This window comes from Callospermophilus lateralis, chromosome 16 (assembly GCF_048772815.1).
Source record: "Callospermophilus lateralis isolate mCalLat2 chromosome 16, mCalLat2.hap1, whole genome shotgun sequence".
Lineage (NCBI taxonomy): Eukaryota > Metazoa > Chordata > Mammalia > Rodentia > Sciuridae > Callospermophilus > Callospermophilus lateralis.
This window is the reverse complement of record NC_135320.1, coordinates 21,844,735-21,916,823: the sequence shown is the minus strand read 5'-3', so window position 1 is coordinate 21,916,823 and position 72,089 is coordinate 21,844,735. Positions and strand designations below refer to the sequence as shown.

General features: G+C 35.9%; 1 non-coding gene and 1 pseudogene across 1 annotated transcript; one reads left to right on the top strand and one right to left on the bottom strand.

Moving 5' to 3' along the window:
- Positions 1 to 22,440: 22,440 nt before the first annotated feature.
- On the bottom strand, positions 22,441 to 66,530 carry LOC143382372 (tRNA pseudouridine synthase Pus10 pseudogene; annotated as a pseudogene).
- Positions 66,531 to 69,350: 2,820 nt separating this feature from the next.
- Positions 69,351 to 69,454, top strand: LOC143382453 (U6 spliceosomal RNA). The gene has a single exon (XR_013088999.1). It is a non-coding gene; the product is annotated as a U6 spliceosomal RNA (small nuclear RNA).
- Positions 69,455 to 72,089: the final 2,635 nt, after the last annotated feature.

Here is a 72,089-nt window from a genome sequence, read left to right as displayed (position 1 = left end):
TTTCTTCCTCGCCAATGGCTCATAATAACAGCTTTGTCTGGCCTCTGAATTCTTCCTTGTCATTTAATGCCAGATGGAGTCTTGAGGAGTCCTGGCTTCACTTCTAGCTTTGAACTTCTCCAGACTGCAGGTCGTTAATTGTTCGGTAAAATAACTGAAGATCAGATAAAGTTGCTTAACTCCTCCTGGTCAGCCAATGGCCACGCAGCCTTCCCTCTCTTCTTTATGAGTTATTCTGCTCCCTCCCAGCCCTGACAGGGTCAGCTCTGGAGGGTTTCAAACAATATCCTTTTGTTGAACCCACCAGGGCACTAAAAGAGTTAAGGAACAGTAAATTTAGAATTTATTTGCACTTTACCCTTTTCTTCATTTGTGCTCTGGTTGGGATGTATAGACCACTTCTTCTTCCCTCCTTCCCTCCTACTATTTCATATGAATGGTTAATGGATCTGTTAAAGAGGAGAGCTGTTGAAGAGGAGGGTGTTACATACTATAGCTGTAATATAATATATCTCTGTCTGTCATTTACTCAATCAATTAACTCATTAACTGCCTCTTTCCTCAAAATTGTTTATGGTGGCTTATAAGAATACAAACTACATAAAATAGGATGTGTGTATTCTCTGTACTCTCTGTGTGTGTGTGTGTGTGTGTGTGTGTGTGTATATATATATATATATATATATATATATATATATATATATAAGAAATTCTGAATATCTTTGCACTCTTGCATCAAAGACTCCTTTAAAAAGCAGTCTACATATCATATATAGTTTACTGACAATCGCAATTAGGAATTAAATAAGTGAATTATGGTAACAGATGAACACAGAGGCCCCAAAATATCTAGTTATATATAACCCATATCCATATATACATACTACAGAAAAAATATATAAATATACAATACACACTGCAATAAGTAGCAGGCAGAGACATACATAATTACATATAATTATATGTAACAAATATATTTGAAACATTATTCTATAATGTTACATATAATGTACTCTATAGATATAGTAATGTATTAACATATTAATAAGGGCATAGTCAATAGAAAGAGAGTACAACAAAACATAATAAAAATGGAGAAAAATGTACAAACCAGTTCTCATTTAAGAAATTGGAAATTGAGGCATTTGTTCTGTCTAAAGTTGATTTTGTTCTAAAATACTTGCCTCAGAGTTAGATTTTTTTTTAGGCAGACTACTGAAAAAAACCTACCAAGGGCGACACAAAACGACAGACAGGCAAAGCTGTCAGATCCTTTGCCCCAGTCCTGCCTCCCCTATTCACGTTTAATTTCCTTAATGGTTCCACTTTTTTTAAAAAAAAAAAAAGTGAAAGGACTTTGTAAAGATAAGGGTACATTAGAGCCCATTAACACCATTAGGGCAAGTGTCTCAAAGAAAATCCATTGAACATAACAAAAATGCTGAATTTCTAGTCTCTTAAGCATCTTTTTTTTTCTTTCTTTCATTTAGCTCCTAGGACTACAGCCAGGTGGGGTACATTTCAAAGCACCTTAATGCCATTTATATTTTACTTGTGGGATATCATGACCACAGATAAACCTTGGGAAGGACAGAACCATTTAGTTAAACCTTGCAGTGAGCCACGTGACCCAAACTGCACACAGACAATTTCCAGCTGTGAAAACACTTGAGCTCCATTTACAGCACATTGGGATCCCTCTGAAGGTCTCCAGGGTCCTCACACAGGGCTTACCTGTAAGGAGACTACAGGGCTATATCTTTGCATGGCTTTCTACAGCACTGCATAGAATATCAGGAAGACCTGTTGTCGTCATAGGACTTGTGTCAAAGGGTTTTGACTTTTATCAGTTAGATAAACAAGAAACAATTACATAAAGGGAACTGCCATCATTGACATCTTAACTTTTGTTTCATGTTGATTCCCTATTTGATTAAAAAAAAAAAGAGAGAGACAAAAACATTTTATTCTGACCTCTAAGGAAAGGTCTATAAAAATGACTAGTGTATCTTTGAAACTTTGATACTCAAGAATAAGAAAATTTAAGAGAAAGGCAAATTTCAATACCTATTGTTAACAAAAAAAAAATCACTTATGTGATTTTGTTTCACCTTGAATTAGAACTTATCTAAATTTATTTTTACCCCAATGCATACAAGCACCTTTTTTTTTGGATGACTCCTATATCCTCCTCACTTTTAATCTGTTATTCTTTTAAAATATTTTTTAGTTATAGATGGACATAAAAATAACTTTATTTTGTTTATTTGTGTTTATGTGGTGCTGAGGATAGAATCCAGTGCCTCACATGTGAGGCAAGCACTCTACCACTGAGCTATGACCCCAGACTCTAATATGTTATTAAGATGTGTATGTGTGTGTGTGTACACACACACACACACACATACACACACATACACACACACTTTATCAAGGACTTATAACATAGTTCATAGTAGTTATTTACAACAATTTTCCAGAGGTAAAACAACATTTTTCCCCAATGGATGATGAGGTCTATAATCCAGGGAAATTTTTCACATAAATCTCATTGATTCCTAGATATAACATCACTCCTCATATGCCCCTTAAAATAAACTTATGAATATACATATATATTTACATGTATATATATCATAAATTGACAAAAGCAAGAGAAGGGAAATTTTAAATACAGCCTGTTTTTTTCTTTTTGGAAATCATTTGCAAGTGTCATTACTTTCACTTGTAAGATATGCCCAAGACAGTAAAACAAACCCAATATATAATTATGGTAATGTTTGAGAATATGGGTGAGTGTTGGGCAGTCTTGACCTGTGATATTTACTAACTATGGGACCTTGGGCAAATTACCTAATTTCTCCAATTTTTTTTAATCTATAATATAAATGGGAACAAGAGTATTACTCCATGATAAGATTCCTGAGAACACCAAAGGACATAACACATTTAACATGCTAAGCACTGCACCCAGCACATACTAAATAGTGCTCTGTTAAGATCTTATGACTTAGCCAGACATAGTAACACATGCCTGTAATCCCAGCAGCTTGGGAGGCTAAGGCAGAGGATCATTAAGTTCAAACCCAGACTCAGCAATTTAGTGAGGCCCTAAGCAACTTAGCAAGAACTTGTTTAAAAATAAAAAGACTGGAGATGTGGCTCAGTGTGCCTCTGGGTTCAATCCCTCGTACAAACAAACAAACAAACAAAAAACCTTCTGGTTTAGAAAAGTTCTGGCATTAACTAGAAAGAACAAATAAAAATTTTTTTTAAAAATTTTGGTTTAAAAACATTAGTTAGGTATCAAAAACTTTTTGTTCTCACCCACGAGAAAGAAACAGGGTCTAGACATACCCTTCTAGCATAACCAATTGAAAACCTTCACAAAACTTATGAAACACCTATTTTCAGACAATGGGCAACAGGCAGCACAGGACAGTGACCTCTGAAGGAGAGGAAACCAGTGAGGTGAATCTTATGGCTGCTCCAACTTTTTACCCAGAGATATTTTCCATACTTCAGCACAGGTAGGAAAGTGAAGCAGAGGATATTTGGTTGAAGAGACCGAATTGGAGTTAAGGACCAAAGTTGCTAGAACTTGTGGGGTACATTACTAGAGAGAAGGAGCAATTCAAAGAGTTCCAGAACTCTACACAGTGTTCATTTGGCTTTGGGGCTGATTGTCAATATGTGCATGCTTAGAATAAAATTCTACCATGCTGGGCAAAATAATAACAACATCTAGGGGGAAAAATATTACCAAAAAAATCTATAAGCCAAACACTTTCCAGAGCTCACACAAGCCCAGGAATCACTCAAGTTTTCAGCAGCCAAAGTGGAGGGAATATTCTGTAGAGACTACCTGAAAAATCACACCATCATAGTAAGGCAGAACTAGACCTAGAGTAGCATCAGCTTTAGACCTTACCTGTCCAACTACACTAAACAATCTTTAAAGATATTCAACTAAGTCTAGCATTCATAAATATAAAATTATAATGTAGGCATCATACAGAAGCAACTTAAATATCTGTCAATGAATGAGTGGATAAAAAAGTAGATAATATGGCCGGGTGCAGTGAGCCAGGCCTGTAATCCTAGCAGCTTAGGAGGATGAGGCAGGAGGAGCACAAGTTCAAAACCAGCCTAAGCAACTTAGCAAAGCTCTATGCAACCTAACGAGACCCTATCTCAAAATTAAAAATTAAAAAAGGGCTGGGTTTTGCAGCTCAGTGTTAAAGCAGTTCTGGGTCCAATCCTAGTAATAATAATAATAATAAATCTATGAACAATGAAATACTCTTCAATCTTGAAAAAAATAAAAAGAAAGGAAGTCCTGTCATTGCAACAACATGGATAAGCATGAAGGATATTGTGTGAAGTGAGATAAGCCAGGCATGGAGAGAAACATAATGCATCTCACTTACATTTGGTGTCCTAAAAGTCAAACTCTATGGAAGTAGAGTAAAATAATGATTTCCAGAGACTGGTGAAGATGGGGGAATGTTGGCCAAAGGGTAGAAAGTTTCAGCTACATGGGATGAATAAGCTTTAGTGATCTATTACCCAGCTTCCTGTACACCATGAGGTGAGCAGCTCCTCCCACAATGCATTGCTGTGATGAAGAACCATGTCACCACAGGCCTAAAGCAACATCGCCAGAAGACCATGGACTGAAACTCCTGAAACCATGAGCCAAAGTAAATTCTTTCTTTTTTAAAGTTGCTTATCTCTGTTACTTTGTCACAGTGATGGAAAACTGATTAACACAATATTTTGAAAAGAGAATTTCAAGATGAAGAAAGCTACCAAAGACAAAGATGAATAATTCATAAAGATAAATGCATAATTCATCAAGGAGACAAAACAATCCAGAATGAATATATGCCTAATAATGGACTTCAACATTGTTACAAAAACTGACAGAATTGACACAAACAATTATATATTTCACCATTCTTTTCTCAGTACCTGGAGAAAAAAAAAATAGAAAAACCAATATTCTTCTGGAAGACTTAACCAATATAATTGACTAACTTAATCTTAATGATATTTAATATAACACTCTACTGAAAACCTAATACAGAATATAGAACATTCACTACAATCAAACATATATGCTGGGTCATGAATATAAGATTTTGTATTAGGAAAGAAAAGTCCAGTAGCAATGATCTACATTTCAACTTTAAGAACACGGAAAATTAAGTATAATAAAGGTAATAATAGGGGGGATTTAAAACTGACAGAGTATAGAATATTAACAAAATAAAACTCATTCTTTAAAATAAGGATGATCAAAATTATCAGTATGAGGAATAAAAATTAGATTATTATAGATCCTAGAAACATTAAGGGATAATAAGAGAATATTATGAATTAGTTTATGTCAATAAATACAAGCTGTAGTTGAAATATTTTTAAAGATACAAATTATCAAAACTTATTAGTTGAAAACACAAAATCTGAATTTGTATCTATTAAAGATTAAAAAATCTTTCCAAAAACCTACAAACCAATTTACAAAATTAATTGTATTTATATATACAATGAGCAATTGAATACATAGATAAAATACCATTTAAATTACATGCTAAAACACAAAAACTTAAGAATAAATTTAACAAGAAAAATGGGTAGAACCTGTACAATGAAGTGTAAGACATAAAAGAAAAATTAAAATTTTAAAGAAAACTATATACCATGTTAATGGATTTGAACACAACTACTGCTAAGATATTGACTCTTCCAGAATGATCTGTGATTCAACTCAATTTCAATAAAAATCCAAGCCAACTTTTTAAATTAAAAAGTTAATTCTAAAATTTACTTTTAAATAAAAAGAACCTAGAATGGCCAGTCAAACCTTGAAAGAGAAAAACAAAGTCAGATGACTTAGAGTACTCACTTTGAAGATTTGCTATAGAGTTACAGTAACCAGGACAATAGTGGTTTGTCAAAAAGATCAATGGAACACAATAGAGACCCATGGGCATGGTAAATTGATTTTTGCCATGGAAACCAAAATAATTAAATGAGAAAAGAATAACCTTATTTAAAACATGTTGAAAAAAACTAGATATTGATATGGAAGAAAATTAAATCAACCCTTACTTATACTTTAGATATAAATTAACCTATAATTGATCATACACCAAACATAAAAGATAAGGCTATAAGTCCTGTAGAAGAAAACTTAAAAGAAAAATTTTTTTGGAACTTAGGGTAGACAAAGATTACTCAGATAGAATGCAAAAAGCACAGAATATAAAAGGAAAATGATAAAATAGACTTCACCAAAATTAAAACCTTCTGCTCTTGAAAGCAACAGACTGGGGAAATATTCACAGTATATGTATCTGACATATGGCTTGTATCAAGAATATGTAAAAGCAAACAACCCAATAAAAAGAATGGACCAAAAATTTGAATAAACACTCACAAAAGGAAATACACTGAATGGCCAATAAACACATGAGAAAAAAATGGTCGGCATCATTTATTATTAAAGAAATGCAAAGCAAAACCATAATAAGATACCACTACATACCCACTTGAATGGCTAACTATAAAAGAACTGATGACACCAAATGCTGGTGATAATGTGGAACAAATGGAATACCCTACATTTTGGTAGGAATTTAAAATGACACAACTGCTCTCAAAAACAGCTTGCCAGTCTATTAAAAAGTTAAATATATTTTTACCACATATACCAGCATTTCTACTCTTGGGTGTTTATGCCAGAGAAACAAAAACATATGTCCACCTAAATTCCTATACACAAGTGTTCACACAAAATTTATTTGGAATAGGCTTGTGGTGACGAGCTGTAAGGCAGCCCTGGTGGACCGAACTCCAAATATTTCTGCCCCAGTATAATTTCCTCCCTTGAGTATGAGTGAGACCAGTAACTTGTTTCTAACCTTTGGAACGTAGCAAAGTGATGCAATTTCACTCTCGTGATTACACTATGTTATATAAAATCCCATCTTGATAGAATCTCTGCAGAAAGTGTTGTTCTCCATTTCTGGCATCTAAGTAGCAAGCCACTATGCCTCCTACAGCCTCCAGGAAATGAGTTCTGCCAACAACCTGAGTGAGTTTGGAAGAGAAACGTTCCCTCAGAAGTGGGTATTGCTTTAAGCTAAGTTTGGGACAATGTGCCCCACAAAATAGAGAACTAATGTATCTAAACTCTGGAAATAATCTAAATATCCAACAAATACATGGATATGTACTGTATTCCTACTATATAAAGAAAAAAAATTAGTGATGTATATAATGACAAGGGAAAAACCTCAAATACATTAGCCTGAGCAAAAGAAAAAGGAAACACAAGAGTACATGCTACATGATTTTGTTTACGTGAAATGCTTCAAAAAAGACAAATATTTAGTTACAGAAAGCAGATCATAGCTCATCTAACTGTACCTATCAGTTATATCTCAATGTGGTTAAATGTGATTCTTTTAAATTTAAAAACTTAAGATGTGTTATACCTATTAAGTATTTGAATTAATAATTAAAAAAAAAATGAGCCAAACATGGTGGTGCCCACCTGTAATCACAGCTACCCAGGAGGCTGAGGCAGGAAGATTGATAGTTGGAGTATGAACAACTTAGCTAGATCATGTCTGAAAATAAAAAAATAAAAGGGATGAGGGATGTAGCTCAGTGGTAAAGCTCCCCTGAGTTCAATCCGTCGTAGCAGAATAATTAATTAATTAATTAATTAAAAAATAAATCATTTCTATTCCTAATATATATATATGGGCTCCAGTAAACATTTCTGAGATTGAAAATCTTATTTTTATGTAAGTGTTTAATATTCAATCACTATGAAGGAATGGCTTGCTCTGAACACATTTCTAGGGTTCAAACAAGTCTTGGGAAAGGGTCTTTGAAACTCAAGGGCCTTTTGGCTTTAGCTTTTACAGTGCCAAGAACAGCTTCCTCTAGTTCCACCTTCTTAATTGTTCTTCACATCATTCTGTTTCATTTCCTTCATTGCACTTATCATTTTTCAAAAAAGTAACTTTCCATTTATTTGTCTATTTGCTAAAGATTTGGGGCCACTCTCCAGATTTGAATATACACTCCAGAAGAACAGGGACCTTACTAAAAATTCTTAACTATAATCAGACAACCTGGAACAGGACCTGTCCCGTATTGGACTTCAATGAATATTTGTTGCCTGAGTGAATATTAAAGTTTTTGAATTTGAATGTGTAAAAAAGTATATATAAAATAAAAAAGGAAAAATTAAAAGTAACGATATCGTTAAAGGAGCTATTCTACAGTTTTAGCCTGAGAAAACAAAGGCCTCATTTTAGGTTATATAAATGGAAGCGGTAAGAAAAACAAAATGATCACACCGGATTTGGCATTCTAGATATAAGTAGAGACTAGAAGGACGATATTGTCTTAGTCCAGTCCTGCTGCTATAACAAAATGCCTTAGGCAGAGTAATTTATGATCAGCAGAAATTTGTTTATTTTTCTCACAGTTCTAGAGGCTAGAAAGTCCAAGGTCAAGTGCTAGCAGATTCAGTGTTTGGTGAGGGCTCAATCTTCTTTAAGAGAACACCTTTTGCTGCATCTTCATATGGCAGAGAGGATGAACTCTGTGTTCATACTTGGTGGAAGGGCAGAAGGGCAAAAGGGAAGAACTCACTCCTTTTAAATGTTTATATAGTGTAACTAATCCAGCCAACCAGGGCAGAGCCCTGATGACCTAATCACTTCCCAAAGCCTCCATTTCTTTGTCCCATCATGTTAGGGTGTAAATTCCAACTATGAACTGGGGAGGGACACATACATTCAAACCACAACTGGTATCAAATAGAGCTGAATCCTTTAAGCCTAGACAGTGAGATGATGAAGATATCACTAAAAGAAACAAAAAGGTGGTTTATCTAAAGAGAATCCTGGGGCTGGTGTTGTGGCTCAGAGGTAGAGCACTCGCCTAGTATACGTGAGGCACTGGGTTCGAGCCTCAGCATCGCATAAAAATAAAACAAAGATATATATATGTATATATAAAAAGAATCCTTAGGTTAATGTCTTAAATTGAACTGAAAATAAACTGAAATAGTGCTTGTAAATATGTAAGAATATTTTGATTCTATTTTTTCTGTTGATTGTGTTTTACAATATTGTTATTGTTTGTTTGAAAACTTTTGGTCTCCAATTATAATAATTTGTATTTACTATTATGTAAGCCAAAATCATCTCAATATCAGGAAAGTTTAATTTTCTGAAATTATCGCTGATATTCTAAATAAGCAACACTATAAATTATAAATAAACATGATTTTAATATTTGACTTAATTTCATTTTCCAAGAAATCTTTCGGTGGCCATGACAATAAGTGAAGCTCTAGAATGAAATCAGTCAACTTCTACTCAATTGTCCTTTAAAGTAGGATGACATACTGCTCTCCCTGACTCTCCCAAATTTCTGTTTTCCCAACACTTGCTGTGTGACCTAAGCCTTCTCTAAGTGAGCGACTGCTGGAGAAAGAGCCAAGAGTCAATACGGAGCCACAACAGGGAACATTTTTAATGAAACACTTAGCTGGGTGGATCCCAATCCTGTAAGGTAAATTTTCACATAGCATCCTTTTAACCTGTTTCCCTGTTTAGCATGTATCATTATGCAATATACTGACAACGTACGTTTCTTCTCCTTTTTTTCTGGTTGAAACCTCATCTTACTTGCAATCAGAAAGAGAAGGCATCATGTGCACAAATATGGAACACAAGATTCTGGTTCAGTAATACAAAATAATCTATTGGTAAAATATAAGAGATAAAGAACCTGAGCTGGAGTTTCCCCAGATTCTCCTATAACTAACTGTTGACCAATGAAATTTGAAGGACCCATGGTCCATCTTACTCTTCTTGGTCCATAATCTCACTTGTACAGCTGTGAGTGCACAGACTCTACAAAAGTGGAAGTAGTTGCTTTTTCCATCACATCCCAAACTGCGGGCTACAAGGCCAACTGTCTATACCTTCTTCTAGGATTTCCTTCCCTTTCCAGGCCATAATTCTTGATGCAGTTCCTACGCTAAGGAGATGCATTTCATTTGGATATAAAGAACCTATCAAACTATATTGTCCCCCTATCTTCACTGCTAATGAGCATTAAGACTTTGGCTTTCATCTTAAAATCTCTTCTAGCAAAGTCCCAGTTACACCACAAAGACCTGTGAAATCATGTGAGCGATAGTCTCAAGTCCTCAGTCACAAAATTTCTTACTTTTCTTGGAGCAATGAATTCCATCTTTAAACCGTGTTTGCAAGCTATTCCCATAGCTGAGATTTCAATCAGAAATTCAGGTTCTCTGACCATAACTTTCATCCTTTCTACCTTCTCATTGCTTAGTTCACAGCACCAGAATATTCACAAGATATATAGTAAAGGATTAATACCTCATCAATCAAGGAGAAAAGGTCAAACCACTAGAAGAAAATGGGAAACTTATTTAAACAGGCAATTTAGGGAAAGGGACCTCAAAAGACCTCCAGTTACTTTATTCTTTTTCTTCAAATCCATCATCCTCACCCCATAATTTAAATCCTTTCCATTCTCTTACTTGAATCCTCAGAACTCTGTTCTCCATGTGTACCGAGTCACCCCATCTTGTATTAATCCATCTATCATGTTTTCTCTGTTCACCACTTCCTGCCGATGACTGACAGGTACAGTTACAAAACCTTGTGATTTGGTGTCCTACAAACCTAAGGCTTTTAAGTTCTGATGGGGCCTTGGGTCCCATTGAAGACATTCTTCCCTTCTATCACTATACTAATGTTATTTATTTGCAGTCAACAGATTAGTTGTTTCACAGAAAAGAAAAACTATTAGGTATGAATGTCTCTATTTTCTTCTCATAAATCAGTATTTGAGATTCATTCAATACTGTCAACAAAGCAATTTTTTTTTTTCTGAAAGCTTCCCAAACATTCACATTCTCTGCCTCAGAGAAAAACACTTTTATTTTTTGTTTTTGTCTCGATACCTTTTTCGGTACATTTTTAAATGTGCATATTTGAACCGTATTTTGCATGGTTATGTCTATATGTAAACAGTGTTCAGTATCTACGGTTCTAAAATTTTCTTTTTATTCTCTTGTTCATCAATGTGGTACAAATACTTTGCCATTTCAGTGTTTCATAGCTTCTGAATATATTTCATGGTATAAATACATCAAAGATGATTTATCCATCCTATCTAAGGACACGTAAGTTATTCCTAATGTATTTATACTATAAACAATACTATCACAAATATCCTTTTACATACCTCTCTGTAGATGTGTGCAATTGTTTCTTCCTGATAAATATCTAGAAGTGAGAATGCAGGTATAGACCATGTGTGTTTTTGAAAATTTCTTTGGTATCATCAAGTTGCTTTCTTAAGTAGTGTACAATTTACACCCTATAATCAATGAATAATTGTTCTTCTAAGCCTCAGCAGCAGCTCAATTCTTGATACTTTTTCTTGGTACTTGTTCACCTGATAGGTGAACAATAAAATTGAATTATTCTAATTTGCATTTTCCTGATTATGGGTGTGCTGACTTAAAGTGCTAATTTAATATTTGTATCTGCTTTCCTGAGTCAGTTTTTATCCTTTGAAAATTTTTCTTTTGGAATGAATATTTTTAAGTATTCATTTGTTGTAAATATGTAATGGATACATATCCTTTGGGTATTTTCGATATAAAAACTTTCTTCCAGTTTATCAATTTTCTCCCACTCTGTCTAGTGACAGATTTTAGCTTTGTTTATGGTGTTGATAGTTATGTGGAATTTAAGATATTTATGATTTTGATATAACTGTACCAATCTTTTCCTCTCAGTTTCTGCTTTTTATTCAAAGAAAACTTTCTTGAACTCAAGGTAAGATGCATAAACCTATATATCTTCTAAGTCTCTGTGTATAAATATTGATGTGTACCTATTATGGGTAAGCCTTTGCCTCTGCTAGAATGTATTCCTCAGTTGTGTGTGGTAGAAACTGTACTATATTATCTTTTCCAAATTATCATGATACTATATAATGAGGAATCCATTCATTCCTCTGTATACTATTTTATTATATATAAAAGTATATTATATTATATAGTATATATTATAATAATATAGCATATTTATATTATATAGTATATATAATATGTAGTATATATAAGTAAATTATGTAGTATATTATATATAGTATATAAGTACACTATATTATATAGTATAATTATGATAACATATATATTATATTATATAGAGAGAAGTATATTATATTCTAATTTTCATTTATACCAGGGTTGTTTCTGAACTCTTTAGTTTCATTAATTTATTATTTTTACATGACTGCCATAATATTTCATTTACTACATCTTTATTACAAATTTTTAAACGTTAAATTTCTGAATTACTTAGTTTTTTTGTTTTCTATGAGATAAATATTAAAGCATCCTTATTATGCCCCTTTAAGAAATCATGCAGGGGAGGTTTTCAAGATGGCAAAATAGAAAAAGTTACTTTCCCTGGTCACCCCATGGTGTGAAAACAAGTAAACAGGCAGCTTCTCAGCAAGGTGGGTGAACAAAAAAATGTTGGGGAGTACTTTATTGGAATTTAAAACTGAACATTAAAAGCAGATCAGGGACTCAGAAGTCGGATATAATAAAATAAGGAAGAAATCCCCAGCAGCACAGCTGTTGCCATGGCCAGGTTGGAAGCACCAGCCAGAGTGGTTCTTCTGTCAGCAAAGTAGATGGATAAGGGAATAAAAGGAATCACATTTTTAGGAGGCCTGAGGCACATCTAGGTATGGAACATTTAGAGATCCAAGACATTGCTGGATCCACTGAAAGGCATGCTGCACAACATACTTGTTGTGCAGGTAAGAAGCCACCGTCTCTCAAGGTGGCATGCTGAAGACAAAGGAGGGAAGCATTTTGCAGCTGTAGCATAGGCACCTGCAGCTGAGAGAGCCGATTCCTGGCAAACCCAAGCTTGGCCCAAAATACAGGCCCAGTAAATACACACTGCAAGACAGAGTGTGCTTAAGTGACCAGGGGAAAATCAAACTTGGAGAAAGGTTCACACTTGGAAACCCACCTAGCTCCAGCTCTCCTCCTCCAATCCAGCTGTTTGCAGGACTGGCTGGGGGAGACACAACTGGTAAGGAATTTGGAAGGGTTGGGGTGGGACAGATTGAGTTTAGAGACTGAACCCAAGACAGGAAGTGTGATGTCTGCAGGTGATGAAGGGGACTAAGAATTGGCTTCTCCACCACTCAAGTGGAACCCAAGGGAGATCCTTGAGGTATAGACTTCCAGGCACGGGCTGACAATTACTGGCCATGGAGGTGTGCCGATTTAAAATCTCCAAACTAATTGGCATTGAGTAAAGATTCTGGAGCTCAACTAAGCCTAAATCCTGATCCCAGGAATTCTGCCTATGGGATTGCTTCCCTCACTCCATCATGGTGGAGCACCATGGATCCATGTGCTGCTAAGATGACCCCACCTAAAACTGCTAAGAGAAGCTGAGAATCTTTTGAACTCCAATGTAAGGAATTCTTGAACTTTTCATCAAGATTTTTCCCCCTCTCTTCTTTTTCTTTTCTGTTTCATTCTGACCTTAATGTTACATGGATAATTATACATATTTATATTTTTCCCCTCATTTTCAGCATTTTTGAAGCCAGTCATTTTTCATGGATCAGTTTTTTGAGGACTAGGATGTTTGATTAATATCTTTGTTTTTTATTATTTTATTTTTATTTTTTTTTTAATTTTTACTTTATATGTAGTTCTTCTGTTATCTGTTTCCCTTGATTCTCTTTTTTCACTAACAATTTCTATGGTTTTTTCACTCTTTAATTTTTCACTTCTATCTTCTCTCCTCCTCCCTCATAATCATCTGTTCTTCTATCACTTCTGTTCTCTTGCTGTCCACCATTGGAAATGGTGCAAACCTTTTGCAAATATGCTGTTTTTATTGTAGGCAATAACTAATCATATCATTTTTTATTGTGATAATTATCACTGTATACATCCCAGTAGGAACTATTTGGTTTAATGCTGTATATTGTTTGCATTAGTTGTTGTTATTATTTTTCTTCCCTTAAACAGTAAGGTACTGGAAGACTTCAGGGACACTATAATCTATAGGGTAGAAACTCTACTGCTTCAGATTCATACTCTTATCTGAGTCAACACACAAACAACAGAAAAAAAAAGTAGGGAACAAATCACCCCAAACAAACCAAGATACTCCAATAACAGTATCCATTGAAACCACAGTAGAAAGAATGTCAGAGAAGGAGTTTAGAATGTACATAGTTAAACTGATCTGCAAACTAAAGGGTGGTATAAAAAGTGAAATCAGAGAGAAAATTCAGGAAGTGAAAGACCACTTTCATAAAGAGAGGGAGATTATGGAGTGGGAAAAAAGCAGAAATCCTTGAAATGAAAGACTCAAACCAAAAAAAATCAAGTGAAAGCATCAACAACAGACTAGTTCACTTGGAAGACAGAATTTCAAGCAATGAAGACTATATATATATATATATATATATATATATATATATATATATATATATGATGTTAAGAGACCATGAAGAGAAATTCCAAGAAATATAGGATAACCTAAAAAGACCAAATTTAAGATTTAATCAGGATAAACAAAGGATAAAAGATACAAATGAAAGAAATGCACAATCCTCAATGAAATAATATCAGAAAATTTCCTGAACTAAAAGAATGAAATTGAAAATCAAATACAGGAGGCTTTGTCTGTTGTACAAAATTACAACAGACCCATGCCAAGTGACATTATTTTGAAAATACCTAACATAGTATAAGGATAAAATTTTAGAGGCTCCAGGAAAAAAAACGAAAGCTAACATTTAGAAGGAAAGCAATCCAAATCTCAGCTGATCTCTCATCCCAGACTCTCAAAGCTAGGAGGTACTGGAATAATATATACCAAGCTCTGAAAGAAAATGGATGTCAGTTAAAAATACTATACCCTCAAAATTAAACTTAACAATTGACAATGAAATAAAAACATTACATGATAAAAGTTAAAGGAATTCACAACTAGAAAGCCTGCACTACAAAATATAGTCAAGATATTTCATGAAGAGGAGATGAAAAATAAAAGTGAAAACTAACAAAGGGCGGAACTTCACTAAAGTAATAGTCAATCAAAGGAGAAACTAATTCAAATTAAAATCCAGAAATAAATCAAAATGACAGGGGATAAAAATAATTTTTCAATAACACCATTGAATGCAAATCACCTAAACTCATCAATCAAAAGACATAGAATGGCAGAATGGATTAAAAAACAAAAAAAGACACAACAATATTCTGTCTCCAAGAGACTCATCTCATAGGTAAAGAAATCCAGAGACGGAAGGTAAAAGGATAGGGAAAAATATATCATTCACAGGGATCTCATAAACAAGTAGGGGTTTCTAGCCTCATATCAGGTAAAGTGGACTTCAAGCCAAAGTTAAAAGAAACAAAGAAGGATATTTCACTCCTTAAGGGAATTACACATCAGAAGACATAACCATCATAAATATTTATGTCCCAAACAATTGAGCATCTACATATATCAAAAAAAAACCTATCTCAATTTCAAGAATCAAATAGGATACAATACAATAACACTGGGTGACTTTAACATACCTCTCTCACCACTGGATAGATCCTCCAAACAACAACTAAAAAAAAAGAGGCTATAGAACTAATAAAATACAATTAATAATTTAGACTTAACATACATATATATAATATTTCATCCATCAAGGACAGAAAATGCTTTCTTCTCAGCAGCACATGGCTCCTTCTCCAAAATAGACCAAATCTTAGGCCACAATGCAACTCTTAGCAAATACAAATAAAAACATAGATAATACCATGCACTCTATCAGATCATAATGGAATGAAATTAGAAAAAACAATAGAATAAAAAAGATGCTATTCTACCACATGGAGACTAAATAATACACTATTGAATGATGAATGGATAGCAAAAGAAATCAGGGATGAAATTTTAAAAAAATACTTAGAGGTAAATGAGAATAGTGATACAACATATCTAAATTTCTGGGGCACTATGAAGGCAGTGTAAAGAAAGTTCATTGCACTGAGTTCATTCATAAAAAGACTAGAAGGCTGGGGATATAGCTCAATTGGTAGAATGCTTGCCCCACATGCCCTGGGTTCAATCCCCAAGACCACCAAAAAGAAAAAAGAATAAAAAGTCAACAAGTAAATGACCTAACATTACATCTCAAAGCCCTAGAAAAAGAAGAACAAATTAACACCAAAAGCAGTAGAAGACTGAAAACAAGTAAAATCAGAGCTGAAATCAATAAAATTGAAACAACAACAAAAAAAACTCAAGTAATTAACAAAACAAAAAGTTGGATCTTTGAAAAATAAATAAAATTGAAAAACCCTTAGCAATGCTAACAAAGAGAAAGAGAAAATTCAAATTACTAATATTTGCAACGAAAAGGGAAATGTCACAATGGACAATACTAAAATAAAGACCCTAATCAGAGCCTATTTTGAAAATTTATACTCTAATAAAATAGAAAATCTTGAAGACAGACAAATTCCTAGAGACACATGACCTGTCCAAATTTATTCAGGAGGACAAAAAGTTAAACAGATCAAGACACCATCAAAAGCTTATCAGAAAAAAAAAAAAAGCCCAGGCCCAGATAGATTCTCATTTCAATGTCTGGTAAAACTCAACTAACACCATCCTCCTCAAATTATTTTGTGAAACAGAAAAGAAGGCTAGTATCACCCTGATACCAAACCAGAAAAAGACACATCAAGGAAAAAAAAAACTTCAGATTAATATCCCTGATGAACATAAAGGCAAAAATTCTTAATAAAATACTGGTAAATTGCAGACAAAAAATATTTTAAAAAGATAGTGCACCTGATGAGGGGTATTCATCCCAGGTATGCAAGATGGATTCAACATACGGAAATCATCAAACATAATTCATCACATCAGTAAACTTACAAGAATCACATGATTATCTCAATAGAAGCATAAAAGAACATTTGACAACATGCAGCATTCATTCATGTTCAAAATACTAGAAAAACTAGAGATAGTAGGAATATACCTCAATGTTGTGAGAGCTATATATGCTAAACCCAAGGCCAACATCATTCTAAATGGAGAAAAATTGAAATAATTCCTTCTAAAAACTGGAAGAAGACGGGGATACTCTTTCACCACTTCTATTCAACATAGTCTCTAAAACTCTATCCAGAGCAATTAGACAGAAGAAAGAAATTAAAGGGATATGAATAGAAAAATAACTCAATCTATCCCTATTTGCTGATGACATGATTAGAAGATGCAAAAAACTTCACCAAAAAACTTCTAGAATAATTGAATTCAGTGAAGTGGCAGGATATAAAATAAACATCCATAAATCAAACGCTTTCCTATATATCAGTGATGAATACATTGAAGGAGAAGTTAGGAAAACTATTCCATTCACATAGCCTCAAAAAAAAACTATTTGGGAATCAACCTAACAAAAGAGGTGAAGGACCTCCACAATGAAAATACAGAACACTAAATAAAGAAATTAAAGAAGACCTTGGAAGATGGAATGATCTCCCATGTTCTTTGAGAGGCAGAATTAACATTGTCCAAATGGCCATACTACCAAAAGCAATTCCTATTAAAATCCCAATGATGTTCTTTATAGAAATAGAAAAGGCAATCATGAAATTCATTTGGAAAAGCAAGAGGCACAGAATAGCCAAAGCAATACTTAGCAAGAAAAGTGAAGCAGGAGGCATCTTAATACCAGATCTTAAATTATACTACAGAGCCATAGTAACAAAAACGGCATGGTATTGGCACCAAAATACACATGGATATCAGTGGTACAAAATAGAAGACACAGAAACAAACCCACATAAATTCAGTTATACTAGACAAAGGCACCAAGAACATATATTGGAGAAAAGATAGCCTCTTCAACAAATGGTGTTGGGAAAACTGGAAATCCATATGTAATAAAATAAAATTAGACCTGTATCTCTCATGTTGCACAAAATTCCACTGCGGGTAGATCAAGGACCTAGGCATTAGATCAGAGACCCTGGACCTACTAGAAGAAAAAGTCGGCCCAAATCTCCATCATGTCTACTTAGGGACCAAATTCCTCAACAATACTCCTAAAGCACAAGGAGTAAAATCAAGAAACAATAATTGAGATTGTATCACACTAAAAAGCTTCTTCCTAACAAAGGAAACAAGAACATTAAGAAAGAGCCTATAGAATGGAAGATAATTTTTGCTACAGCACCTCAGATACAGCATTAATAGAGCATTAATCTCCAAGATGTATAAAGAACACAAAAAACACCAAAGAAACAAAAAACCCAATCAATAAATGGGCAAAGGAACTGAACAGATACTTCACAGATTAATCAACAAATATGTGAAAAAAATGTTCAATATCTCTACCAATTAGAGAAATGCAAGTTAAAACTACACTGATTTTTCGTCTCACTCCAGTCAGAATGGCAACTGTCACTAATACAAGTAACAATAAATGTTGGTGAGGATGTGGGGATAAAGGTACACCCAGACATTGCTAGTGGCACTGCAAATTGGTGCAACCACTCTGGAAAGCAGAATGCAGAGTCCTCAGAAAACTTGGAATAGAACAACCATTTGACCCAGTTATCCCACTCCTCAGCATATACCTAGAAGACTTAAAATCAGCATACTATAGAAACAAGCCACATCAATGTCTACAGCTGCTTAATTCACAATAGCTATGCTATGGAACCAACCTAGGTGCCCTTCAATATATGAATGAATAAAAAAATATAGTATATATACACAATAGAATATTAATCAGTCATAAAGAAGAACAAAATTATGGTATTTGCTGTTAAATGGTTAGAAAGGAGACTATCATGCTAAGCAAAATAAGCCAATCCTAAAAAAAAAAAAAAAAAAAAAAAAAAAAAAAAAAAAAAAAACAAGGAAAACAAGGGCCAAATGTTCTCTCTGATATACAATGCTGACTCACAATAGGCTAGGAGGGGAGAGAGAAGGGGAAGTTCTCTGGATTGAACAGGGCAGGAATCAGGGGGAAGAGAGAGGAGATGGGAATGGGGTAGATAATAGAATGAATCAGACAAAACTTTCCTATGTTTATACATGACCAGTGTAACTCCACATCATGTACAATCACAAGAATGGGAAGTTATACTCCATATATGCATGATGTCAATATATATTCTACTGTCTTGTATAACTGAAAAAAAAAAAGTACTAAAATAGTGTATAATAAAAGAAAGATAGAAAAAAATGTTGGAATAAAATTTCTAGATTAGGGGGGAAATTGATTAATCTTCTACATGGCAGCAAAACCATGGACTAATAGACTATCCTTTCTATAGGAAAAAAATCATTTCCTGCCGCAGTCTGGCTGGGCACAATTCACGAGCCACTTGTCAAGCAGAAACGAACTTTATTTTTAGAAAACACACACACACACACACACACACACACACACACACACACGGCACCACACGAGCTCTTCAGGAATTCCCTCAGAACCCAACTGCCACCACCGGCTTCCACCGGCTTCCGAGGAGCCTCTCAACCCCCACTCCTCCTCTCTTGAGGTCGACTGGCTGGGTCGCGTGGGTGGAGCTAAAAGAGTCCCCCAATGAACAGCTCTGTGGTCCGAAAGGGCAGGGAAACAGCCCAATGAGCATCACCGCAGAGGAGTCAATCATCTGGCAGCTGGAAGTTTGCTGGGGCCCCTTAGGCTGTGGCTCTCAACAATTTCCACTTCTACAAGATGGAAATCTCTATGTTCACATGCGACATTCAGCATCTGGGTTTCATTCTAGAGTAAAAAGTGAAGTCAATTATAGGTAAATTCTCCTAGGGAATTAAATAATTCTGGGTGAGCCTGAATTCTTTGGTATGACATTGAAAGGGCATGCAATAAACATATATCAAAACTTCACATTAAAAACCCTGTAAATGTATACGGTTATTGTGGTCAATGAAAAATAAAAATGCATGCAGTCATTTTCTTGCTTTAAAAACAAAAGAAATCATGTGGGGACTTTTAAGGGCTGCAACTGGATTTAGAGATCATTCTCAGTATTGAAATATTTATGTGTGTGTCTCTCCATCCAGGAACAAGGTATCATTCTCCATTCGTTCAGATTTTCTTTTTATTCCCCAGTTTAATGCTTTGCTTCTGCATGTTGTTTCCTTTCCAAGTGATTTTATGATCTTTCTCATTCATGCATGCATTTGCTTGTTAATGCAGATTTATAGGAATATATGGCTAGTCATCCTTGGAGGAGTGTCATGATCCCACAGTATCTGAGCTCCTCCCTGGCACATTTGTTACTCAATGGTATCTTCTCTTCCTCTGGGTGAAGGATATGCTACACTGACCTGCTGGGTGTGTTGCTGTGTGCAAGAATTCACAACGCCCCCGTGAGAAATCTCAGAAATGCAGTCTTATCATGGAACTCCCCTACTTGGAATCTTCCAGTGACATCTTATTACCTGAAAGACTATGCCAGAAGAGTTTATCGGGCATACAAGCATTCTGACTGCTGCCCTTTAATCTTTATCTTCAGTTGTGTTCCTAGGAACTAGGGACCTTGCTGAGCCCTGGACCACATCAAGCTCCTTGTTCAACCCTGATGGTGGCATTCTTCCAGCCCTCTCTACCATGACATGCATTGTTCCTTCTCTTTGGAATATTCTTCTGAGATCACCTACCTTATTCCTACTGAAAAACATCTAGAGCCTTTTTCCTTATATTCTAGAAATTTCCCTAACTTCTAGTCCACCCGTCCTACCCTGGTATACCAGTTAATCTCAATACTTGCCTACATCTGTATATACTTAGCCCATACTACAATGTGGCTAAGTGTCTAGTAGAGTGCTTAATAGAGGAGAAATTATTGATTGAGATAACATGTTTTGAGTTTACCCTTTTAATAGTACATTACAATTTTCCAAATATTCTCATATAACCAAAGTTCTTTCTATGACTTAATATGGACCCTGGGTATAATAATGCCACTAAATTTTAGCATCTCAAAACCCTTCTCTTTTCAAAGCTACATTTGTCTTTAAATAATTCTCTCTTTGATCTGTGTGAGAAACTTCAATGCTCATTGAAGACATTTTAAGATTATTAGTTTGAGGGAAGGGCCTCCTTTAGCACAGTTCCTTAGCAGAGTGGAGCAAGAAGAGACAGTTTGTGTTGTCAATAGGAGAGAATATAATTGTCAATATTTCTTACATATAATTGGAGTTTTCAGAACTTTCTGCTCCATAGACCATGTTTCTTCTGTTTAACATGTGGGTTAGCACCCATTACACTACAGGGGCTCAGACCACCAATCTCTGCTGCTTCTTACTAACCCCCAAATAATTTTCATTTTGTAAGCAAATGTTTCATAGACAGTTTGCTCAGCAGAGTTGTTTGGATCACAAGTAACATTGTCCTTTTCTTTATAGAATCGCCATTTTTCTCCAAGACCACACATGCATTCTGGGGATAGGGTTTGGTGGGGAAGAGAGGGGGCACTGGTGTCATGATTGGGCACAGACATCTTCCTATACCTCACCCCTCAGACCTGCAGTCTAGCCCACCCAAGTACATCACTCCTTCATTCATGGTGGTTTTCTCTTAGGGTTCTGTTTTTCCATCTAAGTATCTTGCAGTCTCTTGGACAACACTGCATCTACTTGAATATATTATAGTTAAAGCTCAAAGTCTTTGTTACAGAGATGCTGAGTCCATCTTTTCTAAATACCAATGGACTTTTCTGGATAGTTTACATTCTCTAAACATAATATAGAAGAATAATATGCCATTCGGCTTAAGGGACCCATACGGGAGTCCTACCTCCAGACATCCACCTGAATGATGAAGCTGAAGTATTCTATGTTTAACTTTTTAGTTCTTGTTTTGTTTTTCTAGACATAACTTTTTTTTCAGATAATTTAAAAATTTAGAACATGATTTAAAAGATGATATGTGTCTTATGGAGGGACAATTTCTTGCTGAAAGGAATTATAACTTAGATTAACAGAACATGTTTCCTATTTCTATAACCCTCTAAATGAAATAATTAAGAGGGAAGATGGTTTCATTATTCATAGTTTTTTTGTGGGAGTGGGAGAGAATGAAAATAAAAACTATATAGAGATCCTGAGATGTTATAACAAATTAAAAGAAAAATACCACAGATGAACATCATCCAAATGTTTTACAAAATACCATTTTGATGGATAAATAGTTTATAGTTTATGCTGTGTGAATGTTCATCTAATAAAATAAAATAAAAATATCCACAGAAAAACCCTATTGCCTCAAAATTTGGAGCATGTCATCAAGACCAGTTAGCCAGTCAATGTGTATAGAATTCACGTTCATCTCAAGATTGTAAGCAACCACATTTATCAGAGAGCCAATATTCAGCTTTGTTCTCCAAAATTTTTTATGTACAAGATTTTATGTACAAGTTGTATGTTCAATCTTGAATCTACATATAGGGGCAAAAACAACGCACATTGATATAGAATGTCTCCATGGAATAAACAATACAAGTTCTCACAGCCAAGGACCTTTGGTGAAGGACCACCTGCAGAGGTATTTTATGGTCAATCTTTATGTCCTTTATATCATTTAGGAATTCAATATCTTTTATCTCTATTGCTCTATATGTTCACATTAAAGCACCATAGGTCTTGGTCTTTTATTTTTTTTTATATTTCCTATTGCCTCCCTTGTGACAAGCTGCAAGTCCCATACCTGGATTTTATTATTCTGTAACTTATTAATTTCTGGATAAAGTTCCTTAATTTATTGTGAAGAGAAATGCACTGTTAGAGATGCACTGGCTCAATTGTGAAGGGCCTCCCATTCCCTAATGTTCTCTTATCTATAGCTTCTCTTCCAGAGGATGAAAAATTTACTCTCTGCTTTTAATAATGTCAACCAATTATCTGAAATTAATTTTTTCACTGATGATTCCAGCATCCTTACCCCATCAATTATATAAGAAGTTTGCAGGAGGTTCCTAGCATATTTATTATATATCCCAGCCACAAAAACAGCACTATGAGCATATTCAATTTCAGGAACAAAGCATATAACTCTTGATGAGTTTGGAGGACAAGGAAACTGCTCACAGAAATCCTCTTCTTTTCTCTTATTCAGAGTTTTCATAACTGCATTCCAATGAGTACTGATTGCTGAGTTTGGACGGGTTTGAAACAACCTGAGGAATTACACTGAGGAAGAAGAAGCAATCCTCAACTGTTCTTGATGAGCAAAGACCATACTCATATAAAATGAGCTTTTTACATCAATGGGAACATTCCGATCCTCTGAAAACAGAAGGCTAGTTGTCAATTTGTAGGCTATGTTATGTTCAATTCTGTCATTTCTTCCACCAGCAGCCTCTACATTTCATTTCCTGTTTTACCAGCAACCATACAACATTCTGTCTTAGAGACAGAAAACTGAGTTGGGGGGATTGGCGAAGTGGACTAAAAATACCAAGTTGGTGAATTAAAACCCAGAGGCCTCAACCTTTTGGCACAATGTTTTAATGAACTCTCTATTACAGAATTCTTGAAGAATTCCTGGCAAACATTGCATGGATTTAAATTTGAGCTCTGGGAAATAATGCTTCCATCTTCAATAATGTAGATCCTGCCCCCTCCATTTTGATTCAGATTATTAATCTCATCTTCCATTTCTTATAGTTTGTAAGGTACATGAAAAATCCATACCATAGAATCTGAAAATACCTCTTGGACAGGCATTTTGTACTGAGAAACAACTGGATCACATGTTTATTTTTCTCAGTAGTAGTATATTTAAAATCTCCTTCCAAGAGGAAGAGCCTAACATTTTCAGATGAACTTTTAAGTTTTAACCCTTACTACGATTGTAACATGTAGATAGATCTCCATTTTATAAATAACACATGGTGCCAAAGTATATGATGTGTTCTAAAATTTACAGTTGGTGAAAGCCAAGGCAAAATTGAAAACCCAGGAATTATAGCATTATAAGTTAATTTTGAGGATTTTGTAATCAGAATGACAAGTCTTCAAGTCCCAAATATGATGCTTTTTACCCAGTTAGAATACAGCAAGGACTAGTTTCCCTATTCTACAATGGGTAGACTTTTATTTACAAAATATGTATATGAAGAACAGAACCCAAAGCTTGTCAAAAAATATGTCTGTAACAAATATCAACTGTTCATATTATTCATATTTTAAAATTCATCCTTATATTTTACAACTCCATTTTCTTAAATTTAATAAGCCAATGAATACTTATTACTTAAATATAATTTTAAATGGAATCCTATTGAATACCATCAGCATAATTTTGAGTTCTAAAGATGGGGTGGCAAATCAAATTTCCTATCGTCAAGTTGTTTACCAGCTATGTCAGTCAGCTTTCATCACTGTGACAAAATACCCGAGAAAAACAACTTGTTAAGTAGGAAAAGTTTAGTTGGGTTCATGGTTACAGTTTCTGACCCAAAGAAATTGGCCTACTGCTTTGGGTCTACTGCTTTGAGGTAGTTCATCATGGTGGGGATGCATGGTAGAGGAAGCTGCTCAGCTCAAGGCAGCCAGAAACAAAAAGAAATGGGAAGGGGCTGAGGACCCCATATATCTTGCAAGGGCATGCACCCAGTTACCTAGCCACTTTTCACTAAATTCTACATCATGAAAGTTCCACTACCTCCCAAGAGCATCATAGACTGGCAACCAGTCTTTAACACATGGGCCTTTGGGAAACATTTATCTAAGCAATAGCACCACCTGAGGAGTATATTGGTCAGATTGGGTTAATCAATAATTGTTCTCAAGTTTCTGTGTGAGAACACACTCTGCTATGTTTTATTGCCTTCAAGAAGTGTTCCTTCTGGGGTTATGCTTGAATTTACAAAATATTTTCCCCCAAAATCAAGGAAAAATTTTGGAAAGGGTGTGGACTTTGTAATCCATATAATGTAATCTGATATCAAAATGGATGAAAATTTAAATAAATAGATGAAAATTGTTTCATGCCTGTAAATACAAACAATAAAGATATATTATTCATTCAAATGAGAATTTAGTGAGTCTACATGGCACAAAACACCTGTCAGTTCTACTTTGATGAAAAATTAATTCACAGAAAGAATATTATCGTACTCTTCACTTATCCCCTTGAAGCTACTGAGTTTCGTGATTCAGAAAATAATGATTATACTTCAAGCCAATTTTCTGGAATTTCCTTCCCCTGAAATATCAACTAAGATTGAGGTATCATGCTTTTAAATTAGGTTTCAAATTCTATTTTTGCTGATAACTTATCTTGTCTCAGGATATGCCAATGATCTTCATATAACCTCATTGCTTTTGTGAATATAAAACATGGTAAAATTATGATAGGCTCAATCTCATCAAATGAGATATTGTCTATACCATAGTTATTTAATGTAGATACTTGATAAGTTTTAGTTCCATTTGTCTATTTTTACAACATTATTGTCCTTGGTGGGAATTTAGGTCTAAAATTCAAATTCATTTGTATTCCAAACCTATTTTCAAATATGATCTATTGTCATATCCAGAAAGCATTTATGGAACAAACTTTGTTGTTTATATTCTTTGGAGATTAAACATTAAATAATCTCTCTTCACAGTCTGGCCCCAAAACACAGTGGTCTCAGTTACTTTATAAATACAATACTAAATTGATAAAACTAAGACTAAAAGTACCCCCGCCCCCCCAAAAAAAACCATGATGTGAATATAGAAACAATTGGCGGTTTAAAACGTCTTAAAATAGAATTGTATTTAAATATGAAGTGAGTATCATTAAAATATTTTATTAATCCAAAGGAAAGAAAAAATTCATTTTAACCTCTTCCTATAGTAAGCACTTCACATGTGTTATGACTGAGTTTTCATTACTGCTCTATGAGATACAGAGAAGCAATATATTTTACAACTCAAGGATTGCCATTCACATCTTAGACCATGTTTGGACATCTATAGAATCATCTAATGTTTGATCTGTTTGCCATATGGAGCATCATCAAGTTTGTGTGGAAGAGATTATTCCTAAGATATTTGAATGACATTTTAGTCTATCAAATCCAATTTTACTACATTTTATAAAATAAGAAACTCTTTTAGGTGAAAAGATAGTTAGTACTAGGAAATAATACAATTACAAAGGTGGAATTTTTGTTTTTAATTTCCCAAGCCAAATAACATCGTTAATAAACATTGCATAAGATTATAGTAAAAGTTTCAAGATCTTTGAACACCAAAATTCTGATCCCTCCAGGAAAACTAAGCATTTCTCTTATCCCTTCTCTGGTTAAGATGTAGAAATTGCCAATAAAGTCATTACTCACAACTTAACAATGAGAAATCATAGAATGCACCAAAAACTGAAAATTTTCTTTGTAAGCTACTAAAATGCTTGGAGGCAAGTAATGAATTATGCTCTAAGAATAATGAATCCTTCCTAAGCAAGCAGAAACCATGGCTCACTCTCATCTCTAGAGGTATTAGCATAGCCCAGGACACCAAGGAGAGCCATGGGACTGGTAAAAACTGAAACTTCTGCTGTAAAAAGGAGATTACTAAAATTCTTCAAATCCAAGCATGAGTTGGCAAGTTAGTGGGACATCTGAGGAAGCATAAAAAGTCAAAGACTCCCTGTCATTGGTAAGTTGTCCCCCTGAGACTTTTTCTGACTAAGCAGTATCATGGAAAGAGAATGAAGCTAAGAAGCAGAGAAAAAACACAAAGTCTTTCAGTGCTTAGACCCCAAACCTTCCTGAATAGAAGAACTAATTCCAGCCTCCAAATACTTAAAATTAGAAGTGAACTGAACAAAAGTAAAGGCTCTGCTCTGAAAACTCAATTTGGCATTAAATTAAAGGAAACTTTCCCTATCCTGTTAAAAGAAAGGGCAGTGTTTTTCTGAGATAAAAATAGCATCCATTTCAGTTTTCTACTGTTTTATAGACAATGTCTAGTACATAATAAAAAATGCAAAGCAAGAAAATACAACCCATAACCAATGAAAAGTAGCCAATAAAAGCATATTCATTATCACCTACATGTTCAAATTACCAGATAAGGATTTTTGCATAATTATTATGAATATGAAAATAGTTCAGAAGAAATGCTTTTTAAGAGGAGAATTTCAATAGAAAAAAAATGATACTCTAAAAAATTAATTTAGGATTAAAAGGTATACATGACTTAAACCCAATGGATGACATTAAGATTCTGTACATAGAATCTCAAAAAAGAAAACTAGGAAAGAACATGGCACTATTGGAAGACATAAAGGCCAAGATTTGCCAAAACTGAGGCTGTGTATCAATCCACAGATGCAAGAATCTCAGCAAAACCTTAAAGTTTAAACACAAAGAAAACTGTATGCGTCATCTCAAATTCAGACTACCAAGAGTCAAAGATGAAGGAGAAGAATTATAAACATGCATTACACTTAGGAAAACAAAATTAATAACGATGACTGGATTCTTACAAAAAAAGAGAATGAGAACTAAAGATAGTGGAAAGCATCTTTAGCATGCTAAAAAAAAAAAAAAAATCTGTCAACCTAGAACTCTATACCCAATAAAGAAATATTCCACAAAAGAAAAAATAAAAACATCTCAGACAAATGAAAACTGAGAGAATTGGTCACTAACAGATTAAAAGAACCCAGGAAAAAAAAAACAGAAAACAAATAGCAAGATGATAGACTTAAATCTAACCATAACAATAATTGCATTAAATGTAAATGAATCAATATTTTTGAAAGATATGATTTAAAAATAAGACAACAATTGTATGATAGTTTTAAAAACAAACTTGACATACTAAGACCTAGACTGGTATTTATTAGAGAATAAAAAAGTTTAAAATCTGCAAAATCTAATTATAAAAAAAGTCAACAGTGTGGCTGTATTAATGAGTCAAAGTCAATTTTAAGAAAAAAAGAAATTATAGAGAAAAGGTGAGATATTTCATGATAATAAAAAGTTAATTCATCAGGACAACAAAAAAGTAGTAAATATGAACCTAGCCAGAAAATAACTTTAAGATATATAAAGAAAAAATTTAAAAGCTAAATGAAAAAATAGAAAAATATGAAATCATAAAGATTTTAGCATATTTCTGAGTAACTGATAAGGAAACAAAGACAAATTAATCAATAAGACATAGAACATTTAACACTATTAATCAACTAAGCATTTCCATTAAACTTTACCAAACAAAAATATAAAAATCCATGTTTATAAAATGGACATGAAGTGTTTGCTAAAATATACCAAATAGTAGGCCATTAAACTAGTCTCCATAAATTAAAAAAAAAAAAACTAAAATCATACAGAATATTTATGGCCACAATGGCCTCAAGCTAGAAATTAATACAAAAGGAAATGAAATATATTTTTTTAATATTGAAAACACAGCAACATTCCTCTAAATGATGCATGTATCAATAAGGAAATAACAAAGCAAAATAGAAACGATTTTAACTGAATAATAATTAGGACACAATATGTTAAAATGGATATAATACAGCAAAATAGCAATTAGTGGGAAATATATAAATATATAAAGTCTTATGCTAGATAATGAGAAAGGCTTAAAAAAATCAATAACTGAAGCTTATCATTCAGGAAGCTAGAAAAAGAGCAAATTAAGTACAAAATAGAAGTAAGGAAATAATGAAAAGATGTATAAAAAGCAATGATATAGAAAATATGAACAATAAAGAAATTCCAAAGCCAAAATATTGATCTTTACAGATAAAAATACAAAACTTATCAATCTAATGAGAGAAACAAGAAAGAAAGAATTTTAAAAAATCACCAATATCAGGAATGAAAAAAAATTTACAAGTGACATTATAGGTATTAAAATGAGAGTAAAATAATATTTAAATAACTTTGTCAATATCTTTGACAATGTAAATGAATTTCTTATAAACCACAACTTTCCAAAACTGACAGTAGAAAGAAAGCCTGATTAGTTCTGTATCTATTTTAAGACTCAAACCCATTATTTGAAACTTTCTACCAAGAAAACTCCAGGCCCAGGAGACAGAAATGGCACTAAATTCTCAAAAGGTGAAAAGGAGAGAATAATTCAAAAATTCTACTCTGAAAATCGAATCAAAGCAAACCACTTCTCACTCCTAGACCCTCAGCTCAAGAATCATCTATGCGTTCTTCTTTTTATACTATTTTGCTCTTGTAGAATTATAAAAGTGTAACTTTGTTCATTAAAAAAGACTTTTTTTTTTTTTTTTTTTAAAATCCTAATATTTATTTTTTAGTTATCGGCGGACACAACATCTTTGTTTGTATGTGGTACGGAGGATCGAACCCGGGCCGCACGCATGCTAGGCGAGCGTGCTAGGCGAGCGTGCTACCGCTTGAGCCACATCCCCAGCCCTAAAAAAGACTTTTATTTAATTCACTTAACATTTTCTTTCTGGTAAATAAATATCTAGAACATGGGAAAACAATTCTCACTTACTATATACCAATACTGCATTAAACGTTTTCTACATATATTATTTAATTCTATCCTCATAAACTGGTTTGGACACTCTATTTTCTTGATTTTACAAATGAAGGAACTAAGATTCAAGAGTTCACTAACTCTCCCAAAGTCCCCCAAACCTCAAATCCTATCTGATTCCAAAGCCTGTGTCACTAACCATCTGTGATTAATGGACCTTTCTCAGCCAACCTGTCAAAAAGACCTGCCATGTAAATTCTGTATTTGGTAGTGTTTTCATTATTAATGGAACCAGAAAAATTAAGAATTTCAGAGGGAGTATTTATCCAGCTGCTTTCATTCTCGTGAACCAATCTGCCAGGAGTCCAACTACAGAACTTGTCAGAAGATAAATAAACTCTACTCACTTTATCATTTGTAAACTTTCAGAGATTACTGAGTGACAATATTCTAACCCCATATGTTTTAATGTCAAAAACAAAATGAGTTAATTTAAAACAGAGAGGAAGGAGACAACCTGCCTCTTAAACTAAAGTGACTGCAGAAAGACTATAATGCACTAATAAAAACATTTAAAAAGAAAATAAGGTGACTTCCACCCAGGGCCCTTTGCTTACTGCCTTCTCTAAATGATCCCCCATCACCGTTCTGAGCTTTGTGTTTTTAGTACTATCTTCTTCACCAACTTGTAGTTTTCACTGCAGAACATTTATAACAGTGAGGTCAACTGAAAACTCTGTAATGATAAAATCTGAGTCTCACTCACTGTCATATTTGCTCAATGTGCCTAATGCTGGGCACTTCCATAGTAGGTGCCCGATAATGTTAGCTGTATGAATAACAATATAATTAGAGATCAAAATATCTTGTTTAACAACCTGTTTTACCCCTAAATTTAAAACTTCCATTTTATCAAAAATTTTAATGCCTATTATTAAAATAAAGAAAAATTTGAAATTCTAGGCCATTTTTCTCTGGCTAATAATAGCATTTGACTACCTACAGCGTTCTAGGTCTTCAAGAAAAAACAATTTCTATCAGAACCTTTGTTAAAATAGCACAACCCACTAAAAATATAATGCAAGGGATAAATGTAAGTCTTGTAGACAATTTTGAATTTTCCATTATTCTGATTTTAAATTTTTTTAGATGAATTTAATTGTAATAATACATTTCATTTAACCAATATATCTAAGATATTATTTCAGCATATGATTTAAAGATATTGATAGGTTTTTTATACTTTCATTCATGCTAAATATTCAAAAATGTATTTTACTTCCATATTATATAACATCATAGTTCAGACTAGACACTATAATTTCCAATTATTCAAAAGCACCATATACTTAGTGACTAACATATTGAACAACACAGGATTAGAACTGAAAACACAATTAAATGAGAATTGGCTCTATGATTAGGCATAATAAATATTCTAAGAATCTTGATAAATAGGTAATTACTAGTAAAATAAAGAGTTTTACTAGTAAAATAAAGAGTTTTATGCCTTTGTCAGAAGACACCTATGTCTAGGTCTCTTCCACTTACATAAAGTAGAAAATCAACAAGACCCCCCAATTCACCAGATCATAGCTCTGTTATTGAGACTGTGGATAATTTACAGTAACTCATGTTTTTCTGAACTCTGAAAAACAGATTTTAGATTATTGGGAATTGATCACATATGTGCCATGAATTAAGCTGACAGAATGAAAGCTCTTATTTCCTTGAAAAATTGTCAATCTGTGGATAGTTGTCTTTTGATTGAAACTTGATGTACTCTGTCACCTCAAAGGTTTTTGTTTTTGTTTTTGTTTTTATTTTTTATTTTTTTATTGGTTGTTCAAAACATTACAAAGTTCTTGACATATCATATTTCATACATTAGATTCAAGTGGGTTATGAACTCCCATTTTTACCCCAAATACAGATTGCAGAATCACATCGGTTACACATCCACATTTTTACATAATGCCCTATTAGTAACTGTTGTATTCTGCTACCTTTCCTATCTTCTACTATCCCCCCTCCCCTCCCCTCCCATCTTCTCCCTCTACCCCATCTACTGTAATTCATTTCTTTCCTTGTTTATTTTCCAATTCCCCTCACAACCTCTTATATATAATTTTGTATAACAATGAGGGTCTCCCTCCATTTCCATGCAATTTCCCTTTTCTCTCCCTTTCCCTCCCACCTCATGTCTCTGTTTCATGTTAATCTTTTCTTCCTGCTCTTCCTCCCTGCTCTGTTCTTAGTTGCTCTCATTATATCAAAGAATACATTTGGTATTTGTTTTTTAGGGATTGGCTAGCTTCACTAAGCATAATCTGCTCTAGTGCCATCCATTTCCCTGCAAATTCCATGATTCTGTCATTTTTTAGTGCTGCGTAATACTCCATGGTGTATAAATGCCACACTTTTTTATCCATTCATCTATTGAAGGGCATCTGGGTTGGTTCCACAGTCTAGCTATTGTGAACTGTGCTGCTATGAACATCGATGTGGCAGTATCCCTATAGTACGCTCTTTTAAGGTCTTCAGGGAATAGTCCGAGAAGGGCAATAGCTGGGTCAAATGGTGGTTCCATTCCCAGCTTTCCCAGGAATCTCCATACTGCTTTCTAAATTGGCTGCACCAATTTGCAGTCCCACCAGCAATGTACAAGAGTACACTTTTCCCCACATCCTCACCAGCACTTATTGTTGTTTGACTTCATAATGGCTGCCAATCTTACTGGAGTATCTTAGGGTGGAGATGGTATCTTAGGGTGGTTTTGATTTGCATTTCTCTGACTGCTAGAGATGGTGAGAATTTTTTCATGTACTTGTTGATTGATTGTATGTCCTCCTCTGAGAAGTGTCTGTTCAGGTCCTTGGCCCATTTGTTGATTGGGTTATTTGTTATCTTATTGTTTAATTTTTTGAGTTCTTTGTATACTCTGGATATTAGGGCTCTATCTGAAGTGTGAGGAGTAAAAATTTGTTCCCAGGATGTAGGCTCCCTATTTACCTCTCTTATTGTTTCTCTTGCTGAGAAAAAACTTTTTAGTTTAAGTAAGTCCCATTTGTTGATTCTTGTTATTAACTCTTGTGCTATGGATGTCCTATTAAGGAGTTTGTAGCCCGACCCCACAATATGTAGATCGTAGCCAACTTTTTCTTCTATCAGACGCAGAGTCTCCAATTTGATATCCAGCTCCTTGATCCATTTTGAGTTAACTTTTGTGCATGGCGAGAGGAGGGGATTCAGTTTCATTTTGTTGCATATGGATTTCCAGTTTTCCCAACACCATTTGTTGAAGATGCTATCCTTCCTCCATTGCATGCTTTTAGCCCCTTTATCAAATATAAGATAGTTGTAACTTTGTGGATTAGTCTCTGTGTCCTCTATTCTGTACCATTGGTCCACCCGCCTGTTTTGGTAACAGTACCATGCTGTTTTGTTTTTGTTTTTAATCTCCTACCCCACCTCTGCCCTAATCCTGGGTTTAAGAATCCTCACCTTGAAATCTAAATTACCACAAATGATTCCAGTTTGAGCAAATTACCTAGAATTAAAGACACAAGACTTTATAGGCCTACTAAAAAAGAAGAGAGACCTTCAGTGTTACTGATCCTCAGGCCAACCTCTAATCAACCACCCCAGTTTCCCAGTTCTTATATACTTAGGAGGTTAAGTTAGGGCCATCCCAGGAAAATGGAATCTTCCAGATTCTGACACATCCTGATCAAGTATTATCTCTCCAGGCTGCCTACTTTCAAGTCTCCTTTACTCAAGTCAAATCAATGAAGAAAGATTTCCAAGAGTCTTACTAGTTGGCCTCTTATATTATTTGAAATATGGTTGAGTTGAAAAAACTATCATAATTCAATGTGATGCTTTAATGATGATTTGGGGAGGATATTCTCTTCCTCCTGAATAAATGATAGGAAATTGCTATAAAAAGTTAACATTTAGGCAAACAATTCTCTTTATTCAGACTAGTAATAACCAAAACTGGTCAGTTTCTAAAATAAAGTATCTTTATAAAACAACTGCCCTGGAATTACTGGGTCATGTGTCAATATGAGGCATAAATGACAGTAAGATATCCAACTCCTATTCAGGCATGCTGGTGCACACCTATAATCCCAGTGGCTCAGGAGGCTGAAGCAGGAGGATTGCAAGTTCAAAGCCAACCTCAGCAATATAGTGAGACACTACCTCAAAATACAAAATAAAAAGTTCTAGGGATGTAGCTCAGTGGTAAAGCACCCCTGGGTTCAAACCCCAATACCACACACACACAAAAAAAAAGATATCCAACCCCTTAGTAGACTAGGGAAATGTTAGAAAAGGCATTGGCATGTCTGAAATATAAAAGTATTGCTGTGTAAAAACACTTGAAAGTTTTTCCAGTAAGTTTGGTCAGGCATTTCAAAACTACCAGAAGATTATAAATGTGGCTTTAATTTAAAAGCCAGCATCAAGGCAAATTTATTAATTTTCTTATTAATTTTCTATGTTGCCTCTGCTCAGATTTTTTGAATTGATTTAAAAACTAGGTGCATCTTTACTTAGCTTAGAGACACTTTCTTCTAGCGATGTGAATTTTTTTTTCTTTCTTTTTACTGTGGTTTCTCTTACACTGGTTTCCATTGCCATAAAGGTCAGTTTGTTAACTGTGGTGACAGCCTCTCCCTCATGGCACATGTTCAATAAATGTCAGTAAGTGAACAAAGAGAAGAGATACTGGAACACTCTTAGCCTTAATAAACTGAAAAGGTAGCAGTGAACTGAAAGTTACATTCATTCAGAATAAAAGGGGCCTTTAGAGTCAGTTTTTCTGGTTGAAAGATCAGAGCAAATGAATCCACCACCTAAAATAGAAGTTGTTTTATTCTCACAGGTTCTGACATTTTAGTGGTAAGCTGACAAGTTATAAAAACTGCTACCAAAATCCAAATTGCTAGCACCATATGGAAAAAGATGCCTGCAATATGTCTTTTATCATTATATATATATATATATATATATATATATATATATATATATATATACACACACACACATATACTTGCATATACATGTAGAAAGTCATTGCATTTGAATTATTGCAGATGGTTTTTCAAATAAGCACAAAGGCAGGCGGGATTGAAATATTGAGAGGTCACACAGACCATGACAAGTAAAGGGAGAGCCATAGACTTCATGCTAGCAGTGAATATTGAAGCAGACTGCCTTTATCTGCCGATGTCTTTCTCTCATTATCCCCTGGTCTACCAAGGATTTGAGTATCTGCTACTTAGAAAGAGTCTTGTTTTACACCTCTTAGTCAAAAATTTCATGGTCGACTTGTGTCAAATTTCTAAGAATTTGAAGAGCTTAAGCCTTTATTTAAGCAAAGCTGGAACTGGAATTAAATAAATAATTTATGCCTAAATGAGCTTAGTATGTTCTTGTCAAATATAAAATGTTATTAAGAGCAAACACCTTTTCTCCTTATTTTCTTTTAGTAATGAAACAAATAAGGAGTAAATTTTGAGATCCCAAAAGGCAAAACTGCTCAGTGAGATAATCAGAAAAATGACCAGGGCAAAATTCCTGAAATATGAGTAGGTGTGCACATTCAGGATTCCTCTCTGATTCTCAAAAATCAGAGCATCCTATTCCTGCATGAGTGTCGGGTGTCATGTCTTAAATATTTTGGAGATGGCTCCTCCTATCATAGTATTTACTTTGGGCAACATTCTAAGCCCAAAATTTAATCATAATAGCATCTAGAATTTATTACAAAGTGTTTAGATGCAATAGTAGCTGAATTCCTATTCCTCGCTGAATTTTCACCACCACCTTATCAATGTTATCCTCCTCCTTTTGCTGATAAAGGAACAGATTCAGAGTTTCCAAAGGATCCTTACCTTGACTGCATATTGGAATCAACTAGGGAGCTTATAAAATTCCAACGTCTAAGTCTTAACTCAAAGCTAAATAAAAAATCCTGGAAGTGGAACCCAAGAAACAATATTTTTAAAAGTTCTTAAGGTGACTCTAATTTGCAGCTTAGGTTAAGACACAGTGGGTTAAACCGAGTTCATGAAGTTAGTATGCTGGAAATAAAAGATAAATTTATATCAGTGCAAAGCCCAAGTTTTGCCTCGGGGATTTCCCACAAAACTTCCTTCAGTTCCCTTAGGACCCGGGCCAGTATCCTTATGACAAATTTAGGATCATTCTGCATCAGCCACCTTCTGCCCCTGGTGAAAATAATTATGACTTGTACCCTTGTGGATTTCATGGTCCATATCGCATAAGGCAATTTCTGGACCTATATAAGGCAGAAAATACCACATTGCCCAAAACTGTATTCATAATATATATTATTAGGTCAACAGAAAATGTTCTATTCACTAAGATTCTACCATCTTGAGCACTTGATTCTTTCTTACCAAAATATTTGTTTATCAATATGCAGATGTTTCCAGAAGGACTCTGCAGGATTACTATGTGCTTCTAATTTAAAAGTTTATTATTCAGAAGTGGCATATAGTTACCATGGGACAGTGCTGAGAATGGAAAAAATCTGTGCAGCTTTTATGTAACCAGCATAAAACTTTCCATATGATAGAAATTCAAAATCAGGGCAGCCAGGTCACTAGCAGCTTAAAACAATAAGTCTAATTAAGTTTTCTTTAAAAGGAAACAAACTATACCATTTTTAATAGCAATGCGATTTTGAAATATTTAAAGATATATTGTGGCTGGATTTAGAAAAACATCTAAATGTCAATAATTTTCCTGATAATAGCATAAAATAAGCAATCAGTAAAATAGTTAATATTGCATACATACACATTATTACACTGTGCCCTGTAAGTATTATCATTATGTGTTAAAAAAATTAAAAATAATTAAAAATTTAAAAATAAAAATAGATTAACTATGCCATTCACAATACTAAAGAAGAATGTTAAAGAATAAGAAAAAGATGCTAATTTTAATGTGGAGGATCTATAAAAGTAAAGTACAAAATTTTGCTTAAAGATTTAAGAATGTAAGTGAAGAGTCATATATGGAAGTAAAACATAAAAATTAAAAAGGTATGAATGCTTCCCAAAGCAACTTTTACTACTCAAATAATTCTAATTAAAATCGCATCTTGTTATTTTTGGGAAATAGGTAAAATTTTTCTGAAGTAAGAACAGGTAAGTATTTTGAAAAAAAACCTTCAAAAGACTAATGAGAGAGGAGTGTTCACAGTATATTAAATATATTACTAATCTTCATTCATTAAGACAGTATTGTACTGATATAAGAAAAGGCATGAAATTAATAAATAAATCAAAAAGTTCAGAAGTGGACTTTAATTATAATTTAATATTATTTATGATTTGAAAAAGAAAAAGTCAATTGGGAAAAATAGAATTATGTAATGACTGGAGAAACTAATTTTTAAATCAGCTTATAACTTTGCTTCATGCCATATAAATGGAATAAATAAATAAAAATAATAATAAAGGCACAAACCTGCAAAAGAATGTGTAGTCTAACATATATCTTACTTTAACAAAAGAAAAGACTTTTGAGGCATAAAATTAATAAGAATTTTTTGGAAAAAAAAAAACAAGAATGATAGGTTTGATTGCCTACAAGTTTTAAAATTTGTGTGTCCAAATTTTAAAATTTGCATTTACATGTCCAAAAGGAAAAAAAAATTAAAAATTCCCAAGAAAGAAAGTGGAGAAAATATTTGCCAAAAATACAGCAAAGAGTTAATGTATAAAGAACTCAATTCCATCCACAGGGAAAACATCACTGTCATAGTAAAGAATAGGCAGAGGACAAGACAGAAGAGCAGGAAATACAGGAGAATAACAAGCAAAAACCAGGAAGCACAATCTAATATTAATCTCGTAAGTGCAAATTCAGGGAACAAGACAGTTCTTTCGGTCCACCAACAAATCAGTTTTCTAAGTCATCATATCCAGTGGTGATGAGAGTGTCCAAAGATTACAATTTTCTGGGGCTGCTAATTTAAATATAACTTATCTAAAAAATAATTTAGCAATTGAAAGACAAACAGAAAGTAGAATCAATATTTATGTAGATTTTCAAAATCATGTCTTGAAAAAATAATAATTTGCAAAAATCTCAATATATCGAGTACATAAGGTAAAGTAAGCTACAATAAAAGTGGCACAAAATCAGAGCCAAATTTTTAAAAGTGTTTTGGGTCCTGCTGTGTGCATATGCTCATAAAATATCCTGGAAAGGAAATATCTCCAAAAGCAGAGTTCCCTAAGAATTAGAAGTGGAGACTTTTACTTTTTTCTCATTTTTAAAATTATATGCATGTTTTTACAGTGATCATAATTATTAGGTTTATTATAAAATAAAATAAAAACAAGAGGCATTTTTAAACCATAGGTATCTTGATATATTTTTTCTCTTGGCATCACCCTAATTGAAGAGTCAGAATTACATATTTACTAATTACATATTTCACCATTAATTAAGTCATGCCTTAAGAGTAACATTTTTTTGGCGTCTTCTGCCTCATAGTTCATATCTGAGATGAAACTTTCTTTTCTACAAAATCTAAGAACTTCTACCATGGTATGCACCTCCCACTACATTCTTACAAAACTGACCCACTGAAAATCCTCCAAAGATGACCTAAATGGATTGGTAAACATGCACATGTGTGATAGCCAAGAGAATATCTCACCTAAAGACTGGTAACTTCGAGAACAGCTCAAGAGCCCTTGGAGTTATCACAGGTATGGTGAGACCAGCACTAGCGTGGAGCCCAGCTACTGTGGGAACCATCTGACTCTCTCTCCCGTGAAACAAAAGCTCTCTGCATTTGTGAACGTTGCAGAATTGTCCAGAACCAACTTGGCTTGATGTTTGTTTTCAGAAATAAACAGAGTTTAAAAATCAGGCTTTCTCCACCTTATCTTTTAGTTTAGTTTACTGACTGGTTGGTCCATTAGACTTAATTCTTACATTGCAAGAATTGTAACTGTATGCACTTGCAGGCTTTAATTAATGATTTCTGGAAAGAAAACACTTCAGGATTTGCTTCGTAATAGCTCAGGAATATGGGTTGTTTCAAATGAATACAAAATAGTTTACCTTTTAAGTAATTACTTTCCTAATGCTTTGCAAGCATACAAGCTGCTTGCTTACAGATTTAAGCTTGTTACATCCTACTGTCCAAATGTTCTGGGGTGTCTATATTAATTTCCTAATTTGATTCCAAACTTCCCAAAGGCCAACAGGAATTCTTTCATATCTACTCTCCACCCATTCCAAATAGTGCGATTGAAGCCATATCACAGCCTTACCTGCCCCTTTCCTCCGATGAATAACACCTGTTGGGAATTCCATCATATTTATGTATTCATCGAGTCAGTCATTTATGAAACATTTATAAAACACCAACTATGCATTCGACACTGTGCCTGGTACTGGTGATACCAAGATAAATAAGATGTGATTGAAGTTTGGTTCCTGTTTTTATGGTATTGACATCTAATTCACTCCTGTTTGGCAGGACTGGAAGGCACTATCAGAACACATATTCTCATTCATTCAGTAAATGCTATTGATAACTCCCATGAGCAAAGTTACACTTGCCATGTGGTTCTGTGTATCTATATTAATTTCCTAAATCGATTCCAAATTTCCCAAAGTTGGAACACATTGTTTCCCCATTTGGACACAAATGCATCAATGCCCACAGACCTTACTGCCTCTTCCTGAAGCCTATTACAGAAACTCCAGTCATTCCCAGCCACCTAAGATTTTTTAAATGAGGTCATTAAAAATTTCAGGTCAGTATGAAGCATTGAAGAACATACTGCTGAAAATGCATAGAACTCAGCAGAAAAGAAGCCTCTAGGTACAGCTGGGTAGGCTATGAGGCTTTCAAATAACTCAGGGACAGAAGGCCAGGGAAAAGCCCACCAACCTAAGGACTCATCACCACCTGGTCTAGTATCTTGCACCAATTCCACCTCTTAACCTGTGACCACACAAGGAGAACCAAAAAGTGATTGTTCAACTGGCCTCCAGTTATTCTTATGGAAACAAAAGGCTTCTCAAGAACACTCCTAAAATGTTCTAATACACCAATTCCTGTTTTGGAGAGCTTAAAAGCAAGAGTTTTGAGTGCATAGGTCACAGGACATCTTTTGAAGAGGAGGTGCTTATTGGAAAGATAAGTTGACAAAGTTGACCAAAACAAGTACATAGCACAAAATTCTCTCTTGATCTTGGATTGTAAAAGATTTTATAGAAGTTGGGAAGCACTTTTTCTTAAGCATGGGCAATTGAATGAGTCTAGTTAAACAAAAATATACAACACTTTATTTTTTTAAAAAGATGAAATAAGTCTGGGGACATAGATCAGTGGCAGTGGCATATTCCAGGTCCTGGGTTTGATCCTCAGCACCTCAAACAAACAAATCTGAAATACATGGATACACACATGTACACACACTCACATACCTGGAGATTTAATTGCTTGAAATTTTATTAGCTGAAGTCCTAAATTGACTACAGCTATCTATGCTTCAAAATCAAGAATTCACAGCTTTGCTGATAGTTCTTTCACAAACCTAATGTGTGTATTTACTGAACACTATTACTGTTTTCATGTGTGCTACTGATGTTGTACCTGAATTTTGTTGTTGTTGTTCTTTAATGATCTTAACAATAACAGTGTTTTCATGTGCTTACTGTGTACCAGACTCTAGTCTAAGAACAGAGGCAGATACTTCATATAAGAAAATGAATCATATCAAAACTGAATTTTAGTCTATAAACACAAGCATCTGTTATTGAATCTAAAACATGAACTCAGGATTTCTCAGTTTCAGCACTATCAACATTTTGAATGTATAATTATTTGATAATGAGGACTTCCAATGGATTGTCGGAGTTCAGAAACATTTTTGGCCTCTATCCATTGGGTGCCAGTAGGATTCCCTTCCTATATCAATTGAACAACCAAAATACTTCCATATATTACCAAATGTCCTGGGGACAGCAGGGACAGAGATCATCCTGATTGAAAACTACTGCAATAATTTCAGAGTAATAGGATATAAAGGAAAAGGATTTTAGGATTGGAGCAGCAAGTAACTTTAACCAGATCATGAAATATTCAAGAAAAATAGTGTGATATCAGCCTGCTGCATTAAAAGTATGATGTAGGGGCTGGGGATATAACTCAGATGGTAGTGTTCTTGCCTCACATGCACAAGGCTCTGGATTCGATCCCCAGCACCACACACATACACACACACACACACACACACACACACACAGTGATGTATATAATAGATAACACTGCTGCTTCCCATTGGGGAAATAGTAGCCAGATTATTATGTCAAGCAATCGAAATCACCTTTGATGAGCTTAAAGATCATTTCCTATGCCTTCAGGTACTGACCAAAGTAAGCAATCTCTAACATCCTCAGAAAGAAGACTGAAGAAATAAGAAGGCAAGACTCAGAGACACAAGCAGATTCTCTTCAGAGATAAAGACTGGTTTGTTTTTTCCTGCAATATCAAAAGAGAATCCTTGAGAGGAGATGTGCCATCAGATGTGTTCATCAGAGATGTCCAAGAAGAGAACGGGACTCTTCAGAGATACAGTTCCTCACTACCTCGTGTCATAGAGCAAGAATCATGATGAAGACAAGATATATTTAAAGTCTTTTTAAAGCATATGAGGTTTCTGGTTTTTATTAAGCAGGTCTAGAAACTACCTCCTCTACTCTTAGATATTTCCACTACTATAACCCAGAAACGATGCTCCAGCCAGGGAGGATGAGTATATATGCTGATGTACTAGTCTCGTCAAACCCTGGATTATTAAAAACAGATCACTTCGTTAAAAAGCAAAAGTACTGCCTAAGGCAACAATATGCCTTTCTTATTAATCTAGATCTTGTAGCTAACAATAATTCAATCTTGATCATCACAGGATTGGAGGTCCATCAATGTTTTCAGATAGCTAACAGTTTTCTCCTACAAAAGGAATTTAGAAAATTTTAAGATAATTCTAAGATAAGAAATATATTCTATTAGCATTTCTCCTGGAAGACTCTCTATGTTAAAATCACATCCAAAAAAATAATCACTAAATCTTCTTACCATCTATATTTTGGCTAAGTGTGGGGCTCTTCTGACTTTTTAAACAGACCTGCCTCACAGATTATCTGGTCAACTACTGGTTGTTCTAGAATGAAAAAGAATAAATTTTGATCAGTATTGCTCTTTATACATTCACCACACTAATGAAATGCAAATAAAGTCTCATGTCTCTGATACACACTAAATTACAATTAATCATGTAATCATTAAGATAATTGCTCTTTCATAACTTTTCTATGACAAGTTAAACTTCTAATTATCATTCCATTGGGATGAAAAAACATAAATATTCTCTGTCAGTCCTCCACATTTTCTAATCCTGTATTCTGTCTAAATCCTAAATTTTAGCTTTGACGCTTCTACGAAATCCCTGTTAATAATATTAAGAGAAGAGTGAAAAAACAAAAGCTTATTCTACTAAAGACTTGGTGTGCTAACTAAATTCATTCCTGTTTATTCATAAAGATGATTTCTGAAAGACCAGAGTTTCTCTTTGTTCATTACTTGATAATTCTAATTCTTTGCAATTCTAACTACATTTTCTCTGAATAAATGAAATACCATTTACATTCATTTGTTTAATATGCTAATTAGTTTATGATGCTGTAATCAAATGTTTCAGTAATTTTCTAGGCCCATATTTGAACTGGTTGGTTTTATTGCAATAGCCCTCGTCATAATTGTGCCAAGGTCCAATGCAGGACCCCAGAGAAAAGCACATTTATGTCATGAATGATGATGTTGTTGTGAAGAATGCTATTGCTTTCTTAATAGAACCAAAGTCTTCACAGATTCTTTGATTCCAGGCATTTCAAGCACATATAGAGAACACTTAAAAAATCAATAAGGTAAAGAACATTCCCCCCATAAAAGAAAAGCCAATTAACATAGAAAATAAACATCTAGCTCCACAGGTAATCAAAGGAATTCAAATTAAATTTAAAATATAATACTATTTGTTTTTCACAAGAAAATTTCTCTTTTTTTTTTTAGAGAGAGAATTTTTATTTTTTAGTTTTCAGTGGACACAACATCTTTATTTTATTTGTATGAGGTGCTGAGGATTGAAGCCAGTGCCCCGCGCATGCCAGGCGAGCATGCTACCACCACTTGAGCCACATCCCCAGCCCCAAGAAAATTTCATTTATTTCAAATTATTACATTTGTAGTATTTACAACAATGCACAAGAAAGGGAAATCTCTGATATTAGGGGGGTTATTAATACAGCAAAAATCTTCAAAAAGACTCTATCCTTTGTAATTCATCTTTAAGATAGAATCCTAAATGTGGCGGGGGGTGGTGCAGAGGAATTGGGGGCAAATTACGGGAGCATTAAGTATAATAGCATAAATCTGGAAATGACTTACCTGCCCAAGAAATTCATTCATTTTATCTAATCAATTGAAAAATTTTGCCAGGCACCATTTTTAGCACCAAGGGGTAAAGTGGTAAACAAAACAGGTCCAAGACCTATAATATAAAATCTGAGAGGGTAGACAAGCAAAAACAGGTTCATAACTCATAGGAAATGACGGAAGAGATATCCAGAGGATCTGATCATGTTAACAGAAGAAGCTAATCCAGACTGGAGGTAATCCAAAAGACCTCCCCAAGATGGTATATTAAATTAAAACCTAAGGAACAAATACACATCAAGAGGCAAAGAGTAAGGGGAAGAGCCCACAAGTAATGAGAGAGTCCAGTCTTAACAAAGAACATAGAATCATTTGAGTTAAGGTTTGAGGATTGGTTATTTTACCCTAAGCACAAGGCATCAACCTCCTGAAATGCAAACCATATTTGACCAACACTTCTTAAACTTTAATGTTAGTATTCATATTCTGATTCAGTGACTGTGTAACCCCAAATTCTGCATCTCTAACAAACTACCGGGTGATGCTGATGCTGCTGTTGCACCACCCACACCCATAGTCAAGACTCGAGATGACCACTTTCATTCACACTAAAGTTATCCAATCAACCTCTAGAATCCTCTTTTCTTCATGATAAAGACAAAGTCACTGAGGCACTCAACTTTATAATCTCCGTTCTTATCTTTATGCTTTATATACTATAGGCCATTAGAAAATCAATTAAATGGGGGGACCACTTTCTCTGCCTCCCACCTCCTGTTGTTTCTAATAACCCAGGAAGGGGTTTTAATATGGTGATGACATTCTGGAAAAGCTACGTGAAATCAGTGTTAATTCACAATGTGAATCTCATAATTTGCAACTTCTGTGTTAGCTCAATTATAGGAGAAGGAGGGGTGGGCTAATTGGTGTAATTCCTAGAACATTCTTTATTTATTTATTTTTTTTTTTGTAGTTGTAGATGGACAGCGTATCCTTATTTTATTTGTTTATTTTTATGTGGTGCTGAGGATCGAACCCAGAGCCTCACATGTGCAAGGCAAGTGCTCTGCCACTGAGCTACAGCCCCAGCCCCTTAGACCATTCTCTAACTGTGAAATTGTCCCTGGGTGGAGGGCTTCATTGAATGATCAAGATGCAGTTGTCAATAAACCCCACCTCCACTGCTATAGCTTACTAGTTTGGCTTTCTTTCTAAAAATGTCCCCCTTACTTCTGCCTCCCGGGACATCTTATGCTTAAAATAGTTTATTGAAGCATTTGAGGCATGTGGCTGGATTGATGGGCAATAAGGGAGCTTTCCTGGGTCTGATCTGTGGTCCCTTCTTGCTCTCGGTTCTCCCTTATTTAGCAGTCTTTATGCCGTTTGATTTGTACCAGGCTTCTGGCTATTGCTCTGTTTTTCCATGTGCACTGACAAATTTTACAGGGTACTAGCTACATAATTGCCTGCCGCTTTTATGAGCTCAGCCATAGCATTGTTGGGGCCAGGTGCTTTTCCCAGCTAACTGTTTTTTTGCTGTGGGTTTTAGATGTGGTTTCAATTTCTTCCCTAAGGCTTCCGAGGCAGGATTTCTTTCAGTGTATTTAACTACCTCATTATTGATCATTTTCCCTGGGATATTTAATATCCTTTTCTAATGTCTGTGGGCTTCAACCATTCTTTCAGGTGTTTTTACATTATATAATTTTATATATATATAAAATTATATATAATTTATATATATCCCTTTACCTTCAGACCCAGAATTAAAATTTGTAGTCTGAAACTCTACATGTCTCAGAAAGGACAAACATCCACTTAAGAATGCTCTTTCCCTGAGTCCCTTCTGCCATTGAAGAAGCAAATTTAATGAGGATATGTGGTCTTTTATAATTGTCCCTCAGTGGTTGCATTTTTTATAATTGATATATATGAATATAGAGGCTTTCCACATGGATCAGGACTTGAAAATCTTTGCTCTGAATAATTTACTCCTTCTGAGGACAAAACATTAGAGAACACTTGACCTCTTTTGAGACAGTCCCATTTTAAATCTCTACTGTTGGACTTTAAAGAGAAACAAGAGAATGCTTCTGTGGACTTCAGAATTCAGAAGTAATTGGGATCAAAATGAAATACAAGAACACAGAGACACATAGTAGTTGCTCAAATCTACAACTGTAAATTTGATTTTATAAAATACCCAAAGTGAAGTCAAATATTTTAGTCTCATGGAAATAGAATTTATAATTTTATGAATAATGGATTTAAGACAGAAAACAGGAAATTTAAGACACCTTACCCATAGTTCCCTGGAATTTTGCTGAAGTGTATATTAGGTTCAAAACCTCATTATTTTAGAATGTGTATGACCTTCCTTTACTGTTTACTTATAATTTTTCGATTTATTTATTTTTCTTGATCATTCGCTTTTTTAGAGAAGATATGTTTAGGCATCCTGGAACTATGTAATTTAAAATTTCATAAAGCTGTTTACATGGTTCCATAGGAAAGACTATTTTTAAGTAGTAATGTTGGTATTGTGAAAATTGTTTAGTTACGAATAGAGATCTGGTTTAATGAAAGTAAAATCAAGTCTCAGGGTAGGAAATGTTAATAATCAGAACTCCTAAAAACGAATGTGGAGACTTTCCTCACATATCATTTTTATAAATAAATTTTTTCAAAGGGAAAATTTATAGTGTTACCCACAAGTTTACAGAAAACATTAAATTTATCTGGAAAAAATAAATCTCAGTGATATAACAGATTCTGATTCACTGGTTCTGGGATGGGGCCCAAGATTCTGCATTTCCCACAAACTCAGGTGATCCAGGGTCTGATTACTCCTAGACTACATGGTGAGAAGCAAGATGTCTAACTGTTCTGAACACTGTACCTTTGGGATCATGTTGGGAGACTTAAAAAAATCTAATGCCCAAGTCATACCCACAGAAATTAAATTAGAATTTCTTGGGATAGAACAAAGGCATGAGGATTATTTAATCTTCCCAGGTGATTACAACATATAATCAAGACTGAGAACCACAGTTCTACATAATGAAGGAAGAAAGGCAACTCAAAACACCTAGAAGTAGGTACAAATAGCCTAAGGAAGTTTCAGAGTGAAAAAGTGCAATGTAATGCATTTACAAAAATATTTTCCCGATCACACGTACCAGATGACAAACTCTAGATTAATAATTTTGACTCCGGAAAGAGAATATTACTTCAAAATAATAACATGTGGTATACTACTCCCAAGAGTAAGAGAAATAAAAGATCAAAGATTATACTATATTTGTATAAAGCCATACTATCCAAATTAGGAACATCATATTTAGTTTTGGTAGCTACAATGCAAGCAAAGTTTAGTAAACATACCTAAAGATTCATGGAATGGAAAATTTTCATACTAATATAAATCAAAAGAAATAAGGACTTTCAAGAGGATATGGTTGATAGTTGTTATATATGGAGGAATGAATGTAATACAAATTCATTTACCATATTCTAAAATATTAAAATTGAAATCTACAATACTTTAACTACTTCTTTAAAAACTAATTGCAAAATAAAAAAGACATACTGTGTTCATTCATTAAAGCTGAAAACATTTTTTCAAGAGTTGGTATAGGCTGAAGACATTCATTTAAGGGAAGCTGAGGGTTTTTTTGTTTTTGTTTTGTTATTTTTGAGATTGACTCATAGAGGACAATTTTACAGTCAGAACCTTTTTATATCTCCTCTTCCCAGAACTCTTTCCCTCACTGCTTACTCTGGAAAGTTTTTACTTTTTCTTCATAATTTAGTATCTCATTTCTTCTGACATTACAGACCACTCCTTCTCTGTAGCTGGGTTAAGCTACCTTCCAGAATGCTTCCCCAAAACACTCTGTAGCTTCATTACATGTTCATTTGTCTGTCTTTTTACTAGCTCTGACCTTCATGAGAGAACAGGAGCTGGGTATTGTTGACCACCGATTCTCAGCCCTCAAAAGGGCACTTGGGGGGCTGGGGTTGTGGCTCAGTGGCAGAGCACTTGCCTAGCATGTGTGAGGCACTGGGTTCGATCCTCAGCACCACATGTAAATAAATTTTTTTTAAAAAAAGTACATCAACAACTAAAAAAATATTTTTTTTAAAAGGGGAGGCACTTGGGTGCAGAGTAAACTCAATGAAAAGTTTTTGAACTTGCTCCTGATTTTAACAAATAGTTACTGAATACCTGGGGCCAGGTACTATACTAGGTAAATGGTGTACAATGGGTGAAGAAATCAGAAGAAATCCCATCCTAATAGGGATAAGAGGGAAAGAGACAATAAAGGGCTAAGTGAATAAGAAGCTATGAGTTAGTAAGAAGTGATGGGCAGTGAATCCAAACCTAGTGACGTCATAGTGACAAGATGGCTGCATTAAATTGAGTGAACTTAAATTCCAAAGAAACGGGAAAAGGCTACTGTGTGAGGAAGCAAAAGAACCTTTATTAATGCTCCAATCAGAAAGCAGCTCAGTATTCAGTGAATAAAAAGAGATAGCCTAGAGAGCAGTACGCAAGGAAAATATGATAGGAAATGAGGTTAAATATGTAGTGCAGAGAGAAGCCAATTTCAGTAGTATTTTGAAAGAAATGAATTGAAGAAGGGTCATTATTGGAAGGTGGAGACTAGTTAGGAGCCATTGTGGCCGTATAGATAAGAACGACAGTGTCATTTTCTCAGTCAGGATCACTTAAGGAATAACCCATGTGTGAGAGGGTGGAAGGCAAGAAACTTGCTTGGATTGTTTTAAATATCTATTAATGTTGATTAAGTTTGAAATGTGTGCTTGTTCACAAACAGAAATGTCAAAAGGAGTCCGTATACCAATCTGGTGATCACAAGAGAGCAAAAGTCTGAAGAAACTATTTGGGAGAAATTGGCACATATGGTACATAGAGAAAGCATGTACAGAGAAGAGGAGGAAAAAGAAGGGCACAGGACTGAGTCCACTCTAATGATCCTACTGGGCAGGAAGGGAGACCTGTCAAAAAATGAAAGATACTTAGGAGGGCAAGGTTTCATGAAATGCATGACTTTGCTAAAATGCTGGAGTAGGAATCTACAGAACCAGATAATTACAAGCATTTTTCTAAATGAGAGACTCTTCTGATATTCTCTCACATGATATTGTTATCCCAATCCTTATTATAAGTTATTTTTCATTTACATATATCTGATACTTTATATTTTCTAAAAAAGGCAATAAATTCATTCTGATGTCCATTATCTACCTAAAATTTTATGGGTTTACTTTATATTTCTAGCTAATGATATAACACATCTGGTTTAGTCAGCTTTTTCGCTACTGTGACTAAAGGATCTGACCAGCACAACTGTAGGGGAGGAAAAGTTTATTCGAGAGCTTAAGGTTTCAGAAGTCTCAGTCCACAGAAGGCTGGCTTCATTCCTTGGGGTTCAAGAAAAGGGTGGCGGAGGAAATCAGCTCACCTCATGGTGATCAAGAATCAGAGAGAGAGCAACTCCACCTCTAGATACAAAATATATACCCCATAGCCACGCCCCCAATTAACCACCTTCTCCAGATACACTCCACCTACTTCTAGTTACCACTCAGTTAACCCCACTAGGGATTAATTCACTGATTGGGTTAAGACTCTCACAGTCGAATCATTTCTCCTCTGAATCTTCTTGCATTGTCTCACACATGAGCTTTTGGGGGAACACCTCGTATCCAAACCATAAAAACAACAAAAGAGATAGTTTTTTTGATGTTTGTGGCAGATAACAGAATTGTCTATTTGGAAAATCCCAATGAATCAACAAGGACTCCTGGAACTAACCAGCAATGTTAGCAAGGTTGAAGCACACACAAAGTTAATACACAAAAGTGAATGGCCTCCTGTATAGCAGCAATCAACAGAGGAATTTGAAATTAAAAACACAATTTCATTACAATGGAACCCCCACCCCAAGTGAAATACTTGGGTGTAAATCTGATATACCTAAGGTTCATGGACAGGAAGACTCAATATTGTCAAAATGACAATTCTTCCTCCTTTGATCTACAGATTTGATGCAATCCATCAAAAGCCTAGCAAGTTATTTTTATGTCAGTATCAATACACGGATTCTAAAGTTTATATGGAGAGACAAAAGGTCCATAGTAGCCAAGTCAGTACCGAAGGAGAAGAACAAAACTGGAGGATTCCCACCACCCAACTTAAAAACTTATAAAGTTACAGTAATCAAGACAGTATGGTAGTGGTGAAACAATCATTGTTGTTGTGAATCATTGTTGCAGTGAACCATCTATGCATTGGAGTATGCCATATCCATCAGGAGGGTGAAGGTGAAAAAAAAAAGATAACATTAGAGGCGTTAAAAAACAACCAGGCTACTTTGGCCCCTGTTTTTAAATGAGCAGAAAAGCACTAGAAAATTTGATTTGAATTTTTATAAGAATAACAAAGCAAAAATAGAGTTATGTCCTTAATGTGTATTTCATTTAAGGGTAAAACATATTTTTAAAAGCCTTTCCCACCTAAACTGGTTTCCTAGTACAAAATGTTCAACAAAGCTTTGTAAAGAATAAGAGAAATCGAAAACTCTACTTCATTAAAAAAAAACAAAAACAAACACAAACACAGCATAGTGCAATGTTTAAATGAAAAGTACCACAGATTGGAGGGCTGTCGTGGATTGAATTGTGTCCCCAAAAAGATAAGTTGAGGCAAGCCCTGTTATGTCCAAATGTGACCATATTTAGGAATAGGGTATTTGCAGATGTAATTAGTTAAGATCAGGTCATACTGAAGGAGGCTGAGCCCTTAGTCCAACATGGTTTGTGTTCTCATAAGAAAAGACAAGAGACACACACATGGAGAATGTAGTCAGGTAATAATGAAAATAGAGTATGAGATGAAACTTTATTTTCCCCTGTTGCTGGCACTTACAGTGTGTGTAAACCACAGGTCTCTGCAGCCAGGAAGTGTCATAGTTCTGAATGCCAGGATATATCCTCCAGTGTTCCAGCAGACCCCAGCAGCTCACCAATAATTTCTTTTTTCTGCATTCTTGTCTTGCAAAACCAAAGAATGAAATTCACAGACCACAGAAAGCAAGAGAGTGAAAGGAGTAGGATTTATTCAAGAATAGAAACAGAAACAGAACTCTCCCAAGGTGAGAGGGGACCCAATAGCAGGTTTTCCATTTGAGTGTGCTAATCTAGGGGTTTACACAGCACTGAGGTCAACATTGTTGGTCCAAACTTGTGCTATTCAGGGTTTGGAAAAGTACTAATGCTTTTGGTTAACTTTTGAGTATGAACTTCCACTTAGGTCTGCCCCCCTTCTACCTTCTTGCCACTCATTCTCAAATCCCAGGATCCCAGGAGATTGCAATCAGCTAATTGTGCATGCTAGAGGAGGGGGAGTCTGGAGCTGCAAGTGTCTGCACCTGGTACCCCTGCCACAGATGACAGGTCTGCTGCCCTAGCCCTCTGCATCTCAGGCCCACCTATAGACATGGCAGGCTCCCTGCAGGTACAGCCCAATCTCACCATCTGTACTCTAGTCCACCAACCAGTCTGCCTTTACACTGCTCCAGGACAAGGGTATACCTTTAATAACAAGACCATTGACTGGAGTGGTGCATCCACAAGCCAAGCAACATCAAGGACTTCTGGGAAATATCCCTACTTCGGGTTCAGAGAGCACATGTCCTGCCAATACCTCGATTTTGTATTGTACTTCTAGTCTCTATAACTGTGAGATAATATTTATCTGTTGTTTTAACCTACCCTGTTTGTGATAATGTGTTACAGCAGCTCTGGGAGACCAATATACTCCAGGTTCTGTTCCTTACTAACTTGGTGACCCCAAGAAGATCCTTTATCTCCTCATGCCTCAATCTCCTCAAATGTAAAATGGGGGTGATAGTGATAGTACCTAAAAGGACTATGATAATGAGTCAGGGATTAAATATATGTAAAGCAGTTCAAAAAATGTTAGATGCTTAGTAAAGCTTATATATATTTAGTATAATTTATTATACTCATTATGAATAGGTAAAGGATCTACCACAGTGCTGGGTCCACAGAAGACATTCACTGAACATTTCTTTCCTTTCTAGAGTTATAATTTTCTAATCATTAATCTTTATAGAAAGTCTGTAATTGACATACTTTTTTTTCTCCAAATTTTAAATCCTGTAATTATCTATGAAAAATCCTCCAAGCCCTTATCTTACTCCCCAGCTCTTAAGTATTGATACATGGGATATAAAACAACAACAACAAAGACTTACTTTTCATTTCTTCACAACTTTCAAATCATAATCACTTACTATTTAAATCCATTGAAACTTAGGAATTTGCTGATTTGTGTTTTGAACTTTTCAGCTCCTAATCCTTAAGTGCAGATATTTGGAAGTTGTTTGAATTATTAGTTTTTATTAAAGTTGACCTGCCTTTGACCACACATTAATATTTATGAAGAGTTCTGTGATCTTTTTAAAAAGTGAAGTACCTTTTGATAAGTTTCATAAAGCAATTTTATAATACACATAATATCAACTGCTAGCATGTTGACTTTACTTATTTACACCAACAATTATTTCCAGTAATTTTCACTCAAAATGCATTCATTCAGAAAGCATTTGTTGAATTATTTTGTACAGAGAACTGTAAGGGAAAGGGAAAATAAAGAAATGTAATAAATTAATAGGAACATGATAGGAGCAAATATAACAGTTGTCAATTCTTGGAACAATCAACAAAGGCTTTATTGGAGATGTAGCATTTGATTAAATTCTTGGAGGGTATGGATTTTCAAGACTCTAATTTTACTGTTCACTTTTATGTTTTCATGAAAATTCCACTGACTTCCAAGAACTATAATAAAAATTAAAAACATTGATAATCCAAAGTAGATAAAGATTTTTCCACGGTAAATCTAAAACATTTGTCAGAATCCTATTAGCACATTTGACTTCAGAGTCCTAATGCAGGGGGAGATGAAGGAGAGGGATCTATGCCTGAAAAACTGAGGTGGCCACAGAAGAGTCTTCTGACATCTCTTCACATATCACCTAAAAGAGTTATGAGATCCAAAGAAATGGAAAAAGTTTTATGATTACTTTAAATCCAGTGGTGTTTGAAAACTTAATGCAAAAGACACCATTTTAAATACAGTCTTCCTTTAGGAGTTTGGCACAACAAACCCATAAGGGAGATATTGGATTTGCTTTCTTTGGCAAAGGGGCACAGTTTAGATTTCTTTCATCTGAAACTCTTTACCATCTTTGGAGGGAGAGCAACGGAGATAATGACCAACTTATGCATTCTACAATGTACCCAAAAGGATGCTGGAACCATCCCTGAAATTATTGGTGTTCAGCAGGAAAACTCCAAGGGCCATTACAAAAAGAGAGACAGACAGAGATAGAGAAAGGATCAAGTATATATATTCGAATGTATTGATATATTAATTTGAAAAAGTCGTTAGATTGCAATCTTAGTTATCAAAAAAAAAAAAAGTCCAATATAAGGTATCATGGAGCCACAGAAAGCCACTAACTAATATCAATTAGTGGCTTTAATTAAGAACTCACTACTAACCACAAAATGTCCTTAAGGAGAGATGGCAGTGCTTTAAAAATGCCTAAATATTACTCAGGCAAAATTGAGCAATGAATTCAGAGAATCATATAGATAATTAAATCTACAAAAACCTAGCTAAAAGGTCTAGTAATCTGAAAATGCCTTTTTGTCTCCCTAGAATTTATCTAGACACATTTGACTTTTCTTGTTCAATTTTCAATTTCATTTCTAATTTGGGTCAGATAGCAGACCTTTGAGAAATCAGGTATTAGCTGCATATTTCAGAGGGCTCTTTTATCAAGTGCCAGAGGCCATAAAAACTTGAAAACAGGCTCAGGTATCAAATCCAGGCTCTGCTATTGTCTGCCTGAACAAGCCTGGTTGATTTACTTGACCTCTCTGAACATCAGTTTTCTTGTCTGTAAAATGGAATAAACAATGCTTAGTTCTCAGAGTGCCGCTCAGTGGTAAAGCACATAGCACAGTATTTAATCAATGAAAGCCACGATTATTACTATGTGCTTGAGAAATTCTTTCAACTTCTGGATCTGAACACTGTTCACTTTGAGTTGGAACTGAAGGAATTTTATTTTTGTCTGAACTGACTTAAATGGGGAAACAAAAGAACATGTTTTAGCTACTTTCGTAATAACCACCTAAAGACCTCAGGGAGGCCTCTCAATTTTAGGCTTGAGAACTGGCATGAAAAAGAACTTTTTTTTAATAATAGAAGTTACATGAAAAGCTCCCCCTTCATGCAATCTCACAGACTTTGGCAGACACTGCAATCCTGGGAATGAACACAAGCTAGCACCTGCAATTTTGCATTTGGATCCAGCCACCCTCCATCCCTCATCATCACAAAGGCTGGGGAGAATCCTGTAAGGTCATAGTAAGATATACATGAGTGCCTCTTGGATACCGTATTTCCTTTGGATGGGACATTAAACATTGGAGTTTAGTATTCTTCTCATTGGAGACATTGGGGTGCTTTCGCAGGTGAAGATTTTAAATAATCATCTGTACGACTTTTGGTGAGAAAGCTGAGCAGATCTCTTTTTTGATTGATTTGAATATAGTCCCCTGACAAAGATACAGTAGAGACTCAGTTACTGTTTGTTGTCTTTTTCAAATGTATTCCCCACGATTGTTATTCCATGATGTTTCTGGGGTGTTTTGGATTCCCTTAGACCCCATCCATATGTTCTCCTCCCAGGCTTTTACCGTAGAGGACTGAGTGTATTTGACGTCCCCTCTTTCATGGTTGCCTCTAATCATAAAATAATCATGGAACAGGAACCAGCAGAATAGACTAGAAAAAGCTGGAAATCTTGGGGACTCTTTAAAATACTGACTCATGTCATACACCAATCTTGCAGTAAGTAAGTAAGTTGCCTCTAAGGTTGCATATAATCAAGGCATTATGGTAAGTTAGAGAGGGTTATAATGAGGAGCAAAATATTGATCTAGCACCTAAAGAGCAGTGAACACAGATTGTGTGCACAAGACTGGAGCACTATGTGCACAAGACTCTCACATGTAATTAGTGCAACACTTTGTTCTAAGGACCCAATTCTTCATAGTTGTGATAAACTATGGGAAATGACAAGAATGACAGTTCTACCTTACCTGCCTCTGAAGGTGGAACAAAGTTTTTTCAGAGTATTCATATTTCCATGGGAGAAAAAACTATTTTGAAAGTAAAACAATTTCCGATCACCATGGAGTCTGATTTATATAATCAGAGACCTCTAGATTTGGTGAAAAAAAAAAAAAAAAAAGCACCATTTTCCATTTCACTATAGAAAAATGGGGGATTTTTGCTTGACATTTATCAAAAATCTTCTTTAATAATTTTTACACTCTTACCTTAAAAAGCTTTCAGTAAACAAAACAAATAAAAAACAGAATTAGTGATTCCACTGGCTTTCTTCCCAGACTAAGTACTCAAAGCAAAATGAGATTTTTATATTTCTAAACATCTGCATTTCATTCACATCTTCTCCCAAGCAGAAAACTTGAGACAGGATAAAGGACCAACTCTTCATCTACAGGACAAGGATATCTTGGCTTGAATAAGCCGAATGTCTCAGAAAGCCCATCCAGTAAGAGAAGCACCCTTAAACCGTTCCCCATTCTTGTGAATAAGTCCTATATGCTTCCTCTTACCCGGCAGATTATCCTGGGTAACTGCTTAAATTCTTTAGATTTGGTAATAAACAGTTGCCATTTTGACCATTTCCTTTTGTACACCCACCAACTACAGAATCCCTGAATAGCTCCTTTCCTTTGATGGCCTTGCCCAAGGGCTGTTTTAGCACCCCATAAATCCTGTAATTGTATAGGATCATCTGGCAGTGTGTGGGTTTTTCTGCTAAATCACAGTGAGAAGAAGATCAGGGGGAACCTGAAAAATAAAGCATTCTAGTGGCATTAGAAGATTTATAGTGGGAGCGAATAGCACTGGCAAAAACCCAGCCCGGCCTTTCTTACTGGAAAGAAGGCATGGCTGAGCATTAAGTATCTCTTGTATTAGCTGAGAAGAGAACTGAGTGTCAGATCCAGTTCTTTCTTCTCCGACATATTTCTGGTTGCAGAAATTCCAAAGGAGGCTTAGCTGTCAAGGATATCCACTGAGCAAGTTGATGTCCTTTTATTTAGATGTCCTGTAAATGGACTTATTACATGAGAGTGGGAAAAGACAGGCATGGGAAACAGACAAGTTTTAACTGTTTGTGTATGTGTTGTTTTTTTTGCTTTGTGTGTATGTGTGTGTGTGTGTTCTTCAGAGGGTTTCTGTCAAATAAATATGGGTAAAAGCCTTGTAGGATTCTGCCAATTGGAGGGAGGGGGTGCTCAAGACTGAACCCAGGGTCTCACATAAGCTGATCATGCACTCTCTCTCTCTGTGAGCTATACCTCCAACCCCCAAATGACTATCATTTCATTGTGACCTATGATCCTTTTCCATCCCCTCTCTCTTGGTGCTGGGTGCCAATTTTTTTCTAAACTGCATTTTCAGGCCTTAACAAGAAGTCAGTACAATTGAAAAGGCTGGGGTTTAGCAGGCCATACCATACCAGCTGTGAGAGAGAGACTGGTAGTGGATTGGAAAGCCAAATTGTACCTCATTAAATAAAATCGGTGCTCTTCCCTGGATAAGAAACCTTAACTGCTATGTTTATAAATACTTTGAGAACAGAGCAGTGTAAAAAGACATATGAAGATTTCCCCTAATGGTATCAAATTTAAACATTTTCTAACGAGTTGAAACCAGTATAAAGCCTCAGTAATTAACAGACTAAAATCTATCGACAGACTCTTCACATCAGAAATTAAAAGGAAAATTACAGGTCTCTTAAGAAGTTAAGGCTTCTCATAAAGCAAGGAGTGACTGCACACCTTAACGGAATTTTTTTGGCAAAATAAGCAGTACTAAATTATATAGAATGTGCAATTCTTTTGAACACTCTGAGACTGGGAATCCTATAAAGTAGAAGTTTCAGGTTTTTAAAAGTGATTGCTAAAGCAAAAGAAACATATTGGAAATAACTGATAATGAATGTCAATTGTATTGGAACTTACTCAGAGCTTGGTTCAATGAGCATCATCTCCTCTCAGTCTAGGCTTCCTCCTCAGATGACCTCAAACACCTTCTAATATTGTGTATGCTGCAGCAAATCAAAAATGCATTGTCCCACCTTTGAGTCTTTACCTGGGCTCCAAACTGATGAGCTCAGTTGCAAGTCTGATTTCTAAAGTTTAACTTATCATATATCTCAAAGTTAACATGTCCAAAAGACATATTTTGACTTCAAACTTCTCTACACACACACAAAAAAAAATCAAAATAAAACAAAACTATGACTTTCTTGGTCTTCCTCATCTTGCTAAATAGCATCGCTTTCCTTCCACTTATTCAGAGCAAAACCTAGGAACTTCCAGTAATAATGTTTATCTCTAACTGCCCATTATAATTCTTCAGCAAAATCCATTTCTTTTACCTCTAAATATATGCCAAGTACTTCCATATCTCTTTTGCCTTTCATTTTGAATTCCCCGAAACTTGATATGTCTCCCAAATCTGAAAAATTATCATTGCTTCAGCAAACTATGCCTTGCATCTAGATCATACCCACCACATGCAAGACACAGAGTAAAGCCCCTTGAGTAGTACATGATACATGACAGAGCCACTGTCCTCAGACCAGCCACAGTTTTCCAGAATAGCAACATAGATTAGAAAATAGTCACACTTTTGTATCAGAAGTGAAAACACCATAGTTTTAGTATGCATATTTAATTAAAATTTAGACTTTGAATGTTCTGCCAAGGTCTATGTGTTATAATCTTGGTCACCAGCCTATGGCATTACTGGGAGCGGGGTGGAACTTTTAAGAGGTAGAGCCTAGTGGAAGGAAGGTAGGTCACTGGGTACCCTTGAAGGAGATATTGAAACTCATATCCCATCCTGTCTCTCTGCTTTTTAGCTGCCATGAGGTGAACAGACATATGGCATCGTCTGCCACATGCCCCTGCCATAATGTACTGTGCCACCATGGGCCCAAGACAACAGGGCCAAGCAACCATACTGTTAGCCAAAATAAACCTTTTCCCTGATTAAGTTGGTCATCTCAGGTATTTTGTAACAGTGACAGCTAACACAAGGCCCCGCCTACTCAAATGGAGAACCACTTAGGAAAGGAGGATGCAGGGTAACAGTGTCCTGGAGTCCACAAACCACCTTTCCCCAAGTTTTGCATAACAGAAGCAAAGAAGCAGATGCTTAAAATCATTCTATGTAGTCTTATCAATAGTGTTCAGCATGGACTCATAAGGCAAGGCCTAATATTTATGAAACACTTGGTTATATATTTATGAAAACCTTGGTTATCTCACTGTATTCTCTACCTGCTGTAACTGAGTTTGGTTTTGTGCGTGTGTTCTCTGTTTTGTCTTGTCTCTGCAGTGCTGAGGATTGAACCCAGGACCTCATGGATGCTAAGCAGGTGCTCTTACCCCTAGCCCAGTTGCTATAATATATTACTACAACCTTAAGTCTTAAAACAATGGAATACAAATCTTTCACAGTTTTGGAGACCAGAAATACAAATTTCAGTGTTAGCAGGGAGGGCTACCCAGCCCCCCAAATTACTATCCAGTACCTTTGTATTCAGAAGTAGTATCCAAAAGTACTCTGGTAGTTCCAGAGGTTCTTTGGCTTTTAATTTCAAATGTCTCTGCCGCTTCATATGGTCTTCAGTTCTTCTGTATCTTCTCCTCTTCTTCTAAGGACACCTGTCATTGGAATTAAGCCAGGATGATCTCTAGAAATCATCTGCAAACAAACTTGAGACTGATTTTTGGTTATGTTGGGTTTACTCTGTATTGAAAGTTCACCAGAGAATTTTCTTTATAAATTAATGATTTTAATATCTGCTGGGAAGCTTCAACCCTAATTTATCTCCTAAAATCACGATATAATTGGTAACTGTACCAATAAATTTGCTTTCAGGGATAGCAACTCCCATTTCTGGGAAGTCTGGCTATGTCATTGGTAATACAGTTGTAAGTTGCTAAATTATTTGCATGAGAAATTGCAGAGGATTTCTGGAACTATTTTAATGCATTCATATTCCCTCCATTTTGACCCAAGTTACATACATACATATATATTTGAGGAGAGGACATACCTTGAATGTATCTGTATGCATATATCAACTTTTCATATCCAGGATTATAAATAATGATTTCACTGAAGCCAGGTGACTGGCTTTAGGAAATGATTCCCATTCCTTCCCAATACTACTAGAAAGAGATGCTTAATAACATGGTCATGTTTCACCAATGAACTTCAAAACCACCACCATATTGGAGGCACCCATAATATAGGGAATCAACAAAAATGGTCATTAAAGCAAAAAACGCAAAACACACTTAATCTACAAGTGTCATATTGGGACTAAAATTTCCCCCTTCCTCCATTTTCTCAATGTGTTCAGAACCTCGAAACAGCCTGAGAAAAACAAGAAAGTACAGGTCAGCAAGAGGCTGGAATACTTTCAATCCCAGAAAGCACTTTGAGCAAGTCCCTTCCTTATTAATGTGAGGGGTCTCCCCAGCTGAGTCTGCTGCGAACACTCAAGTTGCTCAGTTAATCAACAAAATTCACCAAAATAAAAATAACTTCTTATTTCCCAGGAATCAATTTCCCTATTTATACCACCGGCAGTATTCGTAATTTTTCCACCATCATTTTCAATTTTTAATACTTTATTTGTTAAGGGTCTCACCCAGATCATCCTATGAACTAACTTCATGTTAAATTCACCTCCTAGAACCTCACACCATCTCCAAAGCCCCATTACCTCTCCCAAAAGAAGATGGTGAAACTTTAACTGTTCATTTCTATACTACCTTTGCTGTCTAGCTCTATCATTCCTACTTACATCTGGAAGAAGAAGAAGAAAAAAAAAATGTCATGTTATCATAAGTTATGGATTGGATCCATAATAAAACCACTACGCATTGATCCTTTTTTCCTTTACAGAATATACATCCCCTGGGGTGAGATTTAGCTTTTTATATCTGAAGCAAAATCATGAAAAGAGAGAGTGAGAAATTATGCTGTAATTCATGCCTTTGTACAGCTATACTTTGAAATGTAGTTCCCTGACTCTGAGAACTTACACCCTCACTGAGGGAGCGCATGCCTCCATGCACCACAGACGTGCAATAGTAATGAAAGGAAGTGGAGTTGGGGGAAGAGAGTAGGTTGGTGTGGACAGGAAGGGCACCCTGCAGAAAAGAAGCCTAGAAGAAGAAGCCTAGAAAAGAAGCCTAGTACCTGGAGCAAGTGAGACTGCCCAGGCATGGGAGAACAGGGCTGTCTACTTTCTGACACTTTCTTTGTGGGTTTTCCTAGATAATCACAATTCTGTTTCTTCATCTATAACTTAGACATCTATAACTTAGAGTTAACAAGGCCATTACCATTGTATTAAATTTCCATAGTATCACTTGGTCTTTCTGTGCCTTTTGGTGTATTTTTAGATGATAACTCCTTCTTGGAATATTTTTCCCCTTTGGCTTTTGAAATTCCAATAATTTCACGGTTGCATCTTGGTTTTAAGATAGTCCTTCCTCTTTTCTTTCACAATTGGGCTTCTCTGCAATTCTCTCTTTAACTATCCTTCCTTCTTATTCCCAGGATAATCTTATTCTTACAAATGTGTTTAAATAATATCTCTATAGTAAAGTTCCCAAATTCAGAGCTGTGGTTTATCCCTCTCTCCTCCATGCCATGTTTACATGTACTTCTTACTGCATACCTCCACTTCAATGCTGAGGAATAAGCACCTCAACTCAATATGTTCAAGACCCAATTCATCTTTTCCTCCAAATCCATTTTTCTTTTCATCTATTCATTAATCCACAAATGACATCATCATTATCCAATTGGCTATTGGTGTTCAGGGATCCCCAAGGCTTCATCCTCAGTTTGAAGGATTCTCTAGATGGATTTAGACAATTCAGAAAAGCTGTTGTGTGATATCATATTTATTGTAGTGACAGGAAACAAATTGAAATCAGCAAAGGTAAAAGAAACATGAGGCAGAGAACACATGAGAACAGACACAAGCTTCTAGTTGGTACTCTCCCCGTGATTTATTTTTATTTTTACTTTTTTAGTTGTAGATGGACACAATGCCTTTATTTTGTTCATTTATTTTATGCGGTGCTAAGGATCAAACCCAGTGCCTCACACATGCTAGGCCAGGGCTCTACCCCTGAGCCGCAATCCCAGCCCCATCTCCCATTGATTCTTAGAGACAGTGCATAACTCTCTTAATAACGATACATGACAGCACACACAAGGATTGCCAACCAGGGAGGTCCCCAAGTTTTGGAGTCAAGGGGTTTTATTGGGAGTTGGTCACATTGACCTGGCTGACTGCTCACATAGCTGACATTGGTTATTTAATGTCCGGTCTGACCAGAGTTCAATCTGATACTGCATGACCTAAGGGCCCCACTATAAATCACATTGTTATCATAGACTACCTGGCACAACCCAAGACCTAGGATAAACAAAGTCCATTTTAACAAGTAGGATAATCCCAGGGATCAGGGGTTATATCCCAGAAAGTGGGCAAGGGTCAAATTTTTCTTTGGCATTTGAAGACTATAGAAAAATTCAGATCTACTGAGGTAAGCCTTCACTGCATACAATTCAAGACTAAAATGTAATGGATATAATAAAATCTTCTCTGTCCTTCAGTACCCACATCCAATTGGTCTAAAAGTCCTGTTTATTCTGATCTCTCCATATAATCATACATTAATCTTCATCCACGATTCTTCTTTTCCCAAATTCAAACTAACCTGTCATGAGGACTTGTTCACTTTCTGCATAAAGGTCACTCAGATAACTTTTTCTTTTTCATTTCTGCTGCTTCAGTTTTGATCCCCATGATGTCTTACATTGCCTCTGCTCCACATCCTGCCGTTCATCCTCCATTGCTTCCAAAGTGATTCTTATAAAATAGAAATTTGGACACATCACAGACACAGAGCCTATAAAGGAAGTATGTATACTTGACTTGGTTCAAACTCCTTAGAACAGTTCGAAGAACCTCTCCAGCCTCATCCCTAATTGCGTTCCAGACTAGCCAAACTACATCTTCCTTTCCATGCCTTTGCATAACCTCTTCCTCTACCTGAATATCCTATTCCTCTAATAATCACCCACATTCCCCAACAATTTCTGAGGCTAACTTCCACTTGTCTACATAATTCAACTCTGATGACAGTTCCTTTTGATTGTCTTACTACATTCAAAGTTGGGTCCCATTCCCTTCTCTCTACTTTGTAAACATACTGTATATGACTCTCTCATTGCATGTCTTCCCCTTTTCCATGTGTCTATATACTTCTTTATGTCTTCCACTGGACTAAACGGCAGTGTCTGTGAATTGCACAATACCAATTCCCAAGACACAGTGGACAGCAGTCGCAATGCATGAAAGGACACATTGCTAACCCAGAACTGGCACAGCAACACACCTGGTCTTAACAAAAGATGGCAGGTCCTTCTTTTCCCAATTAAAGTGGAGCCACACATGGCAATGGCATATTTACCAACCACTGCACCTGCCCATCTTTGTAAATATACAAGATTTTAATACATTCTTAACTTGGGAAAGTTTGCATAGATTCAATTTTTCCATGAAGTGAAATTTTAATGTATGTATCATGTTCTTTCAATAGTATATAAATTCACAAGTGTGGTGTCCATGTCCTGTGCCTTATTTAGAGAAGGTACTTAGTGTGCATCTCTTTTCTAACCAGTTCCTCTATGCCTATTCTTACATATTTCTTCATGTTTATCACCAGAGTCATCATCATTAATATTTTCTAAGATCTTAAGAAAATGAAAACCATATCTTTTCTTTCCTCTTTTCCAAATTGTTACACTTTTCCAAAAATACGCATGCAGAAATATGGCTAAAATACTATATATTTCACATTAATATGAACGAGGGTATTTATCTCACATTTATTCTGTATGGTATAGTGTGGAATAATCATTAGAAACCAAGCTTTTAAATTCCATCATGAGCCTAGTCTATCTAATATTAGAGATAATATAAATATTATCTTTGTTAGTGAATTCACATTGTTAAGTAATCAAATCCAGGTAAAATAGTATCTAAAAAAGTAGATTTAAAGAGTTTTCCAATTCCTACTGCTATTTGCATTTTTACTGGTTGTGGGGGTCTCCAGTTGTTGCAAAGTGTTTTAGTGATGGTAGTAATTTTGCAAATAATAATAAACTTTTATCATCAAGAATCTAAAAATGTATAGATCTCTTTACTCTAGGCATGAAATTTTTATTTGCCTTATACTCTCTTAAAAAGCACAAAGGATTCTGTTTTACTTTTATTGGCTGTCTGGCAGAGCAGCAATATAAAAATTGGATAAAAGAAAAGGGGTTGCTTTTTTTCTTTTTCTTTTTTTTTTTTTTTTGTTTTTTTAGCATATAGATTAGTATTAATTACCATGTAATGAGCTGAAAATTCCTGCCAAGAAGCTGGGGTCTGTAGATCCTTTAATGAGTATTTTCTTCCTACTGGGTGAAATAAAAACTTAAAAGTGTTAGGGATTTGCACTTGGAAAACATCTCTAAGCTATTTATACAAGCAAGTCAATAGAAAAAGCACATTTTGTTTCCATTTATAGCCTTTGTAGTACATTTCTGGACCTGACGTTTCTGGCAGGGTGCTCCTGCCAGTGTCCATTCCAAGTTGTGGCAGCGAGCAGGAGTGAAACCAGTGTTCTCTGCCATCCACACTTGGGCTTTTCCAACCTGCCTTGTCTGACATCCCCCCGTGTGTGTTAAGATCTCTCAGTTCCTCTTAACCATCCCAAACTGGGAGAAACCACTTATGGGAAGTCACCCCCATGAAATGTGCATGGACCAGATCGGCACTGAAGCCATTGAGTGGGAAGATCTGGTGTCTGGGAACTCACAGCAGCACTGCTGTTGGTGAGATGGCCCAAAACAATGTGAATTCCCACTGATATCTGCCAAAAGGTCCCGCAACACTGGAGATGGGCGTGATGCACTAAGAGCCAAACAGCCTGCCCACCCCTCACCTATATCTTGTTTTTTGTGAAGAAGCAAGTAGGAGGCAAGACTCCTCCAAAACCTGACACCACCGACCCATCCCCTTTGATCTGTACCACTATAAATGAAGAAAGCCCAGGCTCCATCTTTGTTAGAAGCTGCACCCGCCTGGCCAGCATGGCCCATTGCTGCCCCCACTCCGAAACTATATTTCTGTGTCCTGTGGTCATCTTTAGTACTATTTTCTTTGCTTTTATTTCTCAGCCCATCCCTCTGGAGGGGAACCCTTTTCCTGGCTCACACAGGATATGTGAGGACCACTGAAGTGTGCCTTCTTGCTCTCACCTCTGGAATGGAAGCAGCCTAGGACAGGCACCTGAAGCATGAAGGAACACTTGTGACCAGAGGCCACCAGGAACATAGTGCTGGGTTTTGTCCCAGTGGAAGTGTCTTGCACAGTTTGTTCCCACCGCTGTCTCCAAGAAGATTTCTTTATTTATTTTTACTCTAATTAAAAGATGACAACAGAACACAATTCGATTCATTATGCACAAATGTCTGAGAATATTTTTTAAAAGGGGAAATCAGAACATAACCAGACAGGAACAATTTGGGGCTGCGACGGAGGCCATGGAAATGCATTGGAACTGGTTGTCTTGCCATGAGACTGGGGCTGATGGATGGCCCCAATTTCTGTGTTCTGAATCCACTATTGCACTTGCAGCTAAGACCGGGACCCACATCAGGTGCAGGCCAGCAGGGAGATCTACGCCCAGCTTCCCAGCCAAAACCTTCATAAAAACTGTCCTGCACACTGAGACTCTGCCTGTCTCACCCATCTTCTTTCCCTCTCTCCTTCCCAACACTCTCCTCACCTCCTCTGGGCTCCCTCCCCTTTTCTTTTCACAGTTTTTCCTCCTTATAAATCTCTTTCCTCCTTGTAAATCTCATGTCTAATCCTGTCTTGATGTTTGTTTCCATGACAACTCAAACTAGTGCAACTATGGTACCAGTTGGGATTTTGTTACCCTGAACATACAGAAAACTCACACTAACACTGTCCCCCTGAATCCCATTTTTCTCTCAAGCACAGAGATAGAACATCCAGAACTGGTGTAACTAAGAAGTCCTCTTTTGGCTCCCATCTTTTGTCCTCAAGGTCACCCCATGATATAAAATGACTGCTAGAGCTTCTACTATCTCATCTGTCCCAGGCAGCAGGAAGAAGTAAGGGTAGAGAACCAAATGGTGTTCTTCCTGATGATGAAGCTTTCTCTAAGCTCCTAACCTTCCTGGAAGTCTCACACAACCTCCTCAGTTGTTTCAAAGACTAAATCATAATCATGTAGGCATACCTAGCTGCAAGGGGGCTATTAAAGTAGTATTTTCCATGGGAACACTGATGTCCAGAATAGTATTAGTGTTCTATTACTAAAAAAAAAATAAACTAAAACTTGGGCTATTGGGTGGCAGTTTTCAGTCTCCCCCACCCTGCTCTCCTCCATCTCTTGTAGATACCAAGGATAGTGCCTGGCTCTCAGAAAGAGGGGGAGCCCTGACTGTGAGCCCATCACCTTTGCCTAGGAGTGTGAGCACCACCCTCTGATCCCTTCATGACTTTTACAAAGGCTTCAACTCAGGATTTCAGGATGCACATGAAAGTCTTTAGTTATCCTGACCAAATAGACACAAGTATAGATTGTGGATGTCTTCAAACTACCCTTAGTGTTAAAAACAACTGGGCCTGGGTGTCAGGAAGAACGAGAACCAAATCCCAGCTCTTCTCTTCAAAGAACAAAGTGAACTGGAGACCAAAAAATTTAAACTCTTTTCTCAACAAATGTTAGTTAAATTGGTTAAATATTTTCACGTGACATAAGAACTGAACCCTTTAAAAATGGAAACAGAGCATTAAAAAATGACCATGGAATTTTAATAGCTCATCCTAAATACTATAGCCCCAAACACCAATTTTTTTCTTTTTTCTTAAGATGTCTTTTATTTTTCCAAAAACTGTTTTGAGTATTTCCAGTTTTCTCTCCTTTTTCTAGGTCTATTTTATCCCTCTTTCCTTGTGTTTTGTTTCTCTGAGCCTCTTTTCTGTCCTTTTTACTGTTTTGTTTTTGGTTTTTGGTTTTTGGTTTTTTTTTTTTTTTTTTTTTTTGCTTTCCGAGATTCCCTGACCTCGGCTGTTCCCAGGTCTCCTTTCTAACCTCCACTAATCTCACCATTTCTTTTGGATTCTCCTGGCAACCCCCACCTGGCACCCTAATGTTGTAGCAGAGACTCACAGGGCCTGCAGACCTCTCTGCCATCTACAGGTTTGGTATTGCCATCAAATGGTTATTAGTAAGCATCCATCCCCAGCATCTTTTTACATTCTGAGACCACAAAGCGGATTTTCAGCCGATTTATCCAGATGATGTAAGCACATTGCAGTGCTTAGCTTACCTGAACTCCACTCTAGATCAGGTAATGAAGAGATTAGAAGATCTCCTTATCTAAGCAGCAAAGACTTTTGCAAACTCACCTAGGATAATCTTAATAATCTCTAAGACTGTAGATGAAATGTTGAGGCACACTGCGCACTATCACGAAATGCCATCACTCAAAATACTGTGCTCATTTCATGTCTCTGTCTAAAATATTTTTTTTAATTTCTTGTTTATAAATACCTATTTCATCTTCCTCTGATGCTAAATGCTGCTGATATTCTCTTGCCCACATGCCAGAGTGTATCAAGTGTATCAAGGCAGAGAGGCACTATTTTTTTGTTGTTGTTGTTTCTTCTTCTTCTCCTCCTCCTCCTCCTCCTCCTTCTTCTTTTCTCTTTAGATCATTAATAAAAAATATAAAATATCATGACTTTTGTCTACCCACATATTTGACATCCTTTCTTACCTAGAGATAGGTAGTCCTACACTTCCTATCTCTGTAACCCACAAAAAAAAATTGCTTGCTTTTCTATAACTCAGTTACCTAGGTTGTCAGAGTTAAATAGTACTCACCTGGCAGAACTGTTGCAAAGAACTAATGGTTGGGGGCAGTGGGTGTGAAGCATCCAGCCCAGTGCTCCACTTGATAGGCACCCAGGGCAAGGGGACAATCTGGTGGTGATGGTGATGATGGCCACCATGGAGCAATGACCTTGATGAAGGCAATGGTGACGGTGACTTCAGGAGGATGTGAAGGTGGAGGAGAGGCAGGGAGTGCAGCTGGAGGGTACATACCTTGTCCTGTTACTACATTGACAAATTATGAGATCAGTTATTTGTGGTCTCGGTTTCTTTCCTTTGACTCTCACCAAGCCTGCATTGTTTTTCTTCTGTAGGACCCAGCAGCCAGCACATTCCTTTCCTTTCCAAGCTTCTAAAGGGTCCCAGCACCCCTTGGCTCATGCCTTCCTTCTTCCATCTTCAAAGCCAACAATGGTGTGTCAGGTCCTTCTGGGACTTTGAATGTCTCCTTGTCTTCTTCCATCTCATCTTTCTGGCTTACTGCTCTGCCCTTCTCTTCTACAAGACTCATGTATTTATACTTTTCCTATAAGTCTTCCTATATTAAGGTCCAAAATCTTAATTCCATCTGTAAAATTCATTTTGTCATATAAAATATCATTCTCAAGTCTCATGGGAAAAGGCCATCTTTGGTGGCCATTATTTTGTTTCCACAGAGGGAGAGGAAAACACAGTCATCATGGGAATAATTCATACATTTGGGTATAACTTCTAAAGAATTCAGCCTTTCTCAGGGTTCAATAAGAAATAAAAGCTGTATGATGGTCTTAATCCATTTTATGTTGCTAGAACAAAATACCTGAGGTTAGATACTTTTAAAGAAAAGAGGTTTGTTTAGTTCTGGAAGTCCAAGAGCATGGCATGAGCATCTGCTTGGCTCTGTTGAGGAATAGATGGCATTGCATGGGAAGAACATGTGAAAGAGAGGGTTGGTGGGGATAAAGAGAGATCACATGGTAAGTAAAGAACCAAGGGGGTAACCTGAGGAAAATGAGCTCATAACCACCCATTCACATGAGAGACCCGACCCACTCCCAAAAGACAGCATCATCACCCTCATGAGGGTGATGTGTTTACTTCTTCTAGAATCCCATCTCTTAAAAGTTTCCACCCTCTAAACACCCCCATACCAGGAATCAATTTTGAAGCACATGAACATAAGGGGGAAACTATAACCAAATCAACTTGTTGTAGTAGAAAGATCACTGAGCTCAGTGCCATCTCTTTAACCTTGAGTCAGGAATGAAATGTCCGTAGGTCTCTGGTTGCTCATCTAGAAAACGAGGAAGTCCATTTAGTGACATAAAAAGTTGTTTCCAGCTACAAAATTCTTTCATGCAGCCAGAATAAATTTAACAGCCACCATCTCCTGAATTCTTTCATGAATTAGAATGACATTGCTTCACCAAAATTAAAGACAAGCTTGAGATTGCACCTTATGGTCCATGACTCATGTGGAGAATTATAATTATAGAGAATGAAGCCCTGGTTTATTTTTTAATGAATTAGAATCCCATTGAAAGATAAGCGGGTGTTGTCAGTTTCTCAGCATGGAATTCTCCTGCTGTGAGCAGTCTCCTCATGGAAAGAACAGAAAAGTCAAGCAAAGAGCTAAACCTGAGAAAATGAGAGCCATTATATGCACAAATCTATTACTTCTAGAAACAGGAAAGCACTGACATCTGTAAAAATATGAATACTATTCCCATTAAGCAGTTTTCTGAATTTAAACATGTCCCATTTGGAAAATGAATTTTTTTAATTTTGTCTACTCCTCTTTTATAATTTTCTGTCCTCTTAGATATTTCTAAATTTTTCAGTAGGAGTTCCCAACAGTATATGTGGAACAAAGATAATGATTTGTTTACAACCATGCAACAGGCACTTTTCAATCAACTGGTTTTCTTCATGGCATTTTTTTAAACAATAATATTTATCAACTAATTCAGAGTGATTTCCATTCATTTCTGTGTCCCTTGCCATCATGAGAATGTAACCCATCTTGACATTTGCCATGTAACAGAGAATGGTTCCATTCACCATCTTTAAATAGACATATCCTTAAGATTCTGCCAACACTTATGGATCATGTAATCTATGCTCCGCACTAGGCTAGAAACTAGAAATACAAAGATGACAGGTGTGAAAATTTTCTTTTCAAGAATCTCAGGAAGAGACAAGTAAAACCATATTACTGTAATAATTATTATTATAATTCAAGAGGTAGCTGCCATCATAACAACATACACCCAGTGCAGAGATGGTTCAATAAATAAGAGCCAGGGACCTGGAGAGGTGTCAGGAAGCTTCAAGAAAGTAGTCGTATATAAACTGGGTTTTATTTTGCCAGCTGCATGAAGTAAGGAAGAGAATTTTACGCAAAATTAACAGTATGTGCACAAAGGAGAAAAAGAGCGTGCATGTGTTTTAAAAAAAATCCTTCTCCGTGAAATACCCATGTACATTAATCTACTTTGCATTTTTGACATTCACCAACAATTCTGATCCAGTACATACAATTTGCCAAAATTGATGCATATCAACTGGTGATAATTCCGAAAAGAAGAAATCCATATTTGGAAAGTGACGAAAATTATATTGTAGAGGAGCAGAGATTCTATATTAAAACCTAAGGATCTATAAAAGTAAAAAAAAAAAAGTTAAAACATTGATATTTAACTCCAATAGCTAATGAGGTAAAGACAGAGTTGTGGAAGACAAGTTGACCGAGGCAAAGCCCAGAGGGAGTGGAAGCTGTCCAAGGAACAGACAGTGGAGAACATGGGAATATATGTGAACAACTCCATAATAATAAAATATTATGCTATCATCTAGGAAAAGGACTATGCCCAGGGAAAAATATGTCTTAATATATGTATGACTAGCAAAAGAAAAAATTTATAAGGATCTCTATAAAGTTGCGAAAAAGAATTTTTCAGTTACTCACTTGGGCAGCACGTACTCTACAATTGGAACAAGGCAGACATTAGCATGGCACCTGGACAAGAATGACATGCAGATTTGTGAAGCCGTCCATATTTTGTGCAGTTTCTTAGAAGGTTATTTCACAATTGTACTTTCGAAAAGGACAGACTCAAAGTACAATAGATAATATCTAGTATTGAAATAGTAACTTTCATACCAAAAAAAGGAAGAAATCGATCAAAGTTTCTAATGAAGAAAGTATAACTGGAGCTGAGTCTATCGTTGCTTAAATTATATCTTTGATAGTATTTTCATTTAAACTTTTGTCCTTTATAATAGTAAATATTATTGGTAAGCACAGCTCAGTTACTGTTGTTATTCAATTGATTTGATTATTTATTCAAAGGAAACTGCTAGTTTCTCCTTTGCTTCTTTGCCTCTTCTTTCACACTTGAGGAGCCCTGGTGACTATGCTGATTTGAATAGAGTGGATCAGGGTCACTGATGGCCTCGTAGAGATCATTTCTTCAAAACCTGTGGGGGGCAGGTAGGTAAGCAAATCTTAATAAAATGGAAGGAACATTACAAAAGAAAGAGTTTTATACCGTGTTTGATTTTTTATTTGGTTTGTTTTTTGTTTGGGTTTTTGTGGGGGGGGGGTTGTGTGTTTGTTTTGTTTTTGCTTTGTTTTGTTTTGGTTTAGTTCTTGATGATTTCATAGGTTGAGACTCCTTTGAAGTGATTTTTATGAAGTGTGGTCGCAAAAAATGGAAACCAGGAACCCCAAAGTAAAGCCCATTGTTTTAGTCAGCTTTTGTATTGCTGTTACCCAAATACTCAACAAGAGTCACATAGAGGAAAAACAGTTAACTTGACTCACAGTCCCAGAAGTCTCAGTCTATAGTATTTCTCTGAGCCCAAAGTGAGACGGCACATCATGAATGAAGGGCCCAGCAGAGGAAAACTTCTCAACTCATGGTGTGATTAGGAAGCAGAGACAGAGTGAGGGAAGGAAAGATGCATTCTTGCAGGGCACAGCCCCAGTGACCCACCTCCCCCAGCCTGCTCACACCTGCCAACAGTCACCACCCAGTCAATCCATTCAAAGTAGAATGGCCAGAGTAGGTTACAGCTTGTATAATTTAATCATTTCACCTCTGAATATTGCTGCATTAAGAGAAGATCTAGGGGGACACCTCATTTCCAAACCATAATACCCACCATAAATATTAAATAAATATATGCCCATAGTTTGGAGAAGAGCTGGTTTTGCACAGCATGTAATCAACTGGAGAACTTTTAATATACTATGCCAGAGAAGTGACTGTACATGAGGGTATATTTTTTTTATACCTGTACTCTCAGGAGCTCAAGAGTTAAACCCCACTGGACTGTGCATGTAACTAGACCTAAAAGGATAGCTCTGGTCAACAAGAATGAATCACACCAAGTCAGACCAAGTTTACATCAGCAATACTGCAAGAAATGAGTCCCTGAAACAAGATTTGGATGTAGCTGGGTTATTGGCTCACTATGTCTACTGGAAGGGAAGGAAATAGGACAGAAATGTGACACAATTTCAAAGAGGCCTAAGCCAAATCTGTAAAAGGCCCTGGAGCTGAGGGGACTCTTCAGAATTGTCCCTGGAAGGCAGACAGAGACTTTCCCTTCAGTGGATATGGGCTATTGGGGAGAGTTAGATAGCAGAGAGAAAGGGCAAAACCCTGGTATGAGACCTCGGCTTAGGTGACTCTTGGTGGTCTAGGGCAAGTCCCACAGAGGGGCTTAGGTGAGAATCCTCAGCCTCCAATGCTCCCACTAGCTACGGGAATAAGGGGCACCATCCTAGAAGGCAATGGAACAGTGCCCCCACAACAGCCACTACAACTACCAAAGACCAGAACCTCATGAGCGTATCCTCTAGCTCTCAATTACCTAGAGTAGGTCAGGAAGAAAAAAAAATTCATTACATGATATAAATGAGGAAGGACACATTTTAAAATTCCATTTCCAACAAATACATGAAAGTGTGAATATGCAAGTAGTGCTCTATGAAATTACTTACTGATTCCTTTCTATTGTTCTACAAAGGTTGAGACGTTAAAAGAATTTTCTGTAATTTTAAAATCTCTCTCTCCAGATCCTGAGACGTTGACCATAAACCATGACCTTTTTGTGGGGGTAGGGGTGTACCAGGGATTGAACTGAGGGGAACTAGGCCATTGAGCCACATCCCCAGCCCCATTTTGCATTTCATTTACAGACAGGGTCTCACTGAGTTGCTTAGTGCCTCACTTTTTTGCTGAGACTGGCTTTGAACTCATGATCTTCCCACATCAGCCTCCCAAAAGACTTTTTTAAGTTCTATGTGATTCTTTCTTTCCTTCTTTCTTTCTTTCTTCCTTTCTTTCTTTCTTTCTTTCTTTCGTACTGGGGATTGAATTCAGGGGCAGTCAACCACTGAGCCATATCCCCAGCCCTATTTTGTATTTTATTTACAGATAGGGTCTCACTGAGTTGCTTAGCCCCTCGCTGTTGCTGAGGCTGGCTTTGAACTCAAGATCCTCCTGCCTCAGCCTCCTAAGCCACTGGGATTACAGGAGTGCACCACCACCCCCAGCTGTGATTTTTTTAAACAGGGCTTGAGATGGAAGCAGGGCCTCCCAGATGCTAAGCCAGTACTCTACCACTGGGCTACACCCCCAGGTTCTACGTCTGTGATTTTTTTTTTTCTTCTATACACTGGCCCTTTG